At 36.5% G+C, this 72,089-nt stretch overlaps 2 protein-coding genes across 2 annotated transcripts; both read right to left on the reverse strand.

Annotated features, from left to right (window-relative positions):
* Positions 1-11,036: 11,036 nt before the first annotated feature.
* On the reverse strand, positions 11,037-51,541 carry LOC117330865. Its single transcript, XM_033889404.1, has 5 exons — positions 50,754-51,541; positions 40,606-40,735; positions 29,543-29,787; positions 23,439-23,571; positions 11,037-12,044 (listed from the first exon to the last, which is right to left on the reverse strand). The coding sequence occupies exons 2-5, from the start codon at positions 40,676-40,678 to the stop codon at positions 11,869-11,871; spliced, it is 627 nt and encodes a 208-aa protein (XP_033745295.1). The 5' UTR covers positions 40,679-40,735; positions 50,754-51,541; the 3' UTR covers positions 11,037-11,868.
* Positions 51,542-68,920: 17,379 nt separating this feature from the next.
* LOC117330866 (toll-like receptor 2) lies at positions 68,921-71,632 on the reverse strand. Its single transcript, XM_033889406.1, has one exon. It carries the CDS (start codon positions 71,596-71,598, stop codon positions 69,232-69,234), a length of 2,367 nt encoding a protein of 788 aa, XP_033745297.1. The 5' UTR covers positions 71,599-71,632; the 3' UTR covers positions 68,921-69,231.
* Between the last annotated feature and the right edge of the window lie 457 nt (positions 71,633-72,089).

Consider the following 72,089-nt stretch of genomic DNA (forward strand, 5'->3'; position numbering starts at 1 on the left):
TTTTGCCATGTTGTTTTGTATATGGATGATCTATATTTGCATAGTTTCATCATTTTTACATCAGCACTTTTACGTCTTCGTAAATTCTCAATCAGACGTTTCGTTTTCTTGTATACACACATATATATGTATGTATGCAATAGAAAACTACATGTCCAGCTGATAGATAAGTCATACTGGTATTAAAGTACCAATACTCTACTGATACTAATTTGAGATCCGCACAACAAAATCTCATAAAATATATACGTCACATCCGGTGTGCCGCAGCTATTACATCCGGCGATCAAACTGTTTGGATAGATAATGCATATGTCATGCTCTGTGATCAAAAGAGCGGTGTGTTATCTTGCTAATTAATGATAAATCGCTTCTCGCAGTTTGATAAATGCATGTGATCATGAGTTAGAATAATCAATTGATAGAGAAGACGATTTCACGTGACCTAAAATCTCCAAAGATAACTGTGCAATTTCTAATTAAAAAACGCATTCGTCATCGAAAATACACTACGCGTGGTCACCTGCGTGTTTGAAACATTTTACATGTAGACATGCAAGATATCAGCGTGGGTTCTCGTAAATTGATGATAATGTTAACGTTGTTAGACATTAAAGTACAACACCTAAGATGATCTCATCCTAACTGGTAGATTCAACATCGTCATTTTCAAAACTTCAAAAATATGGACACCGCAATGTGCTATACAGAAGCTATTGAAGGCTCGCTATTTTCTTTTCGTCTCAACTTTTATTATTACTGCGCATGTCCAATCAGAAATGTACAACATGAATGATCCAGACCCTTTGCTCTGTTATGAATGCTTGGCTCATACACCAGGTTTATACACTTTGTTGTGGACAATTTCATTATGACTTTTCCGAAGGAATATTTTTTTCTGAAATTAATACAAAGCTCCAGTTTCATCAAAATGTTTTCACTTAAAATATTCCATCGGAAAACATTATTCCTTATTACATAGTTCTAGTTTAGAAACTACATGCAATCCAATAATGTTTTTGTATGGAAAATTTTAGCAAATCCTTAGCAAACACTATCAATCAAACAATGAATATCGACATGTAAAAAAATAGTATCCTTACTCGAAATCGATAAAACAACGATATAATATTTACACGATATAGATTAACATGGACCAGGTGTTCCCCAGATGTAAGCGTGCTCTGTTTTTTTTCTCAATAACAGCTACATAAATCTAGGTCAAGATAACCATTCCTAGGGGGAAATGCAAGAAAAGAATAGAATATATTGCCATCGCGAATAAGAACTTGATATCTATGACCTTTTATCTACGTAACCATTAAAGGATTCATCCTTGGGTCTATAAACATCTAGTATTACTGAAAGTATCGTCCCCTAGTTTAATGCCTCAAGTAATAAATCTCTGATAGAACACAGGGAGTTATAAATGGTACATTCTTTAATTGATATTTCAGTTCAGTTCTCTACCTAAAAAATCAATAATCCACTTCACATTGTAGTGGATATAGTTAACTGGAATGACATTGGATAACCGGCATTTTCTGATTATACGATATCGAGGGTTAAAGGAACTTTTTTAAAAATATATATTAAGAAGCTCTATGTATCGTAAACAAAATTAAAAAACAACAACAACAACAACAACAACAACAAACAAACAAAAAACGGCGTATCGGGGTAGTTATTGCTTTATTTTCTAGAAATACTAAACAGATTGCATTGTAAAATTGACGACTTGGCCGACCTTGTATGTAATTTGAATTCACGCCATTTGCTAAAGTTTCGATTACATTACGGAAATATTTCAGAGGTTGTAAACTTCGTAATGACATGTTTTCTTTTTCAATTTGGCACAAAAGTAGGCCAGCGAGTCATTACTGAGGTGGGTTTTTTTTTCAATAACACTTAGTGTTTACGCATATCGACGATATTTCAACACAAAAATAATCGTATTTCAAGATAAGTAATTAAAAAAAGTACGATACTTTCTTTAATTTTTGAATATTACGTGAGTGTAAATTTTGTATTTTGAAAATCAATAGGTAATAATTATGTATGTATGTATGTATGTATGTATGTATGTATGTATGTATGTATGTATGTATGTATGTATGTATGTATGTATGTAAGTATGTATGTATGTATGTATGTACAATTTGTATGTATGTATGTCACAAGAAATTAGATTACAGATCTATTGTAAATATACTTGGTAAAAACTCGATCAGGTTTTAAACAAAAAATATTAATTTCAAGCGAAGTTATTTATTTATACTCGGTAGATATTAAAACAAAGTGCAAGAGGCTTCATGTTCTGAGATCGCATGAGATCAATGATCCGTGTTTTTGACCTATATTCCGAAACATCTCTGTGGATTCTTTTTCCCCGGACTTCGGTTCCTTTGACAGTAAGACCCGCCCGTGGAGCGTATGGTTTGCACATGTTGCCCCCATAGCATACTCGTAGGAGGCGACTAAATTCAGATGTTTCTCTTTGTTCTTGACAGCTTTCTCTTTCCTAACGCCTCTCTTGAAACATATACACTTTGGCATTTGGCTGAGCATTCACCCCTGTGAGGAAGTCTGTTGGTCCTACCCCCTATCCGTGACATACTAGAGTCTCTAAAACTGGTAGTTGCTGCTCCTGCTTAGCGTTAAGTCTTCTATGAGTGGAACGACTGGTTCGCTCGTTGTCAGTATAATATGTCCGAATGGGGTGCCCTGCCGGGTGTCTTCGGCAGTGAGGTAACACTTTAACGTCGGCATCAGTTCTGCACTATCATAAGGAGGCAAACATCAACATACAAATGTACTTATTTTGCCAAAACACGAAACAAATTACACCAGCTATTGATAACGTTAAACAAACCAAACCAAACAGTGCTCATAAACGCCAATATGGATAAAACAGAATTTAATGATATAAGCTCTGAATTAATTTACTTTGCATTTTCCATTTCGAGTTACTGTACCTTACCTACCTCACATTGTGCGTCAGTTTAAATTGATTCAACAAAAACGATAGCTATCGGAAACTACTTAAAGGTAGAATCATATGGACAAACTGTTATGTTTATAGAAAGTGTATTTTACCATAACCAAATAACCAGACTTTTCTGAAACATCCAACGCGAAATAGGCCTTGTATTACAGTACAGATTACAAAGGATCTTTCTAAAACACCAAACGTGAATAAAGCATTGCTTTAGAGTACACATCACGTTATACCTATTCTAAAACATCCAACACAATAAAGCCGTTTTACAGTACACATCATAATATACCTTTATAAAACATCCAACACAATAGAGCCGTTTTACAGTACACATCATAATATACCTTTATAAAACATCCAACACAATAGAGCCGTTTTACAGTACACATCACAATATACCTATTCTAAAACATCCAACACAATAAAGCCGTTTTACAGTACACATCATAATATACCTATTCTAAAACATCCAACACAATAGAGCCGTTTTACAGTACACATCATAATATACCTATTCTAAAACGTCCAACACAATAAAGCCGTTTTACAGTACACATCACAATATACCTATTCTAAAACGTCCAACACAATAAAGCCGTTTTACAGTACACATCACAATATACCTATTCTAAAACGTCCAACACAATAAAGCCGTTTTACAGTACACATCACAATATATCTTTCTAAAACATCCAACAGGAATGACGCCTTGTTGTACAGTGCAGCTCACAAAAGACTTTTTCTAGAACATTCAAAACAAATAAAGCCTGGTTTTACGCTGATTCTGTGATTAATGTTAGAAGAAAGACTTCCCAAGGCCGGCCAGTATAGCTTGTTTATAACAATTTAAATACCGTTTTATAGGGAAGTTAAGGTTTCAAGTCTAACGCTGAGATAATGAATTTCAGTTCTATTTAAGGTGACCCGAGACAAAGAGACGAACGTAATGGGATGAACAGTAAGTTTAAATACAAATCCTCTACTACGACAGCATGGGAACAGTTCGAGGGAATATATGAATGTGTTCGTAAAGCGTTTACTGTGGATGGTAAATCTAAAAATATATCAACCATTGTCATACATAAGCCATTGACATGCTTACGTTGTTGTAGAGTATACCCATTCTGATGTATCAAAGAAACCTCCCTTCGTTTCACTTAACAACAGATATGAGCCGAGAATGGCCGATGAAGGCCGAGAATGACCGATAGGATCCGATAATGGCCGATTGGAGCCGATAATGGATATACCAGAATATCTCGATTCATTTAGAAACATGGTCTGTTTTCCATTCTTCTTGAGGCTTCCTTTAGATCACAAGATCGCGTGTCTCGATGACATCTGCAGCTTTTTTTTTTTTTTTTTAATTCCATAAAAAATATTCAAGATATGTCCCAAGTTTGAGATTGTCATCGCTGAATCAAGTGATAATTTCGATAAAATTGAACAAAATTACAAAAAGTATGGCACCTATCGGCCAGTTACGACCTAACGGTCACCGTTTTCAAAATAAAAACAATGCTAAAAACTAATAAAAAAAAAAAAAAATAATGCAAAATCTTCATTCTTTAACATAAAGATTTTTTTTTTTTTTGCGAAAAATGTGTTTGTTAATTGCAGTGGGAAATCTCATTATATGACCGTAAAGTTGCATCACTGGGCAATTGCCAAATTTTAAGGGGTTTATCCACACATTCAAATCAATTTTTGACATAGTGCGCATCGGAGGGTTCACTTTTACAATATCTTACTTTATTCTATGTAGCAAAAGACAACTTAAATCTTCTTAAGAAGTGGTCCATCCGATGCATAGATATCGAAAGATTGAAAAACTAGGTTATACAATATAATATATATTTTTCATTGAAGCATAAACTTGGCTGATTATAACTTATATTAAAATCTTAACTTAGTAATATGTCCGAATGGCTCATTCTAGAACCACCGCTTAGCAACGCGAAGGTTCGTGGTTCGAATCCCCAAGATGTATCTATTCATAACTATGTTTCTCAATACCATCTTTTTTTAGAAATATTTTCAATATTAAAAGAATATTGATATAAGGTATTCAGTATAAACATTAAAAAAAAGAGTTGAGATATGATTTTTTACTTGGATAAAAATGAGTAAATGACCGATTTATTCCGTTTCGATCAAAGGGTAATGCAAACCAACTGTAGAGTCGACAGGGGACACAAAAGTATGGGTAGTGCAAAATTTCTATCTGATATGACTTATTGTCTATTTTATTTTTTATTTCATATGATATTAATCGACTACACCAATTGTCAATGAAGATCCCTTTTGATATTGTAGGAAGCGCAATAGATCATGTGATAATTTATCTGTATTTTTAGCTCAGACTATCGCTGTCCGTAGCCTAGGTCAGGATAAGCGGAAAACGACTATTATTCTTTGAGATTGTCTGTATCCCTTAAATATCCTATGTATTCGAGACTCCTATAGTTAATTCTTGAATCCTGTTATGCAGTACGAACCGATTTCTCAAGAAAGAAGAAAACAATTATTCAATAAACAACATCCGAATATACCTTTATAGGGAAAAAACTTCAATCTTTGGAATGACGTCAAAGTAGAGACGTTAACAGCTTCTCATGCCGATTTTACCCACAAACCACTTTTTGTTGATGTCGCCTCGCTTTCGATATGTCAGATCGTCACTCTCCTAGATAAATGTAGTACACCAGGCTACATTAAGCAAGCATTTTCCTGGTCGGGATGAACACGAGACCGTCCAAAAAAGTCTGGGAATAGTAGGGTTAGACATCTGCAGGCAAAAGCTATAAAAAGATTTAAGATACAGTATTGAATGAGCAGTTACCTCTGTTATAAGGAGTTTATTGCTTGAAACAGCTTTGAGAAGGAACTAAAGGTGTTGTCTTATAAATATGATATCGTGTCATGGACGTTAAATGTATTTATCTCGCGGGTAGACCTCAAAATCGGACCAAGATCAAAGTGCCGCGAGTTGCTTATGGTCGTCAGAAACCTAGAATGCGACTTTGATTTTATATAAAATTCGCTAATACCGCGTGATATATGACATTCTTCAACTCATTAGGTAAATATTGGAACCAAACAAGCGTCAGCTCCCTTATAAATTGCTTTTCGACAGGGATCGCGTGATCGTACACATTCCACGATCTTGCTCAGACAGACGCTTCTCGTTTCGAATACCTTTGATATTTCAACAAACGGGTCATGGCAATTAGACGCTTTACTCGCATGGCAGTGTGATATTTGCCATTATATACAGAGAAATTACATTCAATATTTCATAGAAAGGGTTCCCTGTTCATACATGCAATCTTGTATCGTGTATTCATAAAACGAAAAGCAAAATACCTCGGAAAGCGAGTTTGAGAGTTTTTACTGATTCTAATTTCCTCTCGAATGTCTAGGTATCACGCCACTAATTTAAACTTTGATAGCTTGTCCCCAGTATACATTGAACTTTCATAAACCACTTTTGATTCAATATGCAAGAAAAGACATGGTATTAATTTCCTATTTTCCCCTGCTAATTTCATTTGTACATAATTTCTAAATATTCAATTGAATTTAGTTTGTTTTAATTTAGTTTACCCTGATTTAAAATCGTATTTTTTGAGGATGATTTACTCCCGGCTAAGCCTAGGGTCTCATGATTTCAAGTCACTATCACTATTTGAGATTATCAATTGTCACGTGACTTCGTGAGAATGGCTATTGTCGCATGGATTTTACAGTGACAATCGACACATGACCTTTGGAGAATGTCAATTGTCACGTGACTTCCCGAGAATGTCTTATTTCGTGTGATATCCTGAAAATGTCTAGTCAAAACTGATTTCCTGATAAAAAAACTGCCGTGTATGATGTATGATGAACGAAAACTTATTATCATCCACACGAACTTAAGGTACATTCGCAGTGCCCGTGATTACCACCTACTTAAGGGTTAATATTGTTGACAGCCCCACCTGTATCTGTATCTATGGATCTCCTTTTGAAAATGGCTATTATTTCTTTTTTGAATGTCTACCAAAGGTCTGAAACATTAATGAAATATCGTTAGATATATAATTATCTGCTATTCCGAATCTGTCTTTTCAATACAATAATGATATTTTTTTTTCAAAATTTGCCAAAAAGCTGAGAAACAGGCCGGTCTGAGCTGTCCTGGTTGTGTTCATGGGCAAGGAATTTTGCTAAATTGCTCTGAATGTAAAGCTACGGGCCTCCCGTATGTTGTTTATTGATGTAGTCACCAACTACTACAATGGGACCACGACTCAAAATGACCATTGCTGTTCCCTGGGCGACAAATCCAGCAAACAAACAAACATTATAAAGACAAGCGGAAGTTTTTTTTGTACGAAATACTTCTCGTTGCCTTTGTGAGACTGTTCGGATGATGTTATTTTTCTCCTTTTTTGTTGTTGTAGCAATGTTACAGTAATGTTACTTGATACCAGCTGTATAAATTTGATGAACAATTATGGGATCGCACAGCACATCCAACATATCGTGCACACATCGCACATCGCTGTATTGTGCTATCCAACAACTTTAGATATGTGAAGGACGGGCGTTTATAATGTTGAAACACCTTGTGTCCCATCCGCTATTTTTTTTTTCTTTCTTTTTTTTTCAAATAATTATGGTTGCATGTTTAAACTAAAAATCGGGATAGTATCATAAGAAGTCTATACTTATTATGTAGTAGTTTATGGAAAACCAACCAATTGGAAAAATAGACTTTTGAATACAAAGTTGAACCAGGGATAAAATGTTTGGCAGCCACTGATTGGTCAGAATATTACGAAGTTCCAAAATAGATATGAAGCCTGATCGGTAACTATCCATAGTTAATGTTGATATAGATTTTGTAATTCAGATTGCATTTTTCACTTTCAAAAATTCAGATCAAAATGACTAAGAGATGAAAATTTCAAATTTCTTAGAATTTTTACTGCTGAATTCACCCAATTTCAAAATGGCTACCCTGGGAAAAGTTTGAGCTGAAGGATCCAGTCTTTTTTATATTAAGTGTTATATGAGACCCTAATCTTTTGTTACCAATCATAATTTCCAAATTGAATTCAAGAATTTTACTGATATACTCCAAAATATTGAAGTCTATGGAAAATCAATTGGTTGGTCGGTCCCTAGTAGAGAAACCGTCGCTAAATTAATGATTACATTGTTACGGAAGCCTATATGGGAAATCAGTTGTTTTTGTATCTTGTAACAAGATAACTATCTAGTAATTGTTTTCTCGTAATAACGAGAAATAACGAGATAAGAGCAAAAATGCTCTGATAGTTTTCCGTACAATAAAGATTTTCATATTGAAATCATATTCTTAAAATGCCGTGCGCAAACCTGGCAATATCCTGCACAGAAGCACTTTTATTTTAAGTGTCTTTGAACACGGCGTTGCTATAAAATGCAAAATTCTGAAGAAGAAAAAATACGAAGCTTATGAAGAGAGTACATTGTTCAGGTTTGTTTGAAAGTGTAATGAATATTTCATGAATCAGAAGTGAATTTAATTCTCCTGTGTCTCTTATACCTCTTAAAGAAATCGAGGATGGTGTAGTTACAAAACGCTCTGTTCATGAATGCGTTTCTACTCGAAACTTATGTTTCTTTAATGGAGCCATTTTAAAACTGAATTTTATGCATTACTTTATTTTTCATTAAAGATGGAGGGATCTTACCTGATTTAATTGTATATCGACCGTTTCTGAACATAGGGAAGTTTTATTTCACATCCCCAGGATCGTACGCAGAGGGAACGGTTTGATGTTCAGGTTAATCACACATTTTCCATTAGCACGGAGGTAGTTAATATCCAACAGTATATTCCTGGAGCACTTCCTCAGTTCATACGGTCTTACTGGGACGAATCATTGAGATCAGAATACCTTTTATTTGTTATTTCATTTATTCAATTGTATTTTATCAGGTTAAAGTTCAATCGATTGTTTTTCTTATTTTTAATTGACAGTCAAACCTGTTTCTAAACAGTAAGCCTTTTTAGCCATCCGATTCTGCCCGAATTTTGGCATGGATCATATGTGTCATACAATATGGGAGAATGCCGGGGTTATTGAGAAAGCGTATGGGAAAATCTCATTCTAAGAATTAGATTTTCAACACGGGATCTTATCTCGCAACTTAGGTTATAATGCTTCAAATATGTCCATTAGCAATTCAGGATCGTCACTAGAACAGCCCGACTTAACCCCGACCATGTCCGAATCTGTTTACGCCTTTACCGAATGAGATATTTAACTCTGACTGTGGACTGGGAATTCGTTAAGTTCCTGTGTGCCGGGTCGCCAGTCCAATATATAATCGATCAAAAGAAATGGAAAGTTCAATAACAGTTAACCTTTTAACAATTGTATGGCTCTCATCAGGGTCACAATTGTTTGTTTTTGTTTAACGTCCTATTAACAGCCAGGGTCATTTAAGGACGTGCCAGGTTTGGAGGTGGAGGAAAGCCGGAGTACCCGGAGAAAAACTACCGGCTTACAGTCAGTACCTGGCAACTGCCCCACGTAGGTTTCGAACTTGCAACCCAGAGGTGGAAGGCTAGCGTTAAAGTGTCGGGACACCTTAACCACTCGGCCACCGCGGCCCTCATCGGGGTCACAACCAACTCCATAACATATTTCGTAAAGATGGCTGGTCAGTTTGAATCGAAAACATGGTCTAGTTATTTTATTTCCTTGCAACTGTCGGAGCGATTTTATAATAATTTCTTAATCCATCAACATAATAGATATTTCAACTTAATAATGCTGTTTTGTATTTTGTTCTACCGTAAATGTGTTGCATAGTCCTATTTTTGCCTCAATGATACTGTTTGATCATCCACTGATGTAAAATGTAAACTTTATTTATTTAACAATGATTATTGTGAAACAAATTATATGAATTAAGCATTGAACTGATACTAGATACTTGTATACAAGGCGACATGAATACTTACCTGTCACCCAAATTGTATTCATATCGACTGTATACTAGCATCTTGAAACAGTTCATTTCTTATATTTACATTCACATAGATTTTTCTTATTATTGAAGCAGAAATGCGTTTGAATTTCCTGCCCTTGAATTGCATCGAATAGATTCGATTGTTCCTCGGAAACGCTTATGTTTCTATCGACTGGATTTACGATATTTTTTATAAGAATATCAGCTTTAAATTCTAAATGAAAGTCGTCTTGACAGTAGGTGACAACGAGTCCAATGGTAACAACGATTCCAAGGATACTTCGGTCGAAACCGACTCCGTGTTTAAACGGTCAAATCAGTGTAGCTAACTTAGCAGACGATGCTCTTACCAGAAGCTAGGTTTCGGGTTTTGGAGTAAGGAAGGCATTTGACATCACTAAATAACCACAACACTGTTGTTGATGCCGAAAGTAACAGGCAGCCATTTTGAATTTGATTTAAACCAAGAACACATGAAGCTGTATTCCTACGCTGACCGAATCACTGCAAATTGAAGTATAACGTCTGAAAAGTACTATTTGGTTTACTAACGAAATAAACTGAAACGCAAACCGGAATGTAAATCCTTGGTCGGACATAGATTTCACCAATGGAACGAAGGAGCGCTCATTTAAGGATTTTTTTTCCAAAAAATGTCTAATGCTTTCATATGTGAAATTTTAAGTTAAGAAATTCCCTTAAGTTAAGTAATATTTCGATGAAATTTGAGTAGTGTTCATAACTGCTGGTGGTTATCGGTATTTGTGTATGATAGCTACATGCAATAGTCGGAGTTTGTTTCAAGTTAAGATATGATACTCAAAAGTAGATTTGTCTATTAAAAATATGCGCTAGTCATACTTAATGAGTACATTAGTTACTTACTGAGTACACTTATTAATTCAACTTCCAAAGCATGTTTTATGACGGAAAAACAACGGTGGATTTAAGTTATAATTCACTTCAAGGTATTCAGAGATGGTCCTGATGTAAGGAGAATTCAAATAAAAGATTCAACGAAGGCTTATACAGTGAGGTGGAAATAAATCGCTCGATGACGCCCGAGAGTTTTTCATAAATAGAGCAAATGTGTCTGTCTGAACAGTTAAATATCTGCCCAATACAAATTCTAGATACTTATTAAATTTCTTAAACTTTTGCTTACTCGTCCGATTATTGCTCGAGGTCGAAGAGTATTAATTGATAAAGACCTATTTCCACCGTTTTTATTTATTCAATAAGAAATTGACAACATATATTCACACTGCAATATTGCCTTTCGAAAAATCATTCATAAAATGACGGAAATGACAGAAAACTTCCTTCAAACAATTTAACAGTTCAAATGAAAATTTGTTTTTCCCATGACCAGCTTTTACAGATGGAGCCTACATGAGGCTACAAGCGACAGTCACAATGTTTTGCGTCACGCTGTCAAAACTTTCACATGAATAAAAAAATAAAGTTACTCGCCAAAAGCGAGTGATATTCGCCTCACTTGTAAATTTTCCACAAGTTCGATAAAATGCGTTAAGTGGCTATGTAAGGATGAATCGACCTAGCCTGTACAACCGAAAAATGACCTGTCAACAAAGTGGTAATCTTTGTACTGGTTCGGATATCGATGCCCGTGGCGGGTTCTGACGTTACAATGAGCCAAGTGGGCTTTGCCCTTTACTCCGCCATATTAGATCCTTGCGGATTCTCGTGTTGCTTCATTCGCTGTAACTTACGGTTTTTGCACAATCAAATACGTGCATACTTTCACACACGCTTGAGATTTAAATTTTTCATCAAAGCATGTTAGCGAAGAAACTTCCTGTTTTAACACGCATGCACACTTGTGACTTCCGGTTCTATACACATGTTTCACGGTCAGGGTCTGGAGGAGGGAGAGGCGCATGTACAGGAGGAGGTTTCCTCCATCGCCGTTTCCGGATCCGGAACATGATCACAACAACAGCAACGACTGTTACGATAACAGCGCCCCCTAGGACCCCTCCGACAACCGCAGCCAATAGAGGAGGTTCATCTGAAAAAAGGACAAAAAAGGAATAACCTCTTGTTTATATGAACACAAAATTACTGCGGTTATGTAAAAGAATCACATAAACGCGGCTTTATGATATTCTGAAATATGAAGTCCGAGAGAAAGACAACACGATATGTCTCGCTTACCTATTTATAATGGACCCTGATAAGTAAGACAAAATATCGTATGACAAATATACCTTTAAATCTAAAAGGAATGTGGTTTCTTTAGCAAACGAAAATCACGTTTCAATTTTTATAACATATGATCTATACGCTATGATGACGTACAATGTACATGTATACCAGAATAATGTATTAATGTTCTATACAATATGATGACCTAAATGTATACAAGAATAATGTATTAATGTTCTATACAATATGATGACCTAAATGTATACAAGAATAATGTATTAATGTTCTATACAATATGATGACCTAAATGTATACAAGAATAATGTATTAATATTCTATACAATATGATGACCTAAATGTATACCAGAATAATGTATTAATGTTATATACAATATGATGACCTAAATGTATACCAGAATAATGTATTAATGTTATATACATTTTACAATATGATGACTTAACTGTACATTATAACAATGTATTTGATAACAAAATATAATATTTTAGTGGGACCATATTATGTCTATGATAACATTACACAGTTTAACAGCTGTCCTGCTTACTTGTTACATACCATAATACAAAGAATGAGATATTTTGTCATTTCCGTACAAACATATTCCAAGAAAACACACTTAAGAAACTATATTGAAGTGACTGTCTTTGAGAGAATTCAATCGCCAGGTATCCCCTTTCTCTCAAAACTCCCAAAACAACCACCCCCCCCCCCCCCCCCCCCCCCCCCCCACCACCACCACCACCACCCCCCTCCCTCCGTTATTGGAAATCCAAAAATCCATCTTCCTTACACACCACAGCCGCGTCAAATCCTTCAAGGAATTAGGGAGGCGTGCACAGTGAAAAAATCATTTGGTTGACATAGCAGGTGATTAAGGAGCCATATTCGATCAATAAATAACACACAAGTCGCCATTCAGCATGGCAGGCTAACAGACACTTACAGAGGGAAAACATGGGTCATAAAACGGTTATCTGCAGCGAGAGATAGGAGTAGGGGGCAATATTAGGTCGTGATCATCATATCTATAGGGTTGGCATGTCGTGTCTGGTCGTGAGGAAACAAAGGTTGGCACGATTTCAGATAGACAAGGAGGTTTGGTCAGACAAATTAAAACACAGACTCTGTGTGTCTTTTATGCGTAAAAGTTGGCGGCTTCTCAGCCATCCAATTTTCTCAACAAAAAAAAAAATAAAAAAATAGAACAGTATTTGTCTAGTGTAGAGTATCAAGCACAGTAATACTACGAGCACGATAAGTACAGACACAAACGTTAGTTTTAGCTTGAACGTGCAATGTACAGCTGAAACAATTCACTAAACATGCACTGCTGTGCTATGCCAAGTCGGCGAGTTTAGCTTATTTTGTTTAACGTCCTATTAACGGCCAGTGTCATTTGAGGACGTGCCTGGTTTTTGAGGTGGAGAAAAGCCGGAGTACCCGGAGAAAACTCACCGACCTACGGTTATTACCGGGCATCTGCCCCGCGTGAAATTCGATATCGCGACCCAGAGGTGGAGGGCTAGTGATAAAGTGTCGGGACACCTTAACCACTCGGCCACCGCCGCCCCTCCAAGTCGGCGAGCTGATCGGTCAGCATACACTCAATATAAAGAAATTAATCTCATTTGATATAAACATCAGTCCAAACATATTCCTCCTTTCCAACTTTCTTGTAAAGACGGTTTCTTTATTGCTCTCGTTTTCAGTTATTCACCATGCCAGCTTAGTGAAGTTGTTCCAATCTGTAATTTTTTATGTTAAGTCTTTGCCTTGCAAGAGGTATGATTGGGCGGTTTGCGAGTTCACCAAGGAACAGACAGAAACGATAAAAAAAAAACAGTGTTCCCAGGTACTGCAATATGTGCATCAGACCGACTTTGGCCCAATGTCCTCTTATATGAAGAACCCTTTTCCAATCCCTCCTCACATTTAGTCATCTCCTACAATGGCATGCAGTGTGTTACAGGCGATCCCTTGGGTGGCTGGTTACGGCTATTTCGTGTTGTGTCTCAATCCGCCAAAGCAAGATTTATTAGATAAAATGTCGTTTTGTCGCGTTTTTTTTTACCGCGACAACACGCCAATATGACATTTCGAACACGCAAATCAACGTGCATGGAATGGTGTGTGGGCGTGGTAAAATGGTGTGTTGGCGCGGTAAAATGGTGTGTTGGCGCGGTACAATGGTGTGTTTGCGTGGTAAAATGGTGTGTTGGCGCGGTAAAATGGTGTGTTGGCGTGGTAAAACGGTGTGTTAGCGTGGTAAAACGGTGTATTGGCGTGGTAAAATGGTGTGTTGGCGTGGTAAAATGGTGTGTTGGCATGGTAAAACGGTGTGTTGGCGTAATAAAACGGTATGTTGGCGTGGTAAAACGGTGTGTTGGCGTGGTAAAACGGTGTGTTGGCGTAATAAAACGGTGTGTTGGCGTGGTAAAATGGTGTGTTGGCGTGGTAAAACGGTGTGTTGGCGTGGTAAAACGGTGTGTTGGCGTAGTAAAACGGTGTGTTGGCGTGTTAAAACGGTGTGTTGGCGTGGTAAAATGGTGTGTTGGCGTAGTAAAACGGTGTGTTGGCGTGGTAAAATGGTGTGTTGGCGTGGTAAAACGGTGTGTTGGCGTGGTAAAATGGTGTGTTGGCGTGGTAAAACGGTGTGTTGGCGTGGTAAAACGGTGTGTTGGCGTAGTAAAATGGTGTGTTGGCGTGGTAAAACGGTGTGTTGGCGTAATAAAACGGTGTGTTGGCGTGGTAAAATGGTGTGTTGGCGTGGTAAAACGGTGTGTTGGCGTGGTAAAACGGTGTGTTGGCGTAGTAAAACGGTGTGTTGGCGTGTTAAAACGGTGTGTTGGCGTGGAAAAATGGTGTGTTGGCGTGGTAAAACGGTGTGTTGGCGTGGTAAAATGGTGTGTTGGCGTGTTAAAACGGTGTGTTGGCGTGGAAAAATGGTGTGTTGGCGTGGAAAAATGGTGTGTTGGCGTGTTAAAACGGTGTGTTGGCGTGTTAAAACGGTGTGTTGGCGTGGAAAAATGGTGTGTTGGCGTGGTAAAACGGTGTGTTGGCGTGATAAAACGGTGTGTTGGCGTGGTAAAATGGTGTGTTGTCGTGGTAAAATGGTGTGTTGTGGTAAAATGGTGTGTTGGCGTGGTAAAACGGTGTGTTGGCGAGGTAAAATGGTGTGTTGGCGTGGTAAAATGGTGTGTTGGTGTAATAAAACGGTGTGTTGGTGTGGTAAAATGATGTGTTGGCGTGGTAAAACGGTGTGTTGGCGTGGTAAAACGGTGTGTTGGCGTGGTAAAATGGTGTGTTGGCGTGGTAAAATGGTGTGTTGGCGTGGTAAAATGGTGTGTTGGCGTAATAAAACGGTGTGTTAGCGTGGTAAAACGGTGTGTTGGTGTAGTAAAACGGTGTGTTGGCGTAATAAAACGGTGTGTTGGTGTGGTAAAATGATGTGTTGGCGTGGTAAAACGGTGTGTTGGCGTGGTAAAACGGTGTGTTGGCGTGGTAAAATGGTGTGTTGGCGTGGTAAAATAGTGTGTTGGCGTGGTAAAATGGTGTGTTGGCGCATTGGTAGGTTGAAGGAGTGATAAAAAAAATACCCTGGCTCTCGACCTCTCTCTATATGAGCTGAAATCCTAACACCAGGGTAAAGGGAAATTCCAGCCAGCCTGAGCCAGCACGATACCCTTTACTATTATACATAACTTATGTCTGTACATAACTAGTTTGAGGTTTGCTTTTCTGGTTTATCGCCCCGTGAACAGCCTAGATCATGTTGAGGCGGGGGTCCCTTTGTAGTAGTTAGTGGCTACCTCAATTAACACTATACGGAAGGCCCGTCACAAGCCACCCAGAGCAATTAGGGCAAAGTGTCTTGCTCAAGGATACAACCACGTTAGCTCTGACCGGTCCGGTTCTCAGATTCCCGAGAAACAAAAGCCGACAAGGGTAGGGAAGGTCGAACCACGCACCTCGGATCATCACCTGAGGTTACGTGGCCGGCGCTCTAACGCTATCGAGACCCTTTACAATTTTGAGGGGACATCATATCTGCTTACAATATCAGTTCACAAGACAGATTTTTGCATCGCATGGCCTCAATCTGGTTTCAGTGATATTTAAATGAACTCATGCCCCCTGATGATTGCCCAGACGAAACCCAGTAGAAGCAATATGATATTGTTGAGTAAGCAAAAATCGGCGACCCCGTATTTTATTGATAAATTGTGCTTGGGGACCAGGAATGTTGGTTGTTTTATCAACTCGACGATATTGTCACCAGACAGCGTCTATGTTGTGTCAACAATACAGCCCTTATCTACTAGACTGGATGGATACGTCGTTTAAAAATTCCGTCCTCTTTCACACATCGAGGTCGGCAAGATCTAAATTTCCCACCGGTTGTTCAAATGATCAACAGTCTGCACTGCTCATTCAGAGTCGAAACAAATTCGAAAAGGGCAACATTGGCTCGCGACCAATATGGATTAAAGTTGACTGAATATGAAGATATTTGACACGTTCATACTTACGAAATATCAACTTCAATTACACAAAATCAACTATTTCACAAATATATAAACACACAATAAAACTTTATGCTTGAAAAAAGCTTACAATACTAGCAGACACAATGGTAAAAATCTTCGTGAATACATCAGCCATTATTTGAAGGGGACTGGAATTATTCATTCTACTCTGCCATTACTCACGTGTACCTCACCTGACACACCCACAGACGAAAAGATCCAAATACGAAAGCGAGGCTATTAATTATACATTTGTACGACAGATTCATCATAAATCACTCCTGGCAAATCCGGATTCTTAGTCCGCATTCGGGTTATATATCACATGTCTCCGAAGAAAGTGACCTGCCTTTTCGCGACTAGTATATCTCGGGCACTTCCTACGATATATCACATTGATGTTACGTTGACTCAAAGTTTTGTTAGCTTATCGCCCTAAAGCTCCAAATGAAAAATCATACAAAATAGGCGATAAGGGTAAATATATCAGACAAATTTCAATTTCGGTAAAATTATAATTGTGTTGTCTCTCGTTAAGTATGAATAAATGAAATATCTAAAGTCAGATTTGATGATTGAGTAGAAGATAAAACCCATTCATGCAACCGGAACCGGAAATACGACCAGAATCGGAACTTATTAGCATTACAACATAATGAGTCTTGTGTTTGGTAGACAAGATTGCGTTGAACTTCATGTGGAGTTTAATTTTTCAATATAACACAAATATAACACAACTATTGTACAACATATGAATTGTCTGGTGAGAACATATCTACAGCCTTTTCAATTTTGAATTTGAATTTTGTTTAAGATAAAATGTAAAATATATCTTTCGTACATGTGATTGTAAAGAAAACTGGACTTTGAACAACATTAATTGGATCTTTAAAAGTAAAATAAATATCACAGAGGGTTGAATCTCGATCGATAAACGACAGTCGGTCGTTTCCTTTAATTTTACGATTTCTCATTGAGTAGAATATTCTACAGATTCAATGAAATTTTAATGACTCTGGTGAAATTGAAAGATTTATATGCATCCTGGCGGAAGTTTTGTTTTTTTAACCAATAAAACATTTAACTTTGAAACAGAATGTGTATAAATCACACGACAGCTTGTTTCTATGTTTTATTTAAGAGCTTCGGTTTGTAACTGATTAATAAGATATGAAGCAGGCATATAAAACGGCCATTTTGCTGAATGTCGCTATAAAAACTGTTGGATATTTCATTTCGTTTTGTATGAAGTATTGTATCAGTATTCAAGTCAAAGATAACAAACATCACTGCAAAACAAATATCAACGAGCGTTTTAAAATTCATTCATAGAGAAACCAATGAAATCAAACATTTCCTGCATCATTTCGTAAATTGAAGGCTCATCTATCATACTTACAATCAGAATTATGAAAATCCAAGTAAATGTTCATGCCGAACATTAAAGAAGAATATCTCATGATAAGATGGTATAGATGAATGCAAAATGTTCATGTTGTCTTCCTCAAGATACATTTCTCGTTGTTACATGTTCATTAATATTCCTGGTGAGCTTCGTTTCCACTGCCCTGCTTTTTATTTTGAGGAACATGACATTTCCTTGAATGAATTGATCTAGCTGTACATAGCTACTAATGTCGATGAAATATACTACCCTTACCCTTCCGGAACGTCTGACCCATTCTTCCGTATAAATGTATGTTTCATTGATATGTTGCCCTCGTTATTGTAAGGATTCATGTATTCATGTTGGCATCCCACTGTTGTTGACGGCAATCTCTAAATAAAATCAACTTTTGTATAAAAGGCAAGAAAGACTTCTCAGAGATAGCAAGTCAACAAATAATAAAATGAAAAAAAAAATCCTTACTAGTGCTGAACACCATAGTCCCGCCGGTGCATACAGGGCGTAAGAATTGTACCTGCTGACCTACCGCCCCATTGCCTGATCGTAAGAGGCGACTTAATTTTGGTTCTTATATTTTCAATACTTTCTAAACAACTTTCTTCCAACTATGTCTCCCTTGTCATTGCCTCACGTTTAGCCTATAGCTGAAGCATTCACCCCTGTGAGGAAAGCTTTGGGTTCTGACTGAGACCTACTTGAAGTCTATGAAAATAGTAATTGCCTCCCTTGTAAACGCTCAGCATTCTGGGAGTGGGCTGACTGGTACGCCAGTTGTCAGTATGGGATGTCCTGCTGGGTGTCTTCTGCAGTATGCTTCAGTGAAGTAGCACTGTAAAATCGGCATCAGTATCGAGCTATCACAAGGTGACAAGTACAACCAAACACCAGCCTCCTAAAACACACACATTCTCACTAACCACATACAAATATCTCGCTCACATGGGCGACTGTCCTTGAATGACCTTAGCTGTTGATAGGACGTTAAACAATACAAAACAAATCCTTCAAAGCCTGTTGAAACGAGGAGAAGCCGAACACAGTTTTTTTTTTTTTATTATTTTTTATTTTTTTTTAAACATAATGCTGAATTCAAATCTAATACCAAGCAATTGCTGTTTAAGAATTGAACCAACCTGATACTTTTCGATTATCGACAGTGTGCAATCACAAGAGCAAATATTACTGCTACACAGAGATGGGAAGGTTTCAGAATATAGACATTGCGTTCAGTTTGTACTTGGTCAACGAAGGTCTCGTTCTAGAGTTGGGCGACGGATGTCCAGAAAACAATACTGTCTGTTATTGTATATAACACCGTGTATGGAATCAATGGCCCCTGGAGCGGAACTCCGTTAAAGGGGCACTCCTTCGTTCTGACATCAGAAACATGCACAATTTCTATTGATGAAATCTATGTCCGAACGATGATTATATGAGGGTTTGTGCCAACAAGTGATGAAATTAACGCCGAAATGTACAGGAAAAAGGCGTATCGTATACAAATACCGTATTTCTTTGCGGTAATTAGTGATATTCGGGTCGAAAGAATTTTCAGGACTTTTTAATTGGAAGAATCTTGGTTTATCTTGAGAGTAAAACTTTCCTATTAATGAAAAAAAAACTTATTATTTGGAAAAAATACATATTTTCCAGTAAGTTTAATTTAGACGACCTAAACTTATTCCAACCGAAGGAATGTCCCTATAAAACACTTTTTTAAATTATGATGTCATGTCATAGTGATGATATATTTCGGTAGATCCGAAGTGTTTGGGTCAATTATAAGAGAAATTGGTCTGCGTTTAATCACTGGCCATCCTGTGCTGATGTGATGGTGCCCTTGTGAAAGACATTTATCCCCAATTGCCACTGGACAGCTGCAACGGAACATTTGTCTGCTGTTCTCTTAGGTAGCCACCATCTACTACATGAACGCATGCGTTAAAATATCACTGGTAGTTCAGGAGGCGATAAACGCATCAAACAAACAAACAAGTAATCAATTTCAATTTGTCTTTGCTTCCAAGTATTTCTTCGATGAAGACGCAGTAGATATTTGAGGAAAAATTGCAAGCAAGTTAATCTAAAAAACGATGTTGCATGCAACATGCAATTCTCTTGTAATGTCAAATCAAGAAAGGTCGATATTACGAGCAAATGTATATAGATCTTCGAGGTTTTTCTCGTCGTAGTAGCTATAAAGTATGAGTTTAAGTACACTTAAACAAAAATGATATTTATAATGCCCGCATAACACATATCAAGGGGTCAAAACCCAGTCCTGGGAAGACGGGAATACTGCGAGTTCACTTCGATTGTTTTTGCTGCAATCTCACAAGACACAAACTATTGAGACAAGTAAATAGCATGCGATGTAGGTTCATATAATCAGTCTTGTATGCGAGGGTTAGAGTTAAACCATCCCTTAACGAGAAGAGATATGTAAGTTGTTGGAGTTCAAAAAGGAGTTGCGTACTGAGAAATGAAAAAAGGCAAATAGAGAAATAAGAGTTGCGAGTCTTGAGAAATAAGATATACAAGTTGAGAACTGAAAGTTGTGAGTTGTGAATAGAGAGGTGTCAGTTGAGAACTGAGAAACGTGACTTTAATAATGAGAAATGTGAGTTTAAGAATGAGAGTTGCGAAATTAGGAATGAGAGTTACATGTACGAGTTTAGGAATGAAAGTTGCTTGATGAGGAACGGGAGCTTCAAGTTTAGGAATGAGAGCTGCGAGTTTAGGAATGCCAGTTAAGAGTTTTGAAATGAGAGTCGCGAGTTTAGGAATTAGAGTTGTGAGCTTAGGAATGAGAGGTGCGAGTTTCGGAATTAGAGTTCAGGAATGAGAATTTAGGAAACAGTGTTGCGAGTTTAGGAATGAGAGATGCGATTTTAGGAATAAGAGTTGCGGATTCAGGAATGAGAGTCGCGATATTAGGATGAGAGCTATGAGTTTTGGAATGATTTTTGTGTTCTGCTCCATTTTAACTCATTAATTCTTTTATGTCTGTGTCATTGTCGCCCTGTTCTAACGCTTCACTAAGTACCTTATATATAACAAGTAGCAGCATTGTTCTAGTCTTCGAACAAGACAGGAAATAGAAAACCTAATACTGATCAATCTTCATTTCATACTTAAACAATTTGGTATTTCCAAATACCACTGCACGCTCATTCACGTCTGTGTGGTGTAATCAATCAGAGGAGTCTCGAATGACGCCAAATTGGCGAGACTTTTGGGAGACCTCTTAGTTTATTCATCTCGATCCATAATAATTACGAAAAGTTTGCTTTTTTAAGATTCTTTTTGTAACTTGTCACTGATTCACTAGTTATCTTCAAAATTTCACTTACACCACGTATTAAATAATAGTATTCACTACACCACGAGTTAAACAACAGTATTTGAAATCTGCTAGCATCTTGGCCCGATGAAACCGCGAGGCTTGAATGTTCATTCAAAATGCGATTTATAAAAAAAAATCACATTATAATAGTAATGCTGTAGTTTAAACTGTCGAATACACCGGGAATGTTGAAAAACAAGCGCGAAATCAAAATATCTTTTTTTTTAGGTTTTTGATTAACAAAGATAAGGTTGAATTTCCCTTTTGAATTGTTACAGCAGAGAAAAAAACCCGTTTATTTTTTTTCATGTTTAATATTTGCCTTGAGTTTAATCGCGCCTTCATTTTGTGCGTCGGAAATACAATATTATTCAGCTATAAATAACGTTGATGTTTTTGATATGAATATGTATTTCTGTTACAGTGCCGAAAACGATTACAGAAATTAATACATCCTTATTAAATTTTATTACACGATATTTACAGTATCGAGTGTTTCGTAGCCCTTTCTGTGCCCATTGTTATTTTAACAGACATTCATTTCCATAGTCAATTTTAAGTATACAGTTGTTATGCGATATCGAGCGCCCGTCTTCTGACACGAAATTAAAATTGACACTTTTCAATATTTGTATTTAGAATTATTCCTCCCACCATGGTAAAAAAGTATGATTTACTGTGTAATTTGCCAATGACCTGAAATAATATCGCAGGCACCAGCATTGACTGAGTAGTTCCCGAGTTTCCTTGAATCAAATTACCAGTACAAGGCCAACGGAAGCTAAAATCTAGTTAGAAGCGAGCAGAATGTCTTCTTGTTACGCTGCGCTATACTGTTAAAAGTTCAATTTGTTAACACATCGAATGATTGTAAAATCAGTAAAGGTCGAAGGAATATAAATGCACGTTTTCGTTTGATGCTTTTAGCTCTAAAAATGCGAATTTCACAAAAAAAAAAAAAAAAAAAGAGAGAGAGAGAGAGAAAAGAAACGTTATTTCGATTCTTTTCGGTTCGGGCATTTCCATGTACTGGTTTCGATAATTGATTTAAAACGAGAGACTTTAAATCTGAAAAAGGAGAAAATGAATGCGTAATCTGCGGAAATTGATCAGGATATAAAAAAAAAAAAAAAAAAAAAAAATGGTGCCGTCGACAGAAACCTAATTTCCATTGCGTAGCGTATAATCTTAGTTGCGTGGTTGATGGGATATTTCTAAGCTTCACCGGAAGACAGAAAACGCCATTAACACCGTGTGCTTCCGGTATTTGAGTGATTTTGCCGAGGCTTCCTTTTATTTAAGTTTTTATTCTTCCCTTTTCAAACGTTATATTGAAACGTAATCCATGTCGCACAGAAGCTTCTCTTGCTTTGGCATTTGGATGATCCAATTAAGTGGAAAATACAAATCCGAAAGAGACCATATCGTATAGCAAGAGACCAAATCGTATATATATATATACATATATGTCAATTAGTAATAACGACAGTACAGACAAGTAAATTGTAGAATTTTCGAGGCAATCTGCCCCTTTATCAAGACACAGGTAAATTACATACAATCACATATAGACATAGAACATGGAACAGTTACACAAATATAGTAGGTATAAACAACAATAATTTTTTTTATATCCGAGAAAATACATGATGCAATTATTTAAGCCATAACATTAATGAACTGCCTTTTTATAAGGAGACGTTTTAATTTCTTATCGTCGATCAGTATTGATCACTCATTTGTTTTTTAATTAGTGATAGTACATATAAAATAGACGACAACAACAAGAACAAGAACAAGAACAAAAACAACAACAACAATAACAACAACAACAACAACAACAACAACAACAACAATAACACATGACTGGTCTATAATGAAAAATACCATTGTCTAAAACGATAATTATGTCATAAATATTATGCACAAAGGTCTACAAGAAGTCACGACATACTTACAATCATACGTTTTCCTCGCCGTCACCATGAGTCGTACAACGGAGGTGGAAGTACGAAAGTTGCTGAATGAGATGATGAAGTTCTCATTTTCCACAGCACAATACTTTCCAGGCCCAAATCCGCATGAATAGCTCTACAAATAAAATTATTCAACAGTTTTATAAGAAGTTAAGCATTGATGTCATTTTTTTTAGTTTCATCGGGGTATGAAACAAATTTTGTTTGCAAATTGTATGAATCCGCGTAGCGGATTCTTACAGAAGTTTGTAAAAAAAATTTGTTTCATACCCCGATGAAACTAAAAAATAATTGACATCAACGCTTATAATTAATTTTTGAAAATGATTTTCTAATTTAAAACATGTTTTATGTACAATTTTACTGGTTTTGAATGGGATTCTTTTTCTCAAATCAATACGCAACGTCAATTGTCGTATTGTGACGTCACATTTTTCGCGCCATTCTCGGAATTTCTTTCATAGAAGAATGAAAAGAATTTTTCGACCTATCACATTTGAGTATTTACCATGAAAACAAAGAAAAATTAATTATAAGATGATGTTATGTTATTTTCATAATTCTCATGCCCGTATAAGCATTTGTGAATAGCACGCGTCATATTTAAAATGCACATTGTATGTTCGGCGCGACAGCTCTATTAAAAACCAACTCGCAGTTGTGTAAAACAGTGTGTATATACGTATAGAAAGTAATAAGCTGCTTTCTTCGCTCACTTGCCCAAAAATACAGTTGACATTCATATTGCCTTTATATAATTGACAGCAATTCAGCACTTAAAAAATTGTTAAAATCACACATGGGGATATTTATTCAAGAATTTACACTTTTAACGACAGAGTTCTTCTAGGAAGCAGTGAGGGAAAATGTCACCACCTTGTCGAACACCTTTGAATATTTTGAATTCACCATTTGAATACCAATCAATAATCATTCACTGGGGTAAACACTGTACAGTTGATTAATTTTGCGATGCTAATATTCCTGCATAACTGAACAAGTTCGCGTTAAACATGTACAGTACACAGGTATATTTGCGTCTACATTGATTTTCGTGGACGAAACATTTTAAGCACATATTATAAGATCAAACTCCTTGATTTAAACAAAGAATATAATTTTGCAACGAGCATCTCGCTTTCCCGAGCTCTCAGCAGGAATTTTCCAGCTTGCATCTCGAACTTTCCAACTCGAAATTCTTCGACATTCGAAGAAAGGAAACTTTTTTTTTATTGATCGCATTCATTGAAATATAATCCTCTGTAAATGATATCGATTTGAGAAAGTAACCTTTTCGTACTCCGTTTTTCTTTTTAAAATTGCCGTATTTGCAATATCTCTTAATTTGTATTATAAATGCTAGATGTATTTATAGCGCCTTACGAGATTTTCCTGAAGCCGCGGACGTTCACACTTAGAATTTTCTCATTATCTATTTAATGACTTATCTTGACAAATAACCGTTAGGAAAACGATAAAATATGGCGGAAAATTGAAGAGAAATTGTGAAAATGAACGCAACAATGGTTTCATGTCTGTTTGAAATTAACCTGGCATATTCACGTATGCGCGTGATCTGTCCCATACCTATCACATTATATGCTATTCTAGAAGACAAACTTAAACATTTCAAGCCAATCTCGTGCTCAATCGGGATTCATTTGTTGCTGGTACGCAAAGTCAGAAACAACGTTATCAGTAGTCTTGGGGGAAAATCACAAATTTTATGCAAAATTATAGACTTTTGATAAGGCGTATACAATAATGTACATGTTTTTGTTAACCCGAGAGAAATATTTTATTGTTGGCCCGGATGGAAGCTTGCGACAGGTTTTACTGTGGGAAAAAAAAACTATTACTCGTGTGAAAAACCCACGTCGTCGGGAAAACAAAGCTCTTAGGAGTTCAGAATGCCAAATTAAATAAAAACAAACGTGTTTGGGGTTCAGAATATCAAACAAAATGAAAACAAACATGTTTGGTTAAGAATATCAAACTTAATGAAAACAGAAATTGTCATGGGTTCAACATATTAAGCTTAATAAAAACCAACATGTTAAGGATTCAGATATCCAATTAAATGAACGTTTCTTTTATTTTGTAAATATATTGTAATGGAGACGACTCTTTGTTTATGAGGTCACTCTGTTGAGACATATCGAAAAATGAATTGACGAAAATTAAATTGTTCTTTAAAAAAAACTCTCACAACTGGAAAGACGTCTTTGGGTGAAGAGACATAATCACATCTGAAGACCGCTATTTCTGATCAATAGCTCAATCTTAGTCAAAGTTTTCGAATATTTTTTTTTTTTTTTTTTTTTGTCGTCTGTTATTACGTTTTTGTATGACGAATCGATGGCGACAAAGAAATAAACTAGTTATTACATTATTCGAGGTCATGTCATTCAAAATAGTTTTTAATTTTCTGTAGAAGCATTAAACATATTAACGGCTCAAATGATGCGGGTTTCTCTTTCTCTTCCAGCCTTCACCGGCAAGGGATATAACAAAATCAGGCACACAATTTTCGTACAATGTGTTGTGTTTTTGAATTTGTTGTATTGAATTTGAGTTTATTTCGATGGAAAATAAATTTATCAAAATTTAATTCAATTGACATTTACAAAATTTAAGAAAAGATTCTATTTACTAATATCATGTTTTCTGTAGCGATAACATGTCAATTTCCTTGGTTCGATAAGAATATATGTTAGACAATAAACCAACCGATTCAACACGAGAATAGTTTTGATCGAATCATTTCTTCAAATGTTTTCGCAAAACTTTCAATACACAAATCCTACACACGCTGAAAACTGATTTGTTGTTTGATAGCTTATGGGCTTCAAGGTTATTTAGTAAGCATACACATAAAACAAATTCGTGAGTGACACATTCCATCGAATTGAAATGGAAAATAGCACGTGACAGATGTGAAATCAAATTTAATTTACCTAAATCAAACAAAATATAGTCTGTTTATACATCTGAAGAATCTTCTAGGTGGAACTGTTGAAATATTCATGAGTTAGCGGCTGTGTTTTGAGCCCGGCCTGCTATATGGGGATGATATTAAATTGTTTCTGTGTGAGTCGATGTTAAATATTCCGTGGTTTAAGTTTACTTAACTGGTTTGGAACAATTGATCAACGTGTAATTAGATTTATACTCTCGTAAAACGTCCGTCGGTGAAACTTGTTCTCGCATTCCAGGTGCAACTAGTCGATAAAATGTGTTTCCCAGACATCGGCAGTACTGGAACGCGCCAAGATAATTCAGATTAGTAAAAGTGGGTAGCTTCAGTCTCGGGAGTGTTACTACGTCTACCAAACAACATCACACAGGTTACTTTCAGAGACATTTGTACAGTTGTAACATCTGACACCAGGCCGTCCCTCACATTAGTATTTGACCTTCAGCTGTGACCTTGAACTTGACGTTATGTTCGTGTTCATAATTTCAAAACCTCAGATCCAGTTTAGTAAAAAGATACTATTGGTGTACGTAATAATATCACGCTTTGTCTGCTAGGAGAAGTCAGCTCAAAAGGTTCAATGCACGTAGTTGTACTGTGATGAATATTTATAATATGTACACAATTCGCATCCATGTATATATATATACATTGCGATCTAGGTATTCAGATATTCTAATAGATGACTTCCACTATGATTATGTCAGGGTATCGGGCCGACCATCACTGCGCCACTGAAACGTTCTTTTTTAAGAACGCGGATGTAGCGCAGCGGTATAAGCTGCGAGTATTTCTGGCTAGGCGATTTGGTGCTGTAGATCGTGAGTTCCGAGGCCCGGTCAGGGCACGAGTCATGAAGTTGTCTCCCTTGGTAATTTGTGTTACTACGTAATATCTATGTAATCCGATGGTTTCTGATGTTTCAGACGCCTTTTGAAAATCTTACATGTGTCAACTATCATTAGAACTATTGACATAGTGAAAAGGGGACCTGACGAGATCTCGCGTGACACAGGACAATCCTCGTTCTGAAAACAGCTTCCGGTGAGACTCATAATCACGTGATTCACATGAAATGCATATGGCTGTGCAATGTTTGGAAATCTCGGAGCACAGGGGCATGTCTAGTCTTATAGTAAAAATGGCCAGAAATACCCTTATATATATATATATATATTGACTATAGGTATTTCTGGTCATTTAGACTAGACATGCCCCTGTGCTCGGATGTGTGTCGACCCATATCAAATTTTTAAAAGGCCGATAAAATATTAGAAATCTAATCAATGTAGTATGATGGGATAACATATCGTCTTCTTTCTCTGTATGTTGTTCATGATTTTATATATATTTATCGGACAACATAAAGTTAAATAAAACTTGACATTTAAACGTGCTGTTGTATACAAATAACATTTCAGATATATAGTGGAAATGGCCGAGATGGCCAGACAATGATTTGAACTTTGACCCTTGTAGTAATCTTGTTATGATACATTGTACATATAAATTATAAAACATCAATCGACAGTATAGAAGTAACTTAGAAATTATGACATACACTGTGAGTTTAAACTACGGTGGCTGAATAAGGACATACAAAGATGTTTTCCATGTGAGGATCCTAGGTTACTATGTTAGGACTAAAGGTAGCCATGTTAGGACCCTAGGTTACTATGTTAGGGCTAAAGGTAGCCATGCTAGGACCCTAGGTTACTATGTTAGGGCTAAAGGTAGCCATGCTAGGACCCTAGGTTACTATGTTAGGTCTAAAGGTAGCCATGCTAGGACCCAAGGTTACTAAGTTAGGTCTAAAGGTAGCCATGCTAGGACCCTAGGTTACTATGTTAGGTCTAAAGGTAGCCATGCTAGGACCCTAGGTTACTATGTTAGGGCTAAAGGTAGCCATGTTAGGATCCTAGGTTACTATGTTAGGGCTAAAGGTAGCCATGCTAGGACCCTAGGTTACTATGTTAGGGCTAAAGGTAGCCATGCTAGGACCCTAGGTTACTATGTTAGGGCTAAAGGTAGCCATGCTAGGACCCTAGGTTACTATGTTAGGGCTAAAGGTAGCCATGCTAGGACCCTAGGTTACTATGTTAGGGCCCTAGGTAGCCATGTTAGGACCCTAGGGTACTAAGTTATGTATGTAAATGTATCTTAGGTAAAAAAGGGAGACAATCAAATATGATGTAAACAAGGGAGACAATCAAATATACATCTTGTAAACAAGGGAGACAATCAAAGGAATAGTCGAAGCAAGGGAGACAATCATTTATACCCCTTGTAAACAAGGGAGACAATCAAATATACCTAATATAAACAATGGAGACAACAAATATACCTAATGTAAACAAGGGAGACAATCAAATATACCTAATATAAACAAGGGAGACAATCAAATATAATGTAAACAAGATAGACAATCAAATATACCTAATGTAAACAAGGGAGACAATCAAATATACCTAATATAAACAAGGAAAACAATCAAATATACCTTATGTAAACAAGGGAAACAATCAAATATACCTTAGGTAAACAAGGGAGACAATCAAATATACCTAATGTAAACAAGGGAGACAATCAAATATACCTTATGTAAACAAGAGAGACAACCAGATAAACCTAATACAAACAAGGGAGACAATCAGGTATACCTAATCTAATCAAGAGAGATAATTACATATGCCTAATGTAAACAAAGGAGACAATCAGATATACCTAATATAAACAAAAGGAGACAATCAAATATACCTAATATAAACAAGGGAGACAATCAAATATACCTAATATAAACAAAGGAGAGAATCAAATTAACCTTAGGTTAAGAAAGGGAGACAATCATGTATACCTGATATAAACAAGGGAGACAATCAAATATACCTAATATAAACAAGGGAAACAATCAAATATACCTGATATAAACAAGGGATATAATCAGATATACCTAATATAAACAAGGGAGACAATCAAATAAAACCTGATGTAAACAAGGAAGACAATCAGATATACCTAATGTAAACAAGGGAGATATTCAGATATGCCTAATGTAAAAAAGGAGATAAATGAAAAGTTGAAACAATGGGAAACAATAAAATATACCTACCTTAACCAACTGGTTTTGATGGTCGTAGTATTTCATGTGGAACGTGCAGTCACTCACGTGATACTCTGAAGCTTCCACGCACACCTGGTACTGATCGTAAACATCGTTTTCGTTACGACCTTCGAACCCGATCTGGCAACTAAGGGGGAGATTACTCCCCTCCCAAACAATCTCATAGTACTGTGCTTCATTAACTTTGTAAGTATGGAACGAACACCAGCCAACACCAAGATAGATCTCCGTTACTGAAAATCAAATAACAAAGTCTGAGATATACAATTATAAAATAAACATGTATATATAAATATTGACGAAGATTTAAACACCAGCATTATTTTCTTTTATTATTTTTTTCAAGAAACCTAAGACATTTTTTTTACATAAGCTTAGTCATATTAACCTAATTTGCCGTGATAAAGGTCAAATTAATTCGTTTCATTTTTTCTTCTTTTTCTTTGTCTAGTGAAATCCATTAAGAAATAAAAATTTAAAAAAAAATAAAAATAATTATCGGTAAAATAAAATATTTCTTAAAATTCGTCTCCTATTGGCGACGAAGCTATTTTGACTCAATGAATCGGTGAATGTACCCCACAAGGATGTTGAGCGAGTACGGACAGACGGACAGACGGACAGACCACGGGTGTAGTGGTAATTTGAATTGACCATCATCTGATTATAGTGGGCTAAAAATTGTACTGTTGTAATAAAGTCATTTGCGCATTCTTTTAAACCGAATCCGATAGTTTTACTCATAGTCTAGTAGTGAGCGTTATACAACGTGTTTTAGGCACCACTGGATCAATTTCTTTCCGTATTCTAATGATTAAAACCCGGAATTTAAAATATCCATTTGATTTAGGTTTCATTGAAACTCAATAAAATCAGCTGTCGTCGTTGTGCGACAAAGATATGTGACTGAATTGGTTTTGCACTGATCGTACGTATGACATTTTATCCCAAAAATGTCTCGTTCTCACAAATCTTATACCCGAGGGACACTAACGGGCGCAGAAATGAACAATATAAACGTTATGTATAGAAACAAGTGTAAAATCTGTCTGGCGATATAGCTAGGCTGTTACACAATAGAAATATTTCATGAATAGTGAAAAAAAAAATGATATCGAGGTTAATACTGTTGAAGTGAATATTTTAGCGGTGATCTTATATTAGCGATTTTGACACTTGCACGATTTACAGATTTTTATCTTTTATGTGTGGGTGCCAATTAATTAATGTGATAAAGGTAAAAACAACCCGCGAAAATAGATATGTACGGGGTTAAACGTCCTCGTAACAGCCAAAATGATGTCAGACCGGATGTCACAGAGAAACCAAAAGAAAAGAGAAAGACAGAGCGGGCAGGGATGAAACAGGAAAGACAGGATTAGATAATGATAAAGATCACAAGTGTGCTAATCAATTTTAGTTTCGTCAATGTCACAAAATCTTCGAATTTACATGGAGGCACTTTTCGTATGACCAGCGTGTAGTGGGATACAGCCTTAAGCTAAGCATCTCAACCTTAGCAGGAGATATCACCATAGCTTCCTTTCTTCGTACAAAATATAGCGAGTTACAGAAACTCTTCTTCCCCGCTTCTGCAAAATGTATACAGAGTTATAGAGTTTGAAAACAATTGCGTTCTTCTCGGATGTACCGTGACTGTCAGTCCAATGGAATAGCAGTGAACAATCTTGATTAATTAATCTAAAAAAAAAACAAACCTATAGATGCAAAAATTAAAAATTCTCCGCATGAGCGTATTGATTAAGCTTATATAGAAGAGAGATGATGTGATGTTGGGTTGTTGCGTAGAAACCGCTCAATTCCCATGCTGTATTCAGATAATGTGTTATATGGCGGTTACATCACATTATACTAAATTACTACATATAATTGTTAAAATGTTTCGTGGTTGATCCAATCAGACGTAGTTCGCGGGTATTAGATTTCACGCAATCGCGCCTTGTCATATAAGTGTTAAGGTGTCCCGACACTTTATCACTAGCCCTCCACCTCTGGGTTGCGAGTTCGAAACCTACGTGGGGCAGTTGCCAGGTACTGACCGTAGGCCGGTGGTTTTTCTCCGGGTACTTTCCCTCACCTCCAAAACCTGGCACGTCCTTAAATGACCGTGGCTGTTAATAGGACGTTAAACATAAACAAACAAACAGCCTTGTAAAAGTTATACAGTAAAAACTTTTCTAAATTAATTTTTGTTTGTATATGTAGAAAATCAGTGGGAATTAATTTGCGTAGCGTATTTAATGGCCGCGAATATTATCAACTATGCAGTATACTCGGTACACATATGTACAATACTCTACATTAGAAAATCACCCCTGTGGGGGAATAGATTTTATCTTAAAAGAGTCACGTAAATGTTTATCTTACAAATCAACAGAAAAAAAACTTAAATGATTGATAGGTTTTGGAGAACATGTTTAAACACAAAACACCCGGATGTTCCACTTTAAAGATCAGAACGAATCGATAAATCCGGGCACCGCTTTGTCAGTGAGAAGGGGAAGCACTAATTTTGACTCAATAATTGATCACCCAACTGACTCAGAGACAGTCAAACCAGACTTGAAAGCACTCACTGACACGATAATTGATCCGTCGATAATAGCCATGGATAGAGTATCTGAAATATATTGAAATGTATCTCTTTTTAAAGGGAGTTTACCCCGTCTATATTTAAACATCTTCCATCCTCGTCAAAACTTCTTCATAATTGGTGACCTAAATAGTAGAGTATGTGTTTCCCTTGACCGAGTTTCCTCATCGTCGGATACCCACGGTTGATTGCAGTACGCCTCGCTACACTTATCACCCATGGATCAACTCAGTGAAAATTTCACGTTTCAATAGATGCTATTTGATTGGCTCCGTCACATTTTCCTATCGGAATTTTAGCCAATCAAATTGAAGGTAACAAACGCTTTATAGAAATTGTATATCAACAAAAGTGGCGGCGAGTGATCTCGGAAATGTGTTTCAGAAATTTGATATCGTTGGGTTGAAACCATTCAATTTGATTTAAAGATATCTCCATTCCATTTAAATATATATATATATCAATTTGATTTAAATATAGATCCATTTCATAAAGATCATCTCAATTTCATTCACAGAGTTATCTTTCCGCTTCATTTTAGAGGTATATGCCCATTTGATAAGTGTCTCTCTTATGCATACGAAAATAAATTAATGTTAGCGACATATGAGCTAAATTGAAATGACAGGTTGACTGAACAGAAAGAAGAACAGACAAACGTATATGAGAAGACAGAAGGACACAGTCTTATGCATCACAACAAACTGCGGGCGTTTATGTCACAGGTATATATTTCCAACATCACGTTACATATCTTGTTTACGTCCTGATTAACAGCTAGGGTCATTGAACGATGTACCAGGTTTTGGAGGTGAAGGAAAACAGGAGTACCCGGAGAAAAACCACCGGCCTACGGTCAGTACCACGTGGGTTTCGACTCGCGACCCAGAGGTGGAGGGCTAGTGATCATGATGAAGTGTCGAGATACCTTAACCACTCGGCCACCGCGGTCGTGACTCTGCGTCAGGCCCCTGCGAAATGGATGGCTCAAGATCTGGTTACAAAGATAGTTGTATAAAGTATCAGAAACAAAAACCATATATATAGACATTAAAATCAATGTCACTACTACAGAAAAAGACACATTTCATCAGAAATATCTAAGTTTCATTATACAGCGCGGCGGTTGCTGAAACTGAATCTTCCTGCTTTCTGTACAAATATTCAGATCTAGTTTAAACAATGATTAATATATTCAGACAGCTGGGAATTCAAGAAATGTCTAGTTGGTATCAAATGATTGAATTACGACACAGACAGTTTATCAATATAACCGTTAGAGCACATACCCTGTCAATTCTGCCATCATTTCTCTTCCAATTGTTTTTAACAGTTTCGATTTTCTGCCTCTGTGATTTAGATATAAGCTTTCGTAGAATATGATATTGAAAAAGACAATATATTGACATTTAGATTGACACATTTCCCCCAAATATGGGATATAAAAATGTCGGTGTACCAAGACACAATATCATAACTTATCTGTTACGTTTTTCCACTTACAATTAACTCCTTTAACATGTTATATTTGCGAAAACGAAACCTTGAGGGACTTTAATGAATATGTTTAAAGAGACTGGTATGTTATGATGAAGATCAACTTTGCTAGCCAAGGGAGTTCAATATTAAAATTGAGAGTATAGTATTGAGCACCATGCATATGCTAGCAAAGTTTGACAAAGCTTTAATTCTCCAATTGTTTTTTTTTTCTTTATTTAGAAATTATATTGAAACACTGAAATCCGTCGGCTCTGGACTTGCCATACGATATATATATATATATATAAACACACACCAAAAAAAAAAAAAAAAAAAAAAACATTCGGGTTGTACGATGACCGTCATGAATGTTTGCTTCCTCGTTCTCATTGAACCTTCAACTACCTCAAAGTTACGTCTAAAACGAAGCCAAGCCGAGTGTAAATTCATACATTAATAAAGATTACTTTGAATAGAAATGCTTGTTCGATCTATAAACTGAAGCTACAGCACTTGTGATGAATATTTTATAAGGCGGTCGTGTCGTTTCACACGGAAAGGAATAGCGTGCATCTTGGAAATTCAATACTGCAAGATTTGTCAGAGGCACTTGCAATTTTGTTTTATTAATTTCACGCTCAACTTCCGTTCATCTCCATTGAGAACTGTGATCAATTCAATTACGGATAGGTGCCTTTAACATTACCCAAATATCTGGGGAGTAAAATGGGTCAAATGGATGGCGCGCAGATAAATTTCAACATTTCAGTCATACATTTAAAATAACACCTCCACTGTTCTGTTTAAAAGGTCGCCATCTTTTTCCCATAATGCAATGACTAGCTTCGATTCCCGGATGTTGAACCATCACAATGGACTGGGGTGAGATACCTCTACCTGGATCCCATTGTTTCCCGGCTATCGGTCCCACAGGGACTTGACAATTTGTTAGTCTACATTCATTTGGACATTTCCTATTGTGTATAGCACGTTTCGAGACATTTATTTAATTATTTATGTATTTTTTTTTTGCGGGTGGCGGGGGGTTAAAATGACACCACCATCCCTGTTTATTCCCCCCGGGAAGGGTCCAAATACATGAAACCTTTGACATATTATCAAGTCCCTGAGATCTGTCCAGGCTTCCTCTCGTTAGCTAATATAAAGGTCGTAACTGGAACCATTACTTCGCAAATGCTTAATTTATTTATTTGTTTATTTTATCTTTGTCGATACTTGAAAAAAACACACACACACTCACCTGTTCCTTTTTTTTGTACAATATCGCTCTCTCTGGGATTCGAATACTCTAGTTGATTTGTTTTAATACTTATTGAATTAAGTATTTATCTTTCTTGTTACGGTTGAGGTGGCATTCATGCATGGCTTAGGATACCCCGAAGCTACATGTAACGCTTATTTATTTGGTAACTCATCCGGAACTCCTCTGGTGTTCTTGAAAAAAAGAGGAGTTCCGGATGGTTGGTATCCAAAGGAAACCCACGTGGTCCGGTATATAAAGTTCAACACCTAACCCTTTCACGGGTGATCGGGACTCGAACCCTGGTCGCCTATAACTAGGCCAGTGTGTACCAAGAGACCAAACCAAGAAATGGGAGGAGTCATGTAGGCGTTAAACCAGTAACTATTTAACTAACACTGACACGAGATCACAATGTTTGTACGATAGAAGCCCTCTATGAGAGGTTTATGTATGTAATCGGAAACTATGCCAATTAGAAATTCTTAATTAAACATGTAGTGAATTCCCCCCGAGAGAGAGAGAGAGAGAGAGAGAGAGAGAGAGAGAGAGAGAGAGAGAGAGAGAGAGAGAGAGAGAGAGAGAGAGAGAGAGAGAGGTATATTCACACTTGATCATATTTTTCTGAGCAATAAGCTTATTGAAGTTTAATCTACGGAAACGAAGTCGTCTGGTTGCGTTATAGTGGATATCAGCAAAATGGCAAATAAGCAAATAAGCAACAGTATTTATATATCGGACAGATTCGCAAATTTACGTTTTTTATGACTTGTTTTTTAACCGAAAACCAAAACTTCTATAAAATAATTAGCTAAGATGATAATATCAAATATAGTAACAAGTATTTCTATATGATTAACACAGGGGCTGCGATGGTAATATCTCAGGTGAAAATCTGAGGTGCATGGTTGGACGCTTCGTGCTCGTGTCATTTTGTGTGTCTCAGGAAGCTGAGAAACGGGTCTGTGAGGTCGTGGTTGTGTCCTTGGACAAGAAATTTTATCCTTATTACTCTGGATGGAATGCAACGGGCCTCCTGTATGTTGTTCAGTGAGGTAGCCACCAACTACTTCAATGATATCAAACCTAAAAATAACACTGACCGTTCACGGGGCGATAAACACAGCAAACAAACAATGATCAACAAAAGAATGATTATATTAAAGAAGCATGAATCATGAGAAATGCACAACATTAGCATATGGTTTTAAAATATCTCTCTTAGATCAACCAAGGGTGAGAAAATTGATAACCAGTATGATAAATTTGACAGATAACATTATTGCCCTTATCAGAAAATTACCCAGATTTTACGTTTTTTTGCGGATGTGCCAAAGTTTGCTATCGCGATGTAGAGTGTGATATTTCGATATTTTCCCCAAATGCTGTCACGGTAGTGTCGGTTTTGGGCCCTTGGGGGGTTTTACGGTAAAAGGATAGAGTGAACAAAGTGTTGAGTTTGGGACGGACATGTGAGAGGAGATTGAGAGACGGCATCAGAACGTGACGTAGAGGTGATGGAGAGGACAGATGGTGACGGAACATCATTATCTTCCGAACGTTCAACTTGGTGGATCTGATTGGAAAAGGAAAAGGACCATCCAGTTATTGGACATTCTGAAATATTCAGCTGTATTTAATTTGTAGAATGTTTTATATAAATCTAAAGCACATCATTTCACTACACTTTTGTACGGTTAGAATAAGTTTAAAAAAAAAAAAAATAACCTTTGTTTTTTACCTTAATAGTTCGAGAGAAATACGCTTTTTGTATGTTGAAAATCGGTAGGATTTTTTTTATTTTTTTTTTATTTTTTTAACAATCGTCAATACAAATGTAACTCCTTAATGACGATTTTGACAGTGAAAACAAAACATCATTAATTATTTTGTTAATTAATCTTTCTCCTAGGGACATATATTTTCCAGGTGGATGCCGTTCAACATGTTTTTTTAGAAATATTTCCTGGAATTTAATTTTTGGAAGGTTGAACATCCTGTCACACCCGGGATCGTATTAAGACGACCCAGGGGTTGATAAACAGAAAACACAATCTTATCAAAGTTGTTCAAATGAAGACAAAAAGGGTCCTTGCTAATAAACAGACGACAGACAACGATCTGTGTTTTGGTTTTCTGTCATTTTACGTTATTTAGAACAAAACTCGCTTTTAATGATTGAAGCATATTTAGGGTGTGAACTCTTCATGATAATCCAATTGTCGTCGGCCAAATTGCTGTGGGGTTCCTGTCTATTCTGCAGTGAGCGTGAACCGATTACACACAGACGACCGCAGTTTGCAGTCAGATATCATAAAACGTCTTTAAGATTGCACGTTTTGACAAGAAAATGTATTAAAGTGACTTTCTAATGTGATTCTGCTCTCTTCTAATCACCGCCGGACGCATTATGCTTAATATTAAATCGAAAATGTCGACATTTCGGGCTGTTTGTTTATCAGTGAGCACTTTCTGATAATATACACGACAGTTATTATATCTGATAAACTGGGCATGTCGATCTGTACCATTTACTGTGAGTAGTTTTATTCAATGCGTCTAACGACTTTTAAGAACGTCGCATGTTATCGAACGTTCCGTCGATAACAATATAGTCACGTGAGGTGTCGTGACTAATAATTATCACGTGACGTGTCGTATGTAACATAATCGCATTACGTGTCGCAGTATCTAAACATAGCCACGTGACGTGTCGCATCTGCCACGTGTCACGTGATCGCAGTATCTAACCATAGTTATGTGTCGTATCGTATATAACATTGGTCAAGTGGCGTGTCGCAATATTAACCATAGTCACGTGACTTGCCGTATCTAACATTAGTCACGTGATCGCTAATATCTTACCATAGTCATGTATCGTGTGACATCTTGTCACGTGACGTATCCTCAGTATTAAACCATAGTCACGTGACGTGTCGTATCTAACATCAGTCACGATTGCCCCGTGCCGGGTGCCCAGACAGGAATCGAACCGAGGTCTCCGGCGTGATTATCCACGGCTCTGCCTCCTCAGCCAATATACAGCAGGCTGAGTGACAGAGACCGTATTTAACACTATGTACAAGCCACACCGACCGTCGCTTTCCTTTTACATTACCATATATAGTCGCGTGTTGTGTCGTATCTAACATTAGGCGCGTGATCGCAGTATCTAACCATAGTCACGTGTGGTTTATTCGTATCTAATCATAGTCACGTGATCGGACGCTGTATCTAAATATAGTTATGTGACTCATTTTTTACTACCGTGTGTCTATATCTTGCGCTCTTATTCCGTCAATGTTCGGAATCAAATCTCCGATGTGTGTCGCATTCGGTGTATTACTGTACCGTCAATAATTCCGAGGTGTATCGATGGAAAAATGGCGGCGTCTACAGACACTAGAAGATAACACTTTCAAAGAGAGAGAAAAATACAGTTTTTCGAGTTCATGCTGGGTCGAGTTTCAATTTAGGCTAGGAATAGAGTGTGAGAGGTCGCTTGTTCAAGTCACAGAACGGACACGCTATTTGCCATGATGTGAGGACGTATTTGGTGAAAAACGCAGTTCTATGTTTAGAGAATGGTTTCGGTGAAGACAGAAATACAGCGAGTTCTTATACTGTTGATGCAGGTTCGATTCCGGGCCTTGCCGGTTTTGTTTAAGGTTTTGCAAACAGACCAAAAGCACCTTAGATGTACTACCACAAACAACCATGTTTACATGTATTTCACTGGGGATACCACGTGTTCACCTTTTTGACCTCAACGAAGAAAATACAGCTTAATAGATACAGATAAAAATCAAATCAATGTGCTCTATAGCTAGTTATTTATAGCTACTTACATGTGTTTGCACTATAATTTTGTTTATCGCGACACTTGGGAAGCTGAAAAACGGGCCGGCATGTGCTGTCATGGTTGCGTCCTTGGGCAAGACACTTTACCCTAATTGCTTTCGACGGGCCCTAGTATGTTGTTCTGAGAGACAGTCACCATCGACTATAAGGTAATCTCGTCTCAAAATGACCCTGGTTGTTCTAGGCGATAAACCCAACAAACAAACAAACAAACAAATGTGACATACCAATGTATCTTATAACTAAATATACTTTGATTTGATAACCGACAAGGCGAGGTTGACTTAAGTTAATATTTCCCTTTACATGCTGTCAACAAAACGAGGCCGACTAAGCTCACCATTTCCTCTAATCGGAAGGTTTCTGGTGTTTTATCTTCGGAATGCCATATTTGTGATAACAGCCTTCACATGACCCGACGAGATCCTGCGTGACACAGGGCAATTCTATGACGTATAATCACGTGATTCACATTACAAAAAAGGCCGAGAAATGTTCGGAAACTTACTTGGAGATGAACTGATTAGACTAGTCTGTTTATGTGGTGAAATCTATGTCTGTATAATCTGATATATTGAAATATGTTTCAATATATATTTGATTTCTATCGACGAAGCTTACCGTTTCTTCCTTACCTAAAACAATCACTGTCGACAAGGCGAGGCGAGGTTGACTAACTTAACAATTCCCCCTGACCTGCTGTCGACAAGGCGAGGTTGACTTAACAATTCCCCCTGACCTGCTGTCGACAAGGCGAGGTTGACTTAACCATTCCCTCTGACCTGCCGTCGACAAGGCGAGGTTGACTTAACCATTCCCCCTGACCTGCTGTCGACAAGGCGAGGTTGACTTAACCATTCCCCCTGACCTGCTGTCGACAAGGATATTTTGACTAAGCTTACAATTCCCTCATCGTCGGATACCCACTACGTCACGCTACTCATTAAAATATCATCCGTGGGTCAGCTTAGTGAAAAAAACTCGTTTCAATACAGGCTATTTGGTTGGCTCCGTCACATTTTCCTATCGGAATTTCAGACAATCAGTTTGAAAGAAGCATACGCTTTATAGAAGCTTTTAGAAAATTTCTTCTGACTTACTGTCAACTAGGCTAGGCTGACTAAGCTTTCATCTACCCTACTGTCGACAAGGTCAAGCTGACTAAGCTTTCATCTACCCTACTGTCGACAAGGCGAGGTTGACTAAGCTTTAATCGAACCTACCGTCGACAAGGCGAGCTTGACTAAGTTTACCAATTTCCCCAAACCTATGTCGACAAAGGCGAGGTTGACTAAGCTTGCAAATTCCCCCGAACCTACTGTCGACAAGGGGCGAGGTTGACTAAGCTTGCAAATTCCCCCGAACCTACTGTCGACAAGGGGCGAGGTTGACTAAGCTTACAATCCCCCCCCCCCCCCCCCCCCCCCCCCGCTCCCCCCTCCCCCCCCCCCCCCCCCCCCCCCCGTGCCCCCCCCCCCCCCCCTTACCTACTGTCGACAAGGCGAGGTTGACTAAGCTTACCGATTCCATCGAACCTACTGTCGACAAGGCGAGGACAAGGCGAGGTTGACTAAGCTTACAGTTTCCGCTTAACTTGAAGTCGACAATGCGAGGTTGACTACATTTAAGCTCACACATTCCCCGAACCTACTGTCGACAAGGCGAGGTTGACTAAGCTGACACATCCCTCGAACCTACTGTCGACAAGGCGAGGTTGACTAAGCTTACAAAATCCCCCGAACCTACTGTCGACAAGGCGAGGTTGACTAAGCTTACAAAATCCCCCGAACCTACTGTCGACAAGGCGAGGTTGACTTAAGTAACATTTTCTCTTACCTGCTGTCGACAAGGCGAGGTTGACGAAAGTTATCCATTGAATCAGAAATATGCACACCAGCATCTGTTCCATGGGGCGGAGAGATGAGTCAGCGTCATTTCCTCTTTAATACGCATGCGTAAATGAAACCTGTAAAAGTGAGTTAATTCTAAATGATTTAAAGGCAAATTTTGTTTATGATTTTAACAAAGTAGACAAATAGACAAAATTATTTCACGATATGTGATAATAAATTATTTTTTCTTCAAATTGCAACTACGCAATATGTGCTCGTACGGTATACACTGTCTGCAACATTGTACAATGCTGTCTAATTTCCTGTATGATCATGAGGTAATGGACATTCGGCCATTACCGCGACTGGATCAGAACTATTTGACGCTTCTCCTCTCAATGAATTAACACGATACCATCTTCAGTGGCAAACATTCGGAAGACTGTTATCACGTGGACACTGATAATACGTAAACCTCGATGCCATTTCACTTCAACCTATCATTGAAGGGCAGTATGCCAGGTTGCGTTTACGGCTGTATGAATGCAATTGGCAATAACAATCCAATGTATTCCTTATGAAGATTGAGGTCATTTGATCATTCTTTCGCGACAAAATATTAGCAGTGTATGAGAGAGACATATGTATTTATGCTAATCTTTGCCAAAACGACTTATTTACATATACAATTTTTTTAAATGACACTATTGTGCGTGATTCTGCGAGTACGATGTTATTTCACTACTTGGCTATTTCGCCCGACAGGAATGGTTATTTCAGTGCAATATAATGCCAAGCGATATGCCCGATAACTTGTTAATTTTGGCGTATTTTTATATACTTCCTTTGTGAAGTCCAAAAACTTATTGTTTTCGGTGAACAAATCTTGTATAGACTAATTCTGACGAAAGCGTTTTGCTAAATGACCGCGCTTTTGGTAACTTGGCCAATTGCAATGTCGCTGTGAAAAAAACATTATCAAACGATTTTGGAAGAAAAACAAAATCATTAAAGATTAATCACGTTTATAAATCTAAAGTATATATATACAAGTTTCACCCCAAAAACCAATTGCAAAGCAAAGCAGAAATGCAGTAGAAAACAACAAAAAACGATCGCCATTTAAGATATATATATAGAACGCCTGCAACGCTGTTAAAAATCTAACAAAAATGACAAAATATAGTTCGCATCATCTTTAATTTTTTAAACAAATTTTCCGTCTGTGTTAAATAATAATGATGACATGTTAGTTCAATTTTCTCTATAAGTAAAGTAATCTTCTAAAATCTAATCAAAGCTAGAGTATCGTCGCTTCCCTGATCGATACAGGAACCAGACAAGCCTGCTCCCGTAACGAGGATTCCGCCGTCCGAAAATTGATCTTGTTACTTTGCATTAGTGTCAGGTTTCCACAAGTGTAATTTTTATAATTAATTAACAAGTGTGCCGAGACATTAATAAATTAGGTTATCTAAACCCATTGTTATTTGTTGGTAAACACTGTTCTGATTAAGATGATATCTCGAAAGAGATGGATCATCGTGAAGCATTCATAGGATTGTGCTTGATACCGGCCTTTTTTATTTAGCTTTATTTTCGTATTTTTAAAAATCGCATCCTAATATGTCATGTTGCGTGATGTTATTTCGTTTTTTGCGGTGCTTGATAAAGATAACTATTCTATTTTTGACTGACATCAATCATGGATAATTAGAAATCAGATATTTTGGAGAAAGAAAGAAAGGAGAAGGTTTAGAGGATAAACAAATCAGAAAAGATATAAATTCTACATGATAGCTGACAAAAACAGAAGTCGTGGTATTTAGAAATATGATGTAGGAACACAGGTACAAAAACATAGAGACAATAAGGTAAATTAGGTCATATTTTCGATAGACATTACAAAGAGGTATTTCTTATAGAGATGTGACTTTAAACAGAGGTATTTCCTTTGGATATTATAAAGAGGTATTTCATATAGACATTATATAGAGGTATTTCATATAGACATTATATAGAGGTATTTCATATAGACATTATATAGAGGTATTTCATATAGACATTATAAAGAGGTATTTCATATATACACTATATAGAGGTATTTCATATATACATTATATAGAGGTATTTCATATAGACATTATAAAGAGGTATTTCATATATACACTATATAGAGGTATTTCATATAGACATTATATAGAGGTATTTCATATAGACATTATATAGAGGTATTTTATATAGACATTATAAAGAGGTATTTCATATAGACATTATATAGAGGTATTTCATATAGACATTATAAAGAGGTATTTCATATAGACATTACATAGAGGTATTTCATATAGACATTATAAAGAGGTATTTCATATAGACATTATATAGAGGTATTTCATATAGACATTATATAGAGGTATTTCATATAGACATTATATAGAGGTATTTCATATAGACATTATATAGAGGTATTTCATATAGACATTATATAGAGGTATTTCATACAGACATTATAAAGAGGTATTTCACATAGACATTATAAAGTGGTATTTCATATAGACATTATGTAGAGGTATTTCATACAGACATTATATAGAGGTATTTCATACAGACATTATATAGAGGTATTTCTTATAGACATTATAAAGAGGTATTTCATACAGACATTATAAAGAGGTATTTCTTATAGACATTATATAGAGGTATTTCTTATAGACATTATAAAGAGGTATTTCATATAGACATTATATAGAGGTATTTCATTTAAGCATTGAACGGCTTTCAGTTGGCATTCATAGTCATAGCGCGCTTCATGAAATTTGCCTCTGTCCAGTTGGCATTCATATTGACTATGAATGCCAACTGAAAGCCTTTCAATGCTTATATTTACCATCTGCGATTTTTTATTTGTCGTGCGATTTTTTTTTTGAAATTTTCAAATTCAAATTTCTGTTGGCAGTTCATAAGCTGGTGAACTCGCAACTGAATTGGTAGGGTTATTTAGTGGCAGTGCCATACAATGGTAAATATATAGACATTATAAAGAGGTATGTCTTATAGACATTATATAGAGGTATTTCATATAGACATTATAAAGAGGTATTTCATATAGACATTATAAAGAAGTATTTCATATAGACATTATAAAGAGGTATTTCCTAATCAAGATATAGCGTTTATAGTTTGATGACAGTGCTGAGGACTATATTGAATGTTCAGGATGGGTTAGATTCTAAAGCATTGACTGGATCGTGACTACAAGAAATTGTCACTATGTTTTATCCGGAAATATTTGAAACCAATCTTCAGAAATATTTGTTTTCGGATTATATCGTGTGTGATTAGATGGGAACTTCAGGTATGTACACACAAATACAATTGTATTCGTCACTTTTGACAGCGCTTATCATTATTTTCAATTATTGGCTTTGAACATGGCGACCTCCAATGTGTTTGTCATACACCGTATAAACAGAATTGAGATAATAAAAACGACTGTATACATTTGCGGATCATATCGACTTCTAGGATTTCATAGCCAGACATTAACGCTACAAAAGTACCTGGCATTGTCTGAACCCGACATTTGGGAGACAATAGATCAGACCGGAACGATTTCTGTAATTAAAGTATGTTTCCACATCTATAACAACTACAGTATATGTATATCCTTATAAATGTCACCTGGTAACAGTTTCTTCAACGCTTCTTAACAAAAAGCAATTTCTTAACTTAAAATTTTATACAGGTAAAAAGACTAATTGGATCTAAGAGAAATATATTAGTTTAAAAGGAATTCTTCTTAGATTATGTAATTTTTTTCCGACGAAAAAATCAGTTCAGGAATTTTCTGAAGTGATGGAATATATATATGTAACAAGGATCTGGAACAGAGGCAAATCGTACATTTTTACATTTACATGTATATATATATACCTTTCCGGTGTATTAAGGCTGTTCGTGTGAAGGTCGTGTATTGACATACATAACTACATCGAATGGCTCTCGTAGGATATCGCCATATTCACATATCTCAAGAATTAATACAAAATTTAATGTCCACAGCAATTCCCGTATGTTTACGAGACACGTGCATTTTCACGCGAACAACACGTGTTAGCTCCCAGTGGTCATATAAAAGGTACCTTTAAACACCCGAGTACGCCTGTTAACCTTAGGCCTGAACCGCTAAATATATCATGGAGTTTCTCTCATTAGCTATGGATGATTGAAACCATCATATATTATGAAAATATCAATATATTTAGCTAGGTATGAATCAGATTAGTGTCCCACAGGGAAAGTAATGACGTCACTTCCGCCTAAATTTGAATGAACTCTATGAACTACAATATGTCAAATACTGAGATTCCAAAGTGACGTTTCGGACGTGCGCTCTAACAAACTTGTGACCGGCGACCAATTTATATGGCAGTCGTGTGTTCGGCCGAAAAATCGAGCAAACCCGTAATGGCTTCTTTTCTGGAAATTCGGTTTTCTGATCAATTCTCTCTTAGAACGAAATGAACTTACTTTAGATAAAAAAAACGGTCAACCTGAGTAATCATTTCCCTCAAAAGTAGATAAAAAAAAAAGAGGTTTGGCGATGTGTGTTGCACTGTAAGTGGACACATTTGAAACAGCACACACAAAAAAATAGAAATTAGTTAAGAATGTAAACTTTTAGGAACTGACATGAAATAAATGGGAAGACGAAAATCAAAACAATAAATATAAATTAAAGTTCAGTCACCAAACGCTTTTAAAACCACTCAGGTACCAATTAAAGCAGTCGACATTCAAACATCAATGGCCAATGTGAACATTAATGTGTCTGTGAAGCCCGCTATAGGGACCACAGAACCAAATCAAAAATAGATTGTGGGTTTTCCCCGTTTGCGCAGAAGATTTAATAGGAAGGTGAATGCATCGGGGCCTACTGATTGGATATTTAGGTGAGAGAAGTTTCCAAAGTTTTAATATGTGGGTTGGGCAATACATGTAGATGTAAAATATATAGAAAAAAGGTTATTTCTTTGCTAGCCTGTTTTTGCCAGGGGGAGTTAAGTAAGTGTGTATTTTGTTGTTAATTCAGATGAATTTTTGGTGCTGCATTCAATACAAGATGGTGGCACCCATATAAAAAAAAGTTCAAATTGGTAGAATTTTTTATCATTCTATTTAGAGGTTTCTGAGATGACATTTTTCAAAATTATAGCTACTGGACCAGTGATAGAAAACTCCATTTAAGCAGTACAGTGGTAAACGTTAACATTATCGTCTATGGGAAATAATTTGGTTCCGTGGTCCCTGTATAAATAACGACGTCCAAACTACCACAATTACTGAAGCCCGCAACAGAAAAAAAAACTGTACAATGTCACAGAGAGTTGAATTTCAAACATACGAACTATATCGTAAACAAACATTACATATGTACATTGTGAATCGTTATCAATGATTCTAGTATGAGATGTCGTTATATTCACAGTTAGATATAAAGAAAAACAAAAACTGTTTGATGTTTGTATTCTATTCACACGAATTTGTAAAGCGTCCCTAAACGTGCAGTCATACAATTCATTGATTTATTGATTGCTGAACAGAACCGTGGAAAAAACTTTGGCTGTTTCCTATATGTATCGGGTCCAATTGTTTACAATTGGTATCGAGCTCTCTTTAGTAACAATAATCACACTTTTGTGGCAAACAATTTATTAGCAAAAGACTTAATTAGAATTTCTATATTTAGATATTTACATCGAATTAATTTCACGGTGAATCGCTCAATCTGATATTGTTATGAATATTCAACATCTCCTACACGTGCAGCTGTTCTGATAGAATTTTAAGTGATATTTGTCTGTGACACGCATCTCAAAATGTTTAATCGTGGCATCTGTAAAACTTCAAAAGAACACGTTTGAAGAAGTATATGATATTTGAAGATATCTGCATCCATCCATCCATCCATCCATCCATCCATCCTATCCTCACTCCCTCCATCCATCCATCGATCCCCCTCCCTCCCTCCCTCCCTCCCACAATCCATCGATAATCCCTCCTTCCATCCACCAATCATCCCTCCCTCCTCACCAATCTATCCACCCTCCATCCATTATCCATCAATCCATATTTCCTCCCTCCCTCCCTCCCTCCAAACACCATCCATTACCTCTTTTTACACATGCCATGAAAATGTTTCCTTATTGAAAAGATATTTTTATGTAAACAAAGGAAACACCTGTTAAAGTGCTTCTAACAATGCGCGTGTCTTAACATATCGATTACTTACCGCTTACACAAAACGACATCGACTTTACCAGCGTTAGATACAGGTGACGGAACGCAGAGATATGTTACATACACTAACACACACATATATACAATACCAGCCCGTAAATATTACCCACGTCATCAACCCTTCTACAAACAGAAAAATAATTTACGCATGAATGTTGATGGAAAGAGCCCGAAATCTTAATGAAGGATTGTACAACGACACACCAGATCTAAGCAGATACAGTAGAGCCAATCAAACTACATCTATATCTATTTCGTCTTTCTAGGACTCGTCAGTGATGTCCTTTTAGCACTTGTCAGTGATGTTTGGGACATCATACAGCATTTTTGTCCTTCTCGGTCTCGTTAGTGATGTTACAAACATTAAACAGCTGCTTTGTTCTCCTAGGGGTCGTCAATGATGGTTAGAGAGCCATCATATATTTGTTTCGTCCTTCTATCAATGATGTTACGGACGTCATAAGCTGTTTTGTCCTTCTATAAGTTTAGGACTCGTCAGTGATCGTCCTTCTAGGACTCGTCAGTGACGTTATAGACACCAAACAGCTGTTTTGTCCTTCTAATAACTCGTCAGTGATGCTAGGGACATCACACAGCTGTTTTGTCCTTCTACGACTCGTCAGTGATGCTAGGGACATCATACAGCTGTGTTGTCCTTCTACGACTCGTCAGTGATGCTAGAAACATTATGCAGCTGTTTTGTTCTCCTAGGGTTCGTCAATGATGGTTAGAGAGAAATCATATATTTGTTTCGTCCTTCTAGGACTCGTCAGTGACGTTATAGACACCATACAGCGGTTTTGTCCTTCTAGGAACTAGTCAATAATGTTAGAGACACCAACAGCGGTTTTGTCCTTCTAGGACTCGTCAGTGATGTTAGGGACATCAAACAGCTTTTTTGTCCTTCTAATAACTCGTCAGTGATGTTAGGGACATCATACAGCTGTTTTGTCCTTCTATGACTCGTCAGTGATGCTAGAAACATTATACAGCTGTTTTGTTCTCCTAGGGGTCGTCAATAATGTTTAAAAAGCCATCATATATTTGTTTCGTCCTTCTAAGACTTGTTAGTGATGTTAGGGACATCATAAACTGTTTTGTCCTCCTAGGACTCGTCCGTGACGTAACGGACACCATACAGATGTAACTCGTCAGTGACGTTATAGACATCATACAGCTGTGTTATCCTTCTACGACTCGTCAGTGATGCTAGAAACATTATACAGCTGTTTTGTTCTCCTAGGGGTCGTCAATGATGGTTAAAAAGCCATCATATATTTGTTTCGTCCTTCTAAGACTTGTTAGTGATGTTAGGGACATCATAAACTGTTTTGTCCTTCTAGGACTTGTCAATGATGTTAGAGATATCCTACAGCTGTTTCGTCCTTCTACGACTCGTCAGTGATGCTAGGGACATCATACAGCTGTTTTGTCCTTCTAGGAACTAAGGGCCTGCGTGTTGATACAAACGTACCTAGGAGGCGACTTAAGAAATTCAAAATAGGTCGAAGTAGATGTTAAAATCTTGATGGACAGGTGCAGGTCCATAGAAAAACATCCATGTTTCATTTCTTGGGGTCAATTTAAAAGATACATTTAATATCTGAAGACTTGCTATCACGATGTACTAGCATTCATTCATACAATACGCCTCATATCTGTTTATTTGTCGATTTGTCCATAAGAGAGAAAAAAAAGTCTATTTATGGCTAGTCTTGGATTGTACATTAGTAGCGACATAGCAGACACTGCTTGATTAGTTGTACCGTACAAACTTGCTATGGGGATACGGCAGACCAATTATTTTCTCCGAACCATCAGAGAGGAAAATGGAATCTCGTTATTACAAAAGCTGTTTCTGAATAAATGTCTGGATTATTTATTGTCAGAATAACGGAGACATCGCAAGACAGAAATATTCCACAAAGCTATGCCCGGATAATGGTAAGCACAGGGACTTGAGAAATTGTTACAGTCTACAAGTATTTGGACCTTCCCTAGTGTGTATAGCACATTTTGAGACGTTTAAGGGGCAAGATTAAATTCAGGTAAAAATGACACCCCCGGTGCTCATTGATACAGAAAATTAACCCCGGGGTGTCATTTTTATCGAATTTTAATCAAGCCTCCAAAAAAAGTCTAAAAATGTGCCATACACACAAGGGAGAGTAGAAATACTTGTAGACTGTAACAAATTATCAGGTCCCTTGATGGACGAGAATGAACTACACACGATCTTATTGGACTTATCCGATAATTTATTCATTCGAGTCTGTGGACCCCTAAATGACACTATGAAATATTCGTGTAGTCGGCACTGCATTACAATCAACTTGTAACTTGTAATCACAATAGTAATCTCGTGATTATAAAAGAAGATTTTTATTAGTTAGGTTAATTTAAATCACATTGATACCTCGTTACCAGTATCTGGATATAAAAGATATGTGTTTGCAATATTTTTTTTTTTTTTTGAGGAGGAAGGGACTTGGGGAGGGGGGAGGAGGAGGAAGGGACTCGGGGGGGGGGGGGGGGGGGGGGGGGAGGGGGATATCGCAAAGGGGGGCAAACAATAAATGAATAATACCATAATTTGTTTACATTTTGTTCTAAACCATACTGTAATTTCTTGTTTCTTAATAAAAATGATCCGCTCAGGGATAAATTCGCTCAAGTAGAGGCATATCGCTACTGACGGTAACCAGGTGATTGATTAATCGATATATACATTGTCTTACCATAACTCAAGAAGACATCCGAAAGGTTGTGTTAGCCCAAGTACACATCACCCTTCGTGAGTCAGTAACACAGATTGTCACGGTATATATAGTGGACTGGAGAGCGAAGAAACCAAACATTTTAATATTGTATAAGGATTTACAAAAGACGCTCTAGGGAATACATCATTAAATATTCATTCATAAAAGCGAAAACTCAATAAATAAACCGTTAATTAGATGCAATAAAAAGTAACATCTTGGCAACATTTAAGTAGGTAGGAAATTTTTGATTTTTGGGTCCAAATAAACTGTTTGTAAGAAAATCTTGATACTTCACTATATATAAATTACAGAAAGCAATTTATGTTTCAAGTGAATGATTTGTCATTTCATGGTGGTGGAGGTGGTGGTGGTGAATGTAATGGCGACGACGACGAAGAAGAAGATGATGATGATGATGATGGTGATGATGATGATGATGATGATGATGATGGTGATGATGATGATGATGGTGATGATGATGGTGATGATAATGGTGATGATGATGATGGTGATGATGATGATGATGATGATGATGGTGATGATGATGATGATGATGATGATGATAATGGTGATGATGATGATGATGGTGATGATGATGGTGATGATGGTGATGATGATGATGATGATGATGATGAAGATGATGATGATGAAGATGATGATGATGATGATGATGATGATGGTGATGGTGATGATGATGGTGATGATGATGATGGTGATGATGATGATGATGATGATGATGATGATGATGATGATGATGATGATGATGATGATGAAGATGATGATGGTGATGGTGATGATGATGATGATGATGATGGTGATGATGATGATGATGATGATGATGATGATGTATGTACATGTATGATAGTGAGATGGACGTTTAACGGAGTTTACAATAGTCAGAATACCAAATCATATCATTCTAAGTTAACGACAGAGTGTACAAGTAGCGTTTGACTTAAAGTATTGGTCGCTATAGTTTAAGACATTTACGTCTATGATAAAATGTCATCAAACAATAGGTCTAAATTTAGACAGTGAAGCTAACAAATCATTTGCTTTTTGAACAAAAACCATAGATATATATATTTACCTGTCCAGTCTAAATGGCTTTGGTCACTCGCAACTCCACATAAAATCAGATGCCGTGACACTCACAAATTAAACTCCATAGAAATCGAAACTATAAATGACTGCACCAGATTATCAATCGGTGAAAGCACTCAAAGGCAAAAACGAACAGCAGCAGTCTCTATGATAACAGCCGAGAGAGTTACTATACGCTCCTCAAACACTACGAGAGAGCAAGTCTGTTCGAGCATCATTGGGAACGCCGATCCATGCCATTCACATAATGAATCGAAGGAGCTTGTTTCAATAGTGAATGTCGTGTATGAAAAATAAGTACTAGGTACTTGCCTCATAAATAAATCACTCGTGATGTCAGTACTGGGGATCACCTTCTATACTACTCCCGCCGGTAGACGAACCACGTAAGCATATGGAAGTGTATCTCAGCTGGTTGGAGGTTTCTCATTCCCACGAGACGACCCGCTCTGTGCTGTTTACTTGCAATTGGCTTTTAAACAGACTAGCCTGAACACGTAACATTTAGTAGCTATCCAACTCACCACTCTAATAATCTGACGAGTTTATGATTTTGAACGTAACACTTGCACTTCTCATCTCATATGCTGCAAATTTCTGGCATTGTACGCTTTAGACAGTTTTAATATATATATTGACTTTCTAATCATTTCTCTGCACTTAATTTTGCTTCATAACCCGTTATTTTCTCTCGATTTACCCTCTCAACACGTATATATACATTTATAGACACAATGCAAATGTATCATCCTTTGATTTTGTTTTTTTTGTTTTTTGTTTTTTGTTAATTCAGATTTTACTACAATTTTAGCATTTCAGAAAAATTATATAAATGTATGTTACCAGCACAAATGTCACATTAATTTTTGTATTGGCTTTTTGTCTAACCTAGAAAAAAATTATCTAACGTAGTAAAGAGATTTACATACATTTGTATGGTCCCTCAAAGATCAATATAAGCACCGATGATTGTATATCTGATGTTGTTTACAAAGTAGACCAGTAGATTGAGAAACTTCCTGTACTGTATAAGTCCAATGTATATGAGATATTGCTTTGGGGGGTGATTCCGCTCTGGAGTCTGCCACCATTTGCTGCCAATAACAACTCCCTGTATACCTTCACGAACGCCGGCCAACTTCGATAGATTAACAATTTAATTAGGATTGAGAAGCATGTCGGTGAAAGATTACAACAAAGTTCTCCCAAAGTTTCATCAATGGCCTCCAAACAGTGTTTATTCCACGTGCGAATATTGGATACAAAACACACAGATGTAATTCAGCCGAGCTAACCAGGCGAAGCCATCAGAAAAAAAAATCAATACCTCTCGAGAAATGGATAACTCTCTTCAACTTGAGTCGCTCCTAGTACTTCTCGATGATCAATATAATTTAATTGAAAGGTGTTCGCTCTGTATTATAGGAAGTAGTTTTCATTTCACGTGGAATTAAAAAGAATCGCTGATAACCATTATTGAAGCGAACTAGAAGGAAAAACAAGTTTGTTTACTTATTGTATTGAGCAGCATTCGCATCATTGCATGTTGGGATAGAGAGAATGTAAACAGTAATGAAATGATGACATGATTTATTCATTAGGATATTTTTCCAGATTAAACTCTATTTAATTTTAGAAATATCTGTAATTACTTATTAAAAAGTGATATTATAGAGTACTCAGATGCTGCTGCTGCTGTAAATAATATACTTTATAACACGAGACATTTGTGATGTAAAAACGTTTTTGGTTTCGTTTTTGTTACATGGAACAACTAATATGAAAATAAGGGATACTAACTCCAAACCACGAAAGAAAGTACTCACGTGCATGTCAAAACTACGTAAGAAAGTACTCACGTGCATGTCAAAACTACTAAAGTACTCACGTGCATGTCAAAACCACGAAAGAAAGTACTCATGTGCATGTCAAAACCACGAAAGAAGGTATACTCACGTGCATGTCAAAACCACGTGAGAAAGTACGCACGTGCATGTAAATCCACGAAAGAAAGTACTCACGTGAATGTCAAAACCACAAAAGAAAGTACTCACGTGCATGTCAAAACCACGAAAGAAAGCACTTACGTGCATGTCAAAACCACGAAAGAAAGTACTCACGTGCATGTCAAAACCACGAAAGAAAGTACTCACGTGCATGTCAAAACCACGGAACAAAGTACTCGCGTGCAGGTCAAAACCACGAAAGAAAGTACTTACGTGCATGTCAAAACCACGAAAGAAAGTACTCACGTGCATGTCAAAACCACGAAAGAAAGTACTCACGTGCATGTCAAAACCACGAAAGAAAGTACTCACGTGCATATCAAAACCACGTAAGAAAATACTCACGTGCATGTCAAAACGACGAAAGAAAGTACTCCCGTGCATGTCAAAACCATGAAAGAAAGTACTCACGTGCATGTCGAGTTATACTGTACTTTGCTTTTCTCGTGAAGCACAAGTTCACTGACGTTTAACTATAAAAATATCCTGAAACAGTCTTCTTGATTAAAAATTAAAAATCAAAGTTTTATGAATGTTCAAATTTTTTAAAACATCTTGAAGAAATAAATATAAACACATTTAAAGTTTACTATTTAAGCTTATAAGGCTTGCACTTTGATAGATCCTCGATTTTGCAAGCTATATTAGGCCTGATGATTGTACATTACCCAAGGGTACGGGATTAATTAGACTGCTTGTTCGCTTCTGCACCATTGCATGCCTTTGGATCTTTTGCACTGAAAGTTTGATGCAGGATTGACAGTACAAACGTATTAGCTCAGTAAAAACTGAACACTTGCCTGCTTTAGGCACTTTCAAATCCATCCTCCACGAATGACTTGGGACGCATTAAACAGTTACCATGAAATGAAACATACATGTATATTGCTGTATTTTTTTCCCTGTTGACAGGTAATTTTGAAAACTAATTACAAGTTTGTGAAATTAGAATCCAACCTCTTTAAATTACTTGTACTTTTAACTGTGGGTAGCCGGAAGGGATACGGGAATCACTGTAAATTTAATTTTGACAGTTGAATTAGAATTATCGGATTGAAAAATCTATGAAATTAACACTAAACGAATTCACCTATCATTTGGTAGTGTTTTATTATGATTAGTTAATCAAAGCAGTATTTTCTGAAGTATTGCATGTCCCTGAGCATCTCATGGTAGGTTTCAATGACTGAACCTATGTCCAAATATGATCTAAACTGATTTACTTTTTCCTGATCTTAGATCTGAGGTATTTAACACCACATACAAAGGTATATAACATCACATATATAGGTATAAAACACTTCATAAAAATGTGTAAAACAACAAATGTTATGCTGGTTGATTAGAGAGATATGAATTAAACTATTCGAGAAACAAACACAAATCTAAAAATACAACATTGATTGTTTTAATTTTGGTATAAAACTTCATTGATCCCGATTTGTGTTCTTTATATAAATATACACGGTACAATGTACAAATTTCAACAGCAATTTGTTAAGAATTCAGATCAATGTTATAAAGAGTTCGTACTGTAGTACAATAAATGTGAATTTCACTCGAAGTACAAATGGCTGTCAAAAGGTAAAAGCAGAACATTGGATTTGCATGTATTACAAATGAATAAGCTGCGGTCGATCACATATCATAAATTAACTTCGTCCTCGGTTAATATCTACTCTAGTTGATACATCCATGTGTCGACCTCATTAAATGTCTATAATTTTGAGCAAACATACATTTTTTTAAGTTATGGTATTATCATACATGTGCGTGTAGGCTAGTTTTGCTTACTATATAGCCATATACATCAACTTGGATCGACGGTTTCCTGAATGAGCGTTGAAGTAGATAATGAAAGATCTAATGGAACTTTAATAATACACATTGTAATTAGAGTGGTGATTATCTTAATATAGCATTGGAAACAATATGCGGAAAGTACACCGGAAATGCTTCAGTGATTAATTATGGAGTTTCACAGCTGAAAGCTGAAATCACAACCTTAGAGGGAAGTCGAATTGCTTGCATGTACAACAACATGCTTTATGAAAAAAGGAAGTAATTAGCAACACGCCGTAAAACTTAAACTGTGTTCTGAATCGTTATGAAATATTCATAATTTTCCGCAGACGAACGGTGCCTGATTGAATCGACAGATTGCTATCTATTGATGTCGAGAAGTTAACATTGTACATCCCCACCAACCATTAGTACATGAACGTGTGTAAAACTTTATTGTACTGGAAAAAACGCGTATAGTGTGTCTGGACCTGGGGAGAAATATTAAAGTCTGTCCAAACGTGCGGATAAACACTAAATTTTGTCCGGACATGCGGGTAAACACTTAAGTCTGTCCGGACATGCGGGGAAACACTTGTCTGTCCGGACGTGCCGGGAAACACATTAGACTGTCCGTACGTGCGTGGAAACACCAAAGTCTTCCCGGTCGTACGGTGAAACACTATAGTCTGTCCGGACGTGCGAGTAAACACTATATTCTATCCGGACGTGCAGGGAAACACTATATTCTGTCCTGACGTGCGGGTAAACACTATATTCTATCCGGACGTGCGGGGAAACACTATAGTCTGTCCTGACGTGCGGGAAACACTATATTCTATCCGGACGTGCGGGGAAACACTAAAGTCTGTCCGGACGTTCAGGGAAACATATATATTCTGCCCGGACGTACGTACTCTCTGTTTGAGAATGTGGGAAACACATTTGGGACATGTGATGGATCACGTTCAGTCTGTTTAGATGTGTGGTAAAACACGTACAAGCTATGCGAACGTGTGAGGAAATACGTTCTATCTGTTTGGATCTTTACGTTTGGGGAATCACATCCAGTCTGTCTGGACGTTTGGGGAATCACATCCAGTCTGTCTGGTCGTGTGAGTCTGTCTTTTCAGCGTTTGGGAAACACATTCAAACTGTTGGGGCATGTAGGGAATTAAGTCCAGTCTGTTGGGACATGTGGGGAGCACGTACAATCTCTTAGGGTATGTAGGAAATACCATGTGGAAACACGTGCAGTCCGTCCGGATATATGGAGAAACAGACTAGGTCTGTCCAGACGTGAGGGGAATCGGGTTCACGTTATGTAACACGTGGGGGAACACGTTTAGTTTAATTAGACGTGTGGAGAAACAAGTTCAGTCTAACCGGACTGGCAACGATGTGGAAACCCAGTATAATCTATACGGACGTGCGTCTTTGAATGCCCAAAGGTGTCAATCGAAACAAATTATGTCGGATGTAAATGCCTCGTAGTAAAAGTGTGAAGTGTTCATTTGAAAGATCGTGGATAAATTTAATGATGTCGGATTAATTTTACATGTACCAATATTTACTAGTGGCCATGTTGTTGTAGTCAGGGTCAATATTAACTGATCAACGGTTATTTCATTTGTCAATGTCGATTTAATTGGGACAGATCGCTATGCGAATGGGGACAAGTAAGTAAAGATAAGTATACATAAATGTCAAATGAGAAATGGAAAGGGATACTATCAAGTGTCCGTTGAGACAGCTGATGACAGATTATCAAGTGTCAATTTAACAATTATAAAGCCAAATATCAAATGTCAATCGTTAATTGTAAAGTCAGATTATCAAGTGTCTATATTTGACATTTGAAATACAGATTAGACTTGTCGAGGCTGATTTCAATTTTACACCTCAACAGAAAATCTTCAAATTGTCAATCGAGACTTGTAAAGACCGATTTCAATTTGACACTTGAACAGCAAATCTTCAAATGTCAATCGAGACTTGTAAAGACCGATTTCAATTTGACACTTGAACAGCAAATCTTCCAATGTCACTCGAGACTTTGCAGTGACATATTTATAAATTACATTATGATACTTGTTAAGTGTCAGTTTACTAGTTATTAAGACATACTATCAAACGCCAATAGAGACTTGTGAAGATCATTAAGTGTTAATTGTAAATCGTCTGAAGACCTTGATTTAAATTAGTTCTGTAATTGAGTATGATAAGCTATCTCAGCTACACATCACGGTCATGCGCATTGAAGCAGATCAAGAGACATCGATTTCTTTCCATCTAAGCCGAATAGAGTTAGCTCCCTTGCTTGTTTCTGCATTGTTACTTATTCGGTCTGCTTCTTTCTTTTTCTTTTCTTTTTTTTTTTGTTTTGCTTTTTTTTTTTCGTCACATAAAAACATTCATTGGTTGTGTAATAAAACCCTTACATTAACCATATTTTCCAATATGAAGATTATTTTTTAGAAATAATCGACACGTCGTGCTGAGCTTCATAGTCATATCCCTACTTACCATTCCGAAGAACATGTTTCATCATATAGAACGATGACATTAATTGCTTTTTGAATGGACAGAAGGCCGTTACGAGGGTAAACTGCAGTTTTAAGAGAGACATGCATGGTATATAATTCCCCTTCGATTAAAAAAAAAATGTATGATGTACCTGTAAGATATTAAATACACAGTACCAACATCAATAACACATTTTACAGGTTTTCAGAATACCAGAGTTTTAAAATGTTTCATTTCTTTCACTACCTTTTGTGATTAATAAATTAAATAGTGGATTTGGCATGAGTTACCCTTCATATTACAAACTAAAGATACGAGCTTTTCATTTATTTATTGATATTTTTGCGAGGTACATGTATATGGAGAACAAAAATGATAAGTTCAAAATAAGTGTAATAATTGTGAAATGAATAGAAACGAGTGACATGTTTTATTTATCATATGACTCGGCCAGTCGATGAAACGGTCGGTTTTAGAGCGAAGAAATAAAAACCAAGTCCCGATTTCATAGAATTTAATAGAATTTAATAGAATTTAATACACAAGCGACTGTTTATATCATGACGTCACAGGTTTTCACTTGGCGCGAAAAGACATTCATCAACAGTCATTAACTTTCGCTGTCATATACACATTTTACCGCGAGTTGAGAGATGTTTCGACATAAAAATGTTAAACTTTACGATTTGTTAGTACTGGTTTGTTTGATTTTTGTTTAACGTCCTATTAACAACCAGGGTCATTTAAGGACGCGCCAGGTTTTGGAGTTGGAGGAAAGCCGGAGTACCCGGAGAAAAACCACCGGCCTACGGTCAGTACCTGGCAACTGCCCCACGTAGGTTTCGAACTCGCAACCCAGTGGTGGAGGGCTAGTGTTAAAGTGTCGGGACACCTTAACCACTCGGCCACCGCGGCCCCCGTTAGTACTGGTTCAAATCTTGTTATCTGTCCACGAAAGTGTCAGGTATTGTATTTGTATTATTACGCCATATTCCCAGTTGGGCTACAAAATGACGCCGGAACAGCGACTAATGAGTTAGGCGATAGTGGCATCGCTGACTTCCAGATGGTTCCAGTCTATTGATGTGCTTAAATTTTTTTTTAAAGAAAGAACAAAAATGACTTTTCATGCTATTCAGATTTTCCAGATAAGATACATTTGTACATATAATTTCCGGTTTGCTATTGTCCATACAGACGGTCTAACAATGTTGAATGCTCCTTAGTTCATGCAAATGTTTGGGTTAATTCTGCATTTTTATTTTATGAGTGTAATTGAGTGGCAATGTAGTATTGCTGCCCTTTTATCGTTTTGTAAAAGAATACGAGACGTTGGTGTTGTCTTCTGGTTCGGAGTGTTGGAATGTTTAGATCTTGTAGCATTTTTTATCATTCATCCTTCCTCTCTGGATTTATAGTCCTTGATTATGAATCTTGCACCATGTCTTTGTACGCTTACCAGTTAAGCGATATCTTTGTTTGTGTACGGGTACCAAATAATTGCCCCGTATTCCTGATTGATCTTACCAGAGCTAGATATGCTGTCCTTCTGATGATTTTGTAAGGGTAGGGTTTGTAGTAAACATAACTGGTATGTGTGAGAGATGATTTGGCTAGGGTATGTTTGTAGTAAAGATTTCTGAAATGTTGATAGATGATTTTGTAAGGGTAGGGTTTGTAGTAATGATAACTGGTATGTTGGTAGATGATTTTGTAAGGGTAGGGTTTGTAGTAAAGATTTCCTGGTATGTGTGATAGATGATTTAGCTAAGAGTAGGGTTCGTACTAAAAATCCTGGTATATTAATGGGAAATTTTGCAAAAGTAGGGTTTGCAGTAACCATGAGGTCTGGCTAGTTGTTTTCACTTCTTTGCTTTTCATGCAGTTGTGCTATGCCAACTTGAGATGTTATATCAGTTATTTCTTTCTATATATTTGTTTGTTCCAACTTAATCTTTGACCAATTGAAGTCACTGGCTAGTATATTGTTTCTGTTGGTTTCTTGCAGGCTGATGTTAAATGTTTTTTCCAGTTCCTCAATATCTTTGATGTCTCAATGTGGCATGTAAAATACCGCGATCAAAATGTAGCTTCTTTTATTTTGAACCAATCACAACACAGATCAGATATTTATTACATGCGTGAAATAAAGAATATTTTTATAATGGGCTTTATTAGATGGCAAAACAAAGTATGATAAATGATGTAAAATACATAATTATTTACATATCAAATACATATTTCTAGTTTTCATAACGTTCATCTGCAATTTTAACCAAATTTAATGGAACATGTCCGATGTAACAAATGAATTAGTCCGCCAAAATGAAAAAAAAAATCTACCGCTAAGATATTCAAATATAAAATGAAAATTAAACATCTAATTATGTTCTCTCATGTAATTTCTGAGACAATGTTTAAGACTTTATTTCTTTTATCACCAGAGAAGGTTCTGTGTTATTGGAAAACAAGTAAGCTGTATGGAAATATCGTTAATAAACGCTATGTCCATATTGTAAAAATATAGTGCGTAACGTCGTTTTACTAGCTGAGTATAACGGGAATTTCCTTGCAGCCTAGTTGTAAGATGTTTGCCTTGAGAGGGAAAAGGTCCCTAGTTCGAAGCCCGGCACGGGCAGGATATTTTTCATGAATCATTCCTATAGCAACATGGATGACACTGGACTGACGTGTGCGAGGACAGGACGTCTTTTATTTTAACACTTAATGATGAAAATGTGACAAAAGATGTGATATGATAGTATCTTACAATGCTTACGGATAGTGTTTTTGTGAAGACTTGTGTATGTATGGGTTATTTGTCCTTGTAAATACTATATGTTATTTGATTTTATAACGTGGTTGTGATGTCATCTATTGTTATAGTATGAAGTAAAGTTGAGTTGTCTACTATTATCACCTATAGCTGTGGAATAGTTGGAATTTACTGTGGAATAGTTACAAACTATTCAACAGTAATCCAAGAACTATTCCACAGTTGAAGGTGATACAAAAAGTAGATCTGTATCAACTATATTTTATGCTATAACAAAAGATTGTTTTGATTTTGGAAAAAAATATGAAATTGAAAAATAACGCTGAATAAGATACCTATGAGGAAGTTCGGGACAAAACATACTATCTCCAAAAGAAATCGCAGAAGCGTGACATTTTGTCTAGCTAAAATTTCCATCTAAGCATCGACACATTTCACGAAAATACCACTGAATTTCAGTAATTATTTCATAAAGTATATATTACCTTGATACTCTGTTTTTTTTCTGTATTTCTGTTATAAATCTTCCTCAATTAGAATCAAGATCTTTGTCAAAAAAAATTGAACATTTTCTCTTTTATTTACATAAACACATTTCGACGGTTTAAAGCCTTTTTGTTTCTATCAGTCTCGAATGACTGACTGTCCAGCTTGCCACGGAATTTCTGAAAATGGTGCTTATGTTGGTTCTCCAATTCATGCTCTGTTTCTTGCATTGCTTGATTATGTTCCTGTTCTGAATCGATTGCAAAATTGCAAAATTTATGTTAGTATTTGTTTTGGTGAGGAGAATTTCACGACAGTACTGTGCACAGTCCTCCATGTTGAACAATGAAAGATGAACTGAGGACATTTTTTTCAAAAGTTGCACAATAGCACCTGTGAAACATTCACAGATTCCAAACAAAGCATGACGTACCTGGTATGCTTTTTAGTGTGGTAAACAAAGTGAATAGGTCTCAGAGTGTAACAGATAAAGGTTGACCTGGAACAGTGGACTTGTTGAACAAAAAACCTGTGTTATACTCAAGTTTAATGATGCCATGTTTTAAGTATGATAAAAACCTCAAACTGTTGAATAGTCAATATAATGCATAGTTGTGAACTTTCCATTATCTTGACTATTCCACATTTTTTAGTGTTTCTCCAATACAGGCATTTGTATATCTGTTTGTATCTTTTGAAGTATTAAGTTTATATTGGGTGACTTGTGTTTGATGATATTTTTCGAGGTAAATTGGTCCCTGAGGTTTTCGTGATCTGTATGTCATGTTTTATATGAAATTTTAGATAGTGATATGGTTCAGAAATGTAATATGAGTTAATCACTTGATCTGGGGAAAACTTCTTTTACGAACTTAACTCTTCAGGCATTTTCGCAAACGCTGATTTAGAAATGACTTCAAATTAGCGATGATCAGGTATCAGAGTCATTTACACTACAAGACTCCTAATGTGTTAACTGTCAGCTTGGCCTTCAACCAAATTTTGTTATTTCCGTACAAATATTCGCGAATAATTTGAATTCGCTATTGACTCTCCGCTGGATTTCGTAAAAGCCAACGCAAAATATAAGTGATTTACAATGTTCGACACAGTTTTAGTTTTGAAATTTATTCCTTAAACATCAAAAAAGTTAACTATTGGCTACATAATCCGTTCAATCCATTTCTGAAAGAGGAACCAATACAATGAAAAAAGAACACTTGAGAACAACCGGACATTATTTCATGAGTTTTTAAATATCAAACTTCGAATAGCACTACTGCTTTAATGATTCAAAAAGCAATCTCGCTGTTCCTTAAAAACAAATATATCAGGGACATATTCGATTCACAACTCTGATGGTGCAAGGGAAGTAACTCTTACATGATTATGGAAGCAAACAGTTTAGTTTCACATTTGACAAACACAAACTCATATAATGACGTTCAGCAGTTCGTCGACAAAACAAATTTCGTCCAGCAAGGTTCAATATGACGAACACATTCGTCAACAAAACTGTTGAACCCGCCGGTCTATTTTAGTTCCCTCTGTCGCCACAACACATTAGTCAATTGGCAGTACTCACGAGTCTGATAGGATGCAACAGTTGCAGTTAGATGATAAAAATATACAAGTCTATGATGTAGTTAGATTTATTTTAGATCTACTGTTTTAGCCTTACTTTATCCGACTCTCAATTTGTACTGAAAGATGTGAATAAAGTGTGTGTCTTTTAATAAAATGCTTGAAATTTCTGACACTCAGCCTAGAAGGGGAGTTAAAATACTTCATTGTGGTTATTCCGCCTCATTCATATGATATACATGTACAATTCTATGTTACAACATGGTTGAAGACAGTAAACAACACTAAAACATTGATTGTATATATTATATGGCGGTCTCACAAACATCTGCGGCCGAAGAACTAGGATTTTCCTGTTTAATACGCCTCGACAACTTTTTCCAAAATAGTTCTTTTGGTTTTTCCCTATCAGTGTTATTTTCGTTTGGCCAACGTAATGGTCGAATCAAATCCCAATTAATTCTTATGAGCTTTGGGAATTCACTCTTCTTTATATCGTTTAACAGAATAATAATGTTCATATTTCCCGTCCCTCTCGAAAAGAGTAAACACTTGCTAACTTCATAGTAAACATTGTCCATTCACGTTCCAGAAAAGTGCAACTCACCACAAAAACGGTTTGACGAGAGCTATCAATGGAGTCCATTATGTTATCAGTTATATCACGTCCGAGCTTAAAACTTTTATCATGAAAGCAATATTCAAACTCATTTTCGTTCAACCATGGAATGAAAGTGTTAGCTGTCCAGCCAGAGTCCTCATCACAAAAGGATATAAATATGTCGTACTGGAATTGATTGTGTTCCGAAGGTTGTCGACACTTGACACGCAGCCAAACCCTGCGTCTCCAGGCTTCTCGTGCTAACACACCACAAACAAATAAAGTGATGCTGAGGACAACACTGATGATCAACCAGAGTCGTGACACACAACTATCCTGAAACTCTTCAAACGTTGTGAGGAATTCTTCCATCTTTATTTGGGCCCCTCCTGATATAATACACGTTAACATGCCTTTGTTGTACATGATTTCTGTCGTGCTTATCCAATAAAGAAAATCCAAAGTGTCACAACTACACACCAAAGGGTTTCTAAAAAGATCGATCCTGAATTTATTTGATTTTAAGCGTAAAGAGTCCAGAATATCGAGTTCTGATGACCTTAATGTCGTTATCAGATTGTTACTTATGTCAAGCGTTTCTAAGACACCGAGACGTTGTAGTACCTCAGTTGGAAGGCGTTCCATTTGATTCCAAGCCAAAATTAAACTTTTAAGAGATTCCACTTGATCTTTAAATATATTGATGTTCAGGCGATTTAAGTTATTCGACGAAATATCAATGAAAGACAGATTAAAAAGTCCTTTAAATAATGATGGTTTGTTTGATTCCAAAGTGCTCTTTAGGTTACACTGACTTGCTCCAAATCGCGAAAGTTTGTGCATTTCACTCAACATCTCAGCTTTTGGAATTGAACAGTCCCAACCGGATATGTCAAGTTGCTTCATGTGCACAAGGCCATTAAAAAATCCACCTGAACATGACGGATGTTTAGTAGGGAAACCTAAATCCAATATCTGAATTGAATTATTCGCAAAAGTTATATTTTTGATCCCATATATAAAGGGGTCATGGGAAGCATTTATGTAAATCAATGATTTAGGAACAAAAAAGATATGATGTTCTTCAACCTGAGTGCTACGTTTTCGTAATGGCATACTTCCCATGTATGATATATATAGATGTGTAATAGACGAAAAAAGGTTCAAGAGGGAAAGTATCTGATAATTATAACACTGATTTCTTGAAAGATCTAAGATTTCTATACAACCCCTTCTTGCCCACGATAAAACCGCCTCTTGGCTTATGGTTCCGATACCATTTTCTGCTAGTTTAAGCTTCCTCACACAAATTGTGCCGAGATGTAAAATATCAGACTTAATCAAATGAACAATGCCAGTGTGTTTCACATAATTAGAAGACAATTGGAGTGATTCCATTGTTCTTCCCCGCAATCCGTACAGTGACCGCAGAATATCACGGATTGTCATTTTTGATTCTGAATTCAATGTAAGTGTTTTAAGTTTACTTAAAGGGGATAGAAAATTGATTTCTAACGTTTGAATTGGAAAATCGATATGTAAATGAGATATGTTTGATCGCTGTAGTCCAAGGAAAGAGGAATTTAGAAAAGAGATTCTTTCGTTTCCGATGAAGTGGAATTTCAAATTATTTAGTTTTGTTAATTTTAAAAATCCATCCCCAAAATGAAATCCTTCAAATATATCTAGCATAAGTGTATCCACTCGCGGTATACAGGATAATGCCTTTTCGGGATATGATTTCGTGATAAAGAAATCATTACCTTGAAGGTTCAAACTTTTTATACTTCTCAATTTAAGAAAAACCGAAGATTCAAATGACGACACACTTAGATTGTTCTCAGATATAACTAGGTATTCCAAGTTCACAAGATCGTCAAATGTCCCAGGCGAAATTACGGATAATGCATTCATTGACAGGTCTAGTATTTTTAACGTAGGGCAGTTTATGAAAGAATTCCTATGTAGAACGTGAATGTGATTATTCCATAGATTCAACATCACTGTGTTGTTCGGTAAATCCTGCGGTACTTCTTCCAGTTGACATTTTGGACACGTGACATGACTCGTCCCTTCTATACTGGTCACATGACAGCATTCGCTGGTAACTACAAGAGTAATAAAAATGGATTCTCAAAAAACAATTTTACCCTCGTCAAAACGGGTACCATAACTTGACTTTCCAAATATTGAGGAAATAAGCGGCGCCGCAGGGGCACTTAACATTGTTTGTTAAAGTTGCCTGCCAACAATAAATATAAAATATAACTCTATATACAAGTTTTATTCTGACATGAACAGTGTACGAAACAATGAGTGCGAGTGTCGTTACAACGTTACACGATCGAATGTTCTCTTTGTCAAGCTCTGACTGACTGTGTGAGAGAATATCATATTCACCTGTATATCTTTGTGACGAAATGGTAACTCGATATTATCGCCCGACGATCTGACAGTTTAAGAAGCTTAACATCGTTAGAAACAATTACATATTTGTGTGTCAATACAGGAGGTATTTTTTGATAAAACAGAATGGCATTCTTATTATAGCCGTATAAAACCTTGACAAATCCTTCCAAAATGACCAAGTTTTTATCTATACACTGCGCAGATGACTGTAGGGGATGCATCATTATAGATAGTCAATACCCTCGTCAAAACGGGTACCACAACTTGAGTTTCCAAATATTGAGGAAATAAGCACCGAATAAGCACTGAACAAACATGATGCCTGTCAACCACAAAACATCAAATATACCCATCAATACAATGGTTATCATTACAAAAAACAGTTTACGTAACAATGTGTACGAGTGTCGTTGCAACGCTTCAAGACTGACTAGTATCTTTGTCAAGTTCTGACTGTCTGTGTGAGCGAAACTCATGTTTACCTGTACATTTCGGGTATCGACATAGCGTGTATATACCCACTGTATCGAATAAACGAAAAGGACTTACATACATTTGACCTAACAAAGCAGTAAAAAGGTCAACCTTTGTTATGTAAATGAGAACATTGTTTTACTGGTATTCGTAATACTTACAGACAGACCAGGTGAGCTTTTCAATGTTTAAGTATTAGACAACGATCTTAGCGACTAGTATATGTACCATCCTATATAAAGTGTCACCAGGTTAAGAAACATGTATAAACAGCCCAGTCAAGTGATATTCAATACAGGTCCTTAACTGACCTGACAAATATAAATCCGTTGACCACCTTCTGTATGTACTGATATTCTTGATGTGTATAGAGCACATGAAACTCCCTCTAATGAAACTGAAGATGAACATATGGCTGTTAAATAAAAGCGGCAAAGATTGATAAAACCGCCCTTTCGAAACTTTGGAAAGCCATAAACCAAACATAAACACTGTGGAGAAATTTTAACAAGTGCAAAACTGATGCAAGCTGGTATTTTGACTTACCTGTGTATGGTAATACCAACAAAACACAGAGGACAGTCAGGAATTTGTCGTCCATTTTGAGTTTTGTTGATGTCATTCAGGAAGTGACTACACATTTACTTTGAACAATTTACAGTATACATCAGTTGTTTTATCTTTCGGTAATCGATAGCCCCTGTGTAGTCACGAATGAGAGCTGTTATGCTGAAAACAATTTTAACTACGTTTTACAAGGGATGTGCTTTGATATGCAATTTCACAGTTTGGCCTTAATTGAAATATAACTGGTAAATGGTGATCCATACCTCCACCAATCAATTAATACATTAAGTTGTGATAGGATTTCCAAGAAAATATTAGTAGACTTTCCTTTTGATGATTATCATGTAAGGTTCTGTGTTGTAAGTTACCATGTATATTTCTGTAAAGACTTGTCCTTGTAAATGAATAATGTATTTTGAAAGACATCGATATCTTTGATTGTATCTTCTAAAGCTTTTTGCTATATGTATATTGACATGGTTTAATTGTCTTTGAACATATTTTTTTCGCATATATAGGTACACGAAACTTTAATCAAATTGGCTATCAGTTTAAGTAAAAAAAATAACAACAAAAACGGGACGTATTATAAAAAAAATATGTCACGCCTACAACTATATTGGTTGCTATTTCAAGAATTTTTTATGTTTGATGTTATGAAAAGTATTTTGAAATCAAAACATTCCAATCTTTCAAAATAAAAGCTATCTAAGAATGATAATATAGTTCACAACTTTTGCACTTTATATTATTTCAACTTTATTTAAGATCACTGACCTGTATTTTCCTTTTTATAATTTATTTTATTGCCTTATATGACCTATGAAATGACAAAATATGAACAATGGTTTAATCTGGAAATTGTTTTTCTCGCTCATATATGTTGATTTTTGTGAAACTTAGTGACTGTGTAGGATATATAGTGGGATTGTTAAAGGCCAAAATGTTGTGCTGGTTGGCAAATAGATAGGTTCTTCTTGACATATTTGTATATATGATTGAAATCGCATAATTGAAAATATTAATTGATTATAAGAAATCATTTAAGTGAATTAAACAGTATTTTAGAAGAAAACGTGCGGGTTTTGTGTGTGTGTGTGGCTGTGTGTGTGTGTGTGTGGCTGTGTGTGTGTGTTTGTGTTTTCGGTGAAAATGCTCAAAATGATTTATGATTTTCAAAGGGTCATTGCCAAACAATAAGCACACCGACATATAACCTTTCTTGTTTAGCATTTTGTATTGTATAGTCAACTCCTCTTTCATAAAACAGAGTGTTGACTTCTTAGAGGTGTACATTTAAGCATTGAACTGCTTTCAGTTGGAAGTTATGGGCTGATGAATGCATACTGGACAAAGGCAAATTTAATGAAGCTAGTCCTTCATGTTGAATTTGCCTTTGTCCAGTTGGCATTCATCAGCCCATAACTTCCAACAAAAAGCAGTTCAATGGTCATATTTACATTTGACAACGATTTTTAAAGACTATATCCAGGAATTTTGCTCCGACGATGAATGAACAAATTATTGTCGTCAAAGACGGAACAGCCTTTTCAACAGCCATCTTTCGTTATCGCCTACGTGACAATTATAACGTCACTATATCAATGACGTCATAATAAAGATTTGGAAGTTATGGACCATAAATTCCAAGTGAGCTTGGTAAAGTTATATAGTGGGGCCGCAGTGTAAATGTAAATATTCTTAAGTAAATTTTGGTTCTACTGTATCAAATTCAGATTGTATTAAATCGCAAGGTGTCTTTTGTACCGTCCTTTGAGATTGAGGTTGGATGACACTTCTGGTGGACTAATGTCCCCGAGGATGAAGGACACTCTTTGTGGACTAAAGTCCTCGAGGTTATCTTAAACTGTATGTCCCGTTTTATTTAAAAAAAAAAATAGGCAGTGATATGGTTCAAGAAATATAAATGTACAGTTAATCACTTAGATTTCGAAGCACCTTATTACACGAACTTAACTCGTCTGGCATATGCCCAAAAACAACATTTCACCAACGCTGATTTGGAAATGCGTTTTAAATTCGTGAATGATCAAGTACAAGAATCATGGACTCCACTTGCCCCTTTATCGGTAGTTGATCATTTTGCCGTCGTCTAAACATGCTATTAATGTACAAATAATCGCAAATGATTTGAATTCGCGATTGATTATCCATGCGTTTTGCGCAAAATTCCACCTAAAAATATAAGTAATTTACAGTATTTGACACTCTGATCTAATATTGAAACATCAAATTAAATAAGTTAAATATTGACTACCTAATTCGTTAAATCCGCTTCTCAACGAGAGGCCTGCCTGATGCAATAGAATTATTTTCATAACACAGTTGAAGACCAGACGGTAATTAATTCATTTTTTTCAGATTTCGAAGCACCTTATTACATGAACTTAACTCTTCGGGCATATGCACAAAACAACATTTCAATAACGCTGATTTTAAAATGCGTTTTAAATTCGTGATTTGAATTCGCGATTGAATATCCACGCGTTTTGCGCAAAATTCCACATAAAAATATAAGTCATTTACAGTATTTGACATTCTAATCTAATCTAATATTGAAACATCAAATTAAATAAGTTAAATGTTGTCTACCTAATTCGTTCTTCTCAACGAGAGGCCTGCCTGATGCAATAGAATGATTTTCATAACACAGTTGAAGATCACACGATCTTTAATTCTTCTTTTTTTTCAATTTCAGACATCCAATGCTTATTTAAAGATTTCCAAAGTAATAGCCGAGTGTTTTCTTTCCCTTTCAGTCACTCGTGTATCATTTAGAAGGAAGATTAAACAAAGCGTCTCCCCATAAGAGGTATGTTTAATGCACTCCTCTGATGGTGCAACATTGTGGTAACAAACAGCTAACAAAATAAGATTGCATTTGACTAACAAATCTGACAAATTTCGTCCGGCAAGGTTCAAATTTTACGGACACATTCGTTGACAAAAGAAAGTGGGTCCAGCAAGTTTCACACTAAATAAAGAAAATATATATATATATACCATATGGTGGTCTCACAAACATATGCTGACGAAGAACTCCGATGTTCCTGTTTAATACGCCTAAACAACTTTTTCCAAAATAGTTCCTTTATCATCATAGGTTTCCCCTGATCACTGTTACTTGGCTTCATTATGGTTATTCCGTCTCATTCATATGCTATACATGTACAATTCTACGTTACAACATGTTTGAAGACAGTAAACAGCACTAAAGCATTGATTGTATATATTACATGGCGGTCTCACAAACATCTGCGGACGAAGAACTCGTGTTTTCCTGTTTAATACGCCTCGACAACTTTTTCCAAAATAGTTCTTTTGGTTTTTCCCTATCAGTGTTATTTTCGTTTGGCCAACGTAATGGTCGAATCAAATCCCAATTAATTCTGATGAGCTTTGGGAATTCGCTCTTCTTTATATCGTTTAACAGAATAATAATGTTCATATTTTCCCGTCCCTCTCGAAAAGAGTAAACACTTGCTAACTTCATAGTAAACATTGTCCATTCACGTTCCAGAAAAGTGCAACTCACCACAAAAACGGTTTGACGAGAGCTATCAATTGAGTCCATTATGTTATCAGCTATATCACGTCCGGGCTTAAAACTTTTATCATCAAAGCAATATTCAAACTCAGTTTCGTTCAACCATGGAATGAAAGTGTTAGCTGTCCAGCCAGAGTCCTCATCACAAAAGCATATAAATATGTCGTACTGGAATTGATTGTGTTCCAAAGGTTGTCGACACTTGACACGCAACCAAACTCTGCGTCTCCAGGCTTCTCGTGCAAACACACCACAAACAAATAAAGTGATGCTGAGGACAACACTGATGATCAACCAGAGTCGTGACACACAACTATCCTGAAACTCTTCAAACGTTGTGAGGAATTCTTCCATCTTTATTTGGGTCCCTCCTGACATAATACACTTTAACATGCCTTTGTTGTACACGTTTTCGGTCGTGCTTATCCACGAAAGAAAATCCAAAGTGTCACAACTACACACTAAAGGGTTTCCAAAAAGATCGATCCTGAATTTATTTGATTTTAAGCGTAAAGAGTCCAGGATATCGAGTTCTGATGACCTTAATGTCGTTATCAGATTGTTACTTATGTCAAGCGTTTCTAAGACACTGAGGCGTTGTAGTACCTCAGTTGGAAGGCGTTCCATTTGATTCCAAGCCAAAATCAAACTTTTAAGAGATTCCACTTGATCTTTAAATATATTGATGTTCAGGCGATTTAAATTATTCGACGAAATATCAATGAAAGACAGATTAAAAAGTCCTTTAAATAATGATGGCTTGTTCGATTCCAATGTGCTCTTTAGCTTACAGTGACTTGCTTCAAGTCTCAAAAGGTTTTGCATTTCACTAAACATCTCAATTCTTGGATTTGAGCAGTCCCAACCGGATAAGTCTAATTCCTTCATGTGCACTAGGCCTTCTACAAATCCACTTGAGCATGACGGATGTTTAGTGGGGAAACTTATATCCAAAATTTGAATAGAATTATTCGCAAATGTAATATTACTTACTCCGTTAATGATCGGATAATGGGACGCATTTATGTAAATCAATGATATAGGAACAAAAAAAATACGATGTTCTTCGAACTGAATGTTGCGTTTCCGTAATGGCTCACTACCCATGTATGACACATATAAATATGTAATGGATGGAAACAAATTTATTAGGAAAAGGAATTGAGCGTTATAAGACTGATTTCTTGAAAGATCTAAAATTTCTATACAATCCCTTCTTGTCCACGATAAAACCGCCTCTTGGCTTATGGTTCCGATACCATTTTCTGCTAGTTCAAGCTTCCTCACACAAATTGTGCCGAGATGTAAAATATCAGACTTAATCAAATGAACAATGCCAGTGTGTTTCACATAATTAGAAGACAACTGGAGTGATTCCATTGTTCTTCCTCGCAATCCGTACAGTGACCGCAGAACATCATGGATTGTCATTTTTGATTCTGAATTCAATGTAAGTGTTTTAAGTTTACTTAAAGGGGATAGAAAATTGATTTCTAACTTTCGAATTGGAAAATCGATATGTAAATGAGATATGTTTGATCGCTGTAGTCCAAGGAAAGAGGAATTTAGAAAAGAAATTCTTTCGTTTCCGATGAAGTGGAATTTCAAATAAGTTAGTTTTGTTAAATTTAAAAACCCATTCCCAAAATGAAATCCTTCGAAAATATCTAACACGAGACTTTCCAGTTGCGGTATGCAGGATAATGCGTTTTCAGGATATGTTTTACCGAAATGGAAATCATTCATTTGAAGGTTCAAAACTTTGAGATTTTTCAAGTTTAGAAAAAACGCAGATTCAATTGAAAACTCAGTTAGATGGTTCTCAGATATATCTAAGTATTCCAAGTTCACAAGATCGTCAAATGTCCCAGGCGAAATTACGGATAATGCATTCATTGAAAGGATGAGTGTTTTTAACGTAGGAAGTTTTAAGAAATATCTTCTATATAGAGCACGAAGATGGTTATTCCGTAGATTCAACATCACTGTGTTGGTCGGTAAGTTCTGCGGTACTACTTCCAGTTGACACCCTGAACACGTGACATGACTCATCCCTTCTATACTGGCCACATGGCAGCATTCGCTGGCAACTACAATAGTAAAAATAAACGCACTTGGTTCATCATATCAAATTATCTAAAATGACTTATATGGCAAACGTGCCGACGAGCTGGTAAAAAATGGCCGCCTTTCAACCCAAAACACAACTAGGTGATGACGTAGATTGGTGGTTCCCCTACTTTAGTCGGGGCTATTTATAGAAAAGTATTTTCCTGGACAGCTGGACACTGGACTGTCCAATAAAATCAATGCTAGAACGAATGGGGCTCAGGATGACCGTTTGAAAACAGGAATAGGCTTTTGCAATGTTTTTGCAATACCACGGATTTTGCTTTACACTATTACCTTCTCCAAAAGCTACATACTTTACACTATTTCAACCCTCTAAAAGTTACATACTTTACATAATTTCAACCCTCCTAAAGTTACATACTTTACACTATAACCACTCTCCAAACGTTACATACTTTACACTATAACTA

The sequence above is a fragment of the Pecten maximus genome, chromosome 7 (assembly GCF_902652985.1).
Source record: "Pecten maximus chromosome 7, xPecMax1.1, whole genome shotgun sequence".
In the NCBI taxonomy this organism is placed as follows: domain Eukaryota; kingdom Metazoa; phylum Mollusca; class Bivalvia; order Pectinida; family Pectinidae; genus Pecten; species Pecten maximus.

Coding starts and splice junctions, on each gene's coding strand:
- LOC117330865 (XM_033889404.1), bottom strand. CDS start 40,678: ATGGAACAGATGCTGGTGTGCATATTTCTGATTCAATGGATAACTTTC. Junction 23,572..29,542: donor ATCAAAACCAGTTGGTTAAG/GTAGGTATATTT, acceptor TTTTATTTGTAG/AGCTATTCATGCGGATTTGG. Junction 12,045..23,438: donor GGCGAGGAAAACGTATGATT/GTAAGTATGTCG, acceptor TCCTTTTTTCAG/ATGAACCTCCTCTATTGGCT.
- LOC117330866 (XM_033889406.1), bottom strand. CDS start 71,598: ATGAGTCATGTCACGTGTTCAGGGTGTCAACTGGAAGTAGTACCGCAG.